Genomic DNA, 65,726 nt, shown 5'->3' on the forward strand with positions numbered 1-65,726 from the left:
AAGAATTGGTGAAGCTGAATAAAGAACATCCATGGTTTCTTATACTTGCACTCTTAAGTGTGAAATTCTTCCAAATAAGACTTTTTTTTTTAAATCGTGATTCAGCATACACAGAAATGAGGAGACGTTTGCAAGCAGAAGTTATAATAACACCACACATTCTGAAGAGCTACCGTGTAAAGATGCCTGAAACCCTGAGTTTGGCTAATCCTACTTTGGTAGGCACTATTGCTGTAACATCACTACATACACCAGTGCTTAGATAAAGCAGGAGTGTGTACACCACATTGACTCAATTTTAGGATCAATTGGTATAAGAAACATAACATCATGTTTTCCTGGGGGGTTTCAGTGGATGGAAGACGAGAACCGAGTGCTGGGAAGAGAGAAGGGCGTGGCTATGAGGGTAGTCTTCCTTAAACAACAATGCCACAGCCCTGCATCACAACCCAGAGCCCTACCTGCGAACACCCAGTTGAGCTCGTGTCATCTAATCCTTCTCTTTTTATCAGGAGAGACAACAGTCACCAAAAGTCACAGTGTGTGGATAACAAACAGTGTCAGTATGTGCAAATGAAGACCACACCATTCTTAACAAAAGAAACTAGGGCCCACGCAGTCCTCCTTCTGTACAATTCAGGATAATATATAATTTTTTAGCTGCTTACAAATAACATGTTATGCTTCAAATATTACATAAGGTTGATAATACATTTCTGGCAGAAATAAATATATTGCACTTAAACAGAACTTCATTAGATGTTGCTTCATAGTATTAGGCTTATAATTTTTTCCCCATAAAACATTTCCCATACCCTTCCCCCACCCAACACACTGCATTACAGTGACTTTTCCACGCAATTCATTAAGCAAATGAAGACACAGCAAACAAGAGGACCATGACAGAGTCTACTTAACAGGTGTTGCAGAATTCCATAATTGAACAAATAGCCTTTTAAGATTTCTAATTTTTTAAAAAAGCAACTAAATATGATATTTGTGCGAGAAGTAAAGTAAAATACAACAACTTGTATCTTTTGTCCAAATACACACACATACACACACACACACACACACACACACACACACACACACTTTCCTTACAGGACACTTTCTTTAAAAGAGCAAGAAATCATATGAGAGGAAGAGAAAGGCAGATAAAGAAAGCTAGAAAATACTTATGGATAATTAGCTCATCAAATACTTATAAATGAGCTTTTCTATATCTAAGCTTGCAAAGGAAAGATAAGGGTTTTGGTATCTTATAACTGGTATAGAATAGTAAGCCTTGACAAAAGGGTTTTTCCACTTCCTTAAAGTTTTAAAAGTTTGTAACCATCCCTTTGCTTATTTACAGCAATGGCTTTCATTCTAACACAATATAAAAATGTATATAAAACCCATTTTTCCCTCAGTAACTCTCTAGAGGAGCAGGCTAAATGTTTTGTCTTTTGTCTCCTGCTACATCAGCGTGAGTATTGCTTTGTTTGTAAGAATTATCAATCTCTTGTCCAATTAACAATGGAAGTAGTTTTTCTTACTTTGCATAATGTTGAATAAAAACATGTGTGTTTTAATGCAGTATGTTAGCCGGCTCATTAGTGACTAAGCCACCACTGAGCTTACCTGCCTTTCTAACAGACTGGGAAGAACCCCTGACCTCCACCCCATACATTTGATTTCTAAGTCATTTTTTCAATATAATCAGGCTTTAGCTTGGAAAGTTCACCTGAAATAGAGAGGAAATGGGCACAGGCAGTGTTAGATTAGGTTTCACTACTGAGAAGATCCCTTGAATTTGTAAAGGATTCTTTTTCTTTTTATTGCCTTATTTGTGGAGGGCACAGCTGTATCTGGAGAAGCTAAAGGGCAGACATTTGGTCAGTGCTTGGGGAGGTAAGATCTTAGAGTGCCCCAGAAGTCAGTACAGCTCTTACGCATGGTTTCTGCTTGATGATGAATCCCTATGGGGAGGCTTCTCTGTATCCACTGACTATGGATGCTGATAGTGCTTGCCAGATAAGCTGGCAATGCCAACAGTGGAGCTGACAACGCCAGCAGTGGAGCAGAAAGCCTCCGAGACAGACAATGTTACCTAGCAACTGTTGCTATGTCAGATACAACTGGATGTGTTTCTACATGAACTGTAGTGATGGGAAGAGGGTGGGATAAGTCACTGAATAAGGAATGGGCACCTACAATTGTTGAGGTGCATCTTAAAACCCAAGTATAAGTCAGAACCAGACACTGAGTTATGAGCAAATCCATTAGAGCTCAGTACAGCAAGCCTGGCCAGGCCTCTTCAGCAGCATTGTGTTTGGCCATACTTCTTTATAATGTAATAATCCATAAAGAGGAAGCCCTGAATTTATTCCAAATGTATTTTAAGTCTTGGTTATTATTATTCAATTCATTAATATCTAATACTTGCCGTCAATTTTGGTGGCACAGACATTGGAATTTTAAATTGTGAACTCCCTAAGGATTACTGTATTTTTCCCAGTGTATAAGACGACCTCCAACTTTAACTTTAACTTTTCCAGTTGAAATACAGAGTTCACAGCCCAAGTCTGCTGCACAGGGTGTGCGCTGGAAGAGGCGTAGACTTATACAGTGAATATATTCCAAACGCATTTCCCTTGGGAGGGTTCTGTCTCATACATGTAGTACCAACAGGAGAAACACCTAGTTAAGAAGTTTAGGGGGAACTTTTCCAAGAACCCACTTTTCTGTCCATCATGTATTTTCCCTCAGTACCATTCTCATATTCCCTAACTACAAGCAAAATTATAAGGTCAGGAAATACTGGCAAAAGATCATATTTAACAGCAATTTTTTTTAAAAGCACAAGCCTGCTGTGAGGCATACAGATTGGGAAAACTACAAAAGCAGTGTTAAAACAATGCTTTCATTCTCATGGAAAAGAAAAAGTAGGCACAGGCTGTCTTTAGAATTTTTGCACAAAGCCAGCGGGGGGCTGAGAGGAGAGGTGAGGATCGCCCTGTAAAATGGCGCCTTTGTTTTTTCCTGCTTTAAGCAGCAGCATGCTGTCCCACCATGCTTTTGCAAGAAGTCAAGTATGAATTATCAATCCCTGCCCTAGCTCTATTGGCATAGATTAAACATCACGCTCACAACAGGTGTTTTTAAAAGAAGTGCATGTCTGTATTTTGTCTGGAAGCCAAATCCCTGTGGATGCTACTACAAGGCACACAAGAAGCTAGATTCGCCTTCGGTGTGTGACATGGGAGCTTAAAATGGTGCTGCTAACAGTTTGCGTTTCTTTGTAAGTAAACCACGGACTTTGGTAAAGAATACCAAGTGCAAAGTTGAAGGCCAGCATGCCACACTCAGGCTGTGTGTGTGGTGCCTTGTTGCACAGGTTGGACTTGGCCCGCGAAGTCATTCCACATGGAAAAGCCTAACAGTAAAACATACAAAAAGAATGGCAGAATGATGTGGTAAACACATTGCATTTATGCCTAAACGCTCTTCTCCTGTTAGGGGTGATATTTCCCATCTCTTTGGGTATATTCAATACTTTTTAAGTAAGTCCAGAGTAGAATAAAAACTAAATATAAAATTGAAACTATGCATAAAGTTCAGAGGAGCTATGTGAAGCCAACCGGTCACATCCTGTAAGTGGAACACACTGTCTTCAAAGTGGAAAGTCTAATGACCTTAATAATTACGGAAATGTACTATTACAAAATACCAGATTTGTTACCCTGACTGTAAAGGCTAAGATACACAGTGCTCAAAAAATAACATATTGGTTATATAGCGGTTAAACGTAATCTCTAGTTTACACATAGAGGGAAAGCTTTAGAAGGCAGCGAGAACTAGATGACGCCCTCGTTTGCTGATAAGAGCTGTTGGTGTTTCTACTAGGGAGTCACTGGATCAGCATGCAGTTTCATATTAGGGACCAGGGAAAATGAAAAGAAGTCCATGAGTGTAGCACAGTTGGATAGGAGAAACCAGATACAGGGCACATTCAGGCCCATAAGCATCCACGAGAGCATGGTGAGCTATGAAGAGCTGTCATTGGCATTTCCCTAGCAATGATGGCAGCCTCAATAAAGCTAATTTATACGTTTTTTTAAAATCAGAATTTGCCCCTGTGTGGGTGTGTTTTATTATGCAAAGACCCCCCCCCATGTTAGAGTGAAAATGAAGGGGACTTTGGCCCCCATGGCAGAGAAACTCCCCTCAGAATAGAGCCACCAGATTTTTATTGTGTAAAAAGAGAGCCTTAGCCATCCATGCACGGGCTCTGCATGGGTCCCCAGTGGCTATGCCAGCAGCCTGTTGAGAATGCAGCTTTCTGCTTTAAAATAGCATATAGATGCTTTTCACTACATAACTGCAGAATTGTTGCAAGAAAATGAATTATTAGAAAAAAGGAGAAAAAATAACTGAAGACAGAGTTCATGGCATCATGGCCTGTGGATGTGGCAGGAATCTGATAAAGGCATTGCCACATAGTCATTCACAACACAGGATGTATTAGCACCGACTCCGCCCCTTCCACAGCAAACTGCCAAAGAGGAAACTAAACATGCTTAGGGCTACAGCACTACAAACATTTCACTATTGACTCTCATTTTCTACTGGGAGAAATGGACTTGAGTTAGTCACGTCAATACGCTCTATAGTATTGCCTTCTGGATGATGTTTGAACCTGTTGAAAGCAGAAAGAAACTTATACACATGGATTTTTATACAGTACTGCATCAACAGAACTTCTAACCACTCAGAATAGTGCACCTTGAGATTCCTTTGCCTTAATTACTAAGCTTTCTGCATAAACTGATAGCCTGTTAGTTGTAGGAGTGGGCTGGCTAACCTTCACACTGATTCTCTTCTGGATCCAACTACAGATGAACCCTGGCCCGCGGTGCACTCCCTCACAAATAGGTTTCTCTGAGTCCAGCTCTCCTCTCTAATGAGTCCTGTGTTTTGTGGAGAAGCCCTTGCTCCAATACCCCACATCCCACCCACCCAACCCTCTCCTAGATTTTCACATCCATTCACGCATCCTGGATCTAGCTTCCCCCACTCTCAGGAGAATCATACAAATGGTGTCATCACAGCGGAGGAGTGGCGTAGTCCTTGGATGGCAGCATAGGGCCCCTGCTGGAAGTAGTGATGGTATCTAGGCATGTGGAAGGAAGGGAACGTGGGGCCACTTCCCTGCATGGAGCTGGCAATCGCAGACGGGGTCAGAGGCATTCCCAGGCGGCTGTATGGTGGCAGAGACCCCTGTATAGGGTGAGGGATGGGTGTCGCTATGGATGCTGTGCTGGTGCCAAGAGCAGTCAGGGGTTGTGGATGTTGAAATCCAGGAAAACTGGAAGATGATGATACCCAGGAACTGAGAGACAAGTTGTCAGATGTTGTAAATGCTGAGCCTGAAAGAAAAACACTTATTAGATCCAAGTTGCTACTTCAATACACTGATATAGAACTAAAGATCGCTTTATTTTCTGTTGCTATTGCTGTTTTTGTTGTTTTGAGGCAGGGTCTTATTATGTAGCCCTGGCTGTCCTGGAACTCACTCTGTAGACCAGGCTGGCCTCAGACACCCAGAGATCTTGCCCTGCCTTTGCCTCCCAAGTGCTGGTATTAAAGGCACATGTCACCACACCCAGCTTAAGCTAAGTTTTGTTTTGCTTTGTTTAATTGCTAATGCCCCCTAACCAAGAGTAGTTGAACAACACAAACTGAACTTGGTTCTTAAGAAGGGGTTGGAGAGTTGACTCATCAGTTGAGAACACTGGCTCCTCTTCCAGGGGACGCAGGTTCAATCCCAGCACCCACATGGCAGCTCACACCATCTTTAACTCCCATCTCACTCAGACCTGATGCCCTCTTCTGACCTCTGCAGGCACCAGACATGCACATGTACGGTACATATACATATATGCAGGCGAGACACTCATATACATAAGAAATAAATATAAAAATAAAAGAGAACGCAAAGTTCAATGGTTAAAACAGTGAGGGTGAATCTGCCAAGAGTTTAGAGAAGGGCAATGTGATGAACACACTGTAAGAATTAATAAAACTATTAATCTTTTTAAATGCTAGGTTGGCAATTCAAAAGGACACACCAACAGGAGATTCACTAGTGGGTACATCCAACTTTCCCTGTGAGAAGGCTTCATTTACACCCTACATGAAAGGGAAATGTGATAAACAGAAAAATACTCAACTGATTGCGTGACCTGCATATTCCAGAGCAGCGCAACAGCCACACTTTGCCTAGGCATATGACCTCACTCCCTTAAAGATCTCCAGACATCTGCAGCACCTCTCTAAAGGAACCTAGATATGTCTCAGTAAGGCCACCATGAGAACCAGACAGACAGTCTTCATCGGCATCCGGAAAGGTGAACAAGAGGGAATGCTAAATGCCCCACCTGAGTGATGCTCATGGCTTTCTTTCGCTGAGTGATAAGAAATGCCCCGCGTTTTCACTAACTGTGTTGTTTGGTATTTTAGGCACAAATAAAAAATGATAGAGATCCTCTCTCCGTGTGAACATCTTAGGCCCCAAAGAGGGCCTCCTCCGGCCTCTCTCCCGGCTTCCCCTTCTCTCTGCTTCTCGTGTGTCTTCTCTCTGAGCTTTCTCCTCAGGGAAACCTTGCTCTACCTTTCTGTGTTTCGTGTGTATGTGCACTCACATGCATAGCGTGTACTGGGTAACATCAGATACCACCACCCCTCCTTTTGAGATCTAGTCTCTCACTATTCTGGAGCTCATACAGTAGGACAGGCTAGCGAGCCAGTGCGCCCAGGGATTTGCCTGTCTTTGCTTCCGGAGACATAGGGAATTAGACGGAATGAAGCCACCTCTCCAGCCCTGATTCAAAGGCTGTCCATTCTGTTACTAGCAAAACACACCTCAGGCAAAGCAGCCACTCAAGCAAAATAGTGAGGGTCAGCATTGTAGACCGCCTCTTCTGAACAAGCTAGAAGGCACTGCTTGGCATGTGTTCCCAGAGGACCAGATGCCCCACCAACAGCCCGCCTGCATTCCCTACCAAGGGCTCTGGTCTCCAGCCCTTCCACATGTTGCACGGTCTCACCTCGGTTTGGAGTTGTCTGACTCTCCTCCCCCAGCACATCCTCCTCTCCGTAGGTGCGGATGGGCGACCGGGCGTAGGAGTGCTTCTGGATCAGGCTCTCCACACTCTCCCTGTGGAGCACAGGGACAGATCGACAGGTGCACTTCAGAGAGGGCCTAAACGGTAATTCACTGGTCTAGTTTTTCAGCCAAAATGAAAAAAAAAACATTCAAAACGTCTATGTTCATCTACCTGTATAGAGATTTCTAGGACATGAGTTCTGATGCCTAAATGCAAATAAGTACAACTAAACAGAAAAAAGAAGGACACAGCAACGAAATATGGTCATAGGAGTATGGGATTTAATTAAGCAAAAATTAATGAATGAATTTACTATAGGGTGCCAATGGATTTTCTTATTAACTTTAGCTGATGATGATACAAACCAGACATGAACTGATTCAAATGTACCAGGTCCGGGTATGATAACATATTGGGAACAGTTCATAGACTGACTCGGTGTTCACTAATAAGGCACATCTGCAGAACACGTGGCAATATGAACAGTTTGGACAATAGATGCAGTAAATCTTCTTTGTGCTAAAACTGAAAATTACAGAAAAGCTGTGAAGGGAACTTGTGCAGCCATTAAGAACTCAAGGCCTTCTTGAAATACTAACGCATTATCTTTATTTATGGTCTTCCAAGAATGTACAGGCCACACAGAGAAACCTTGTCTCGAAAAACTAAAAATAAATAAATAGATAAATAAATAAATAAATAAATAAAATAAAATAAAAAGGGAGTTTTAAAAGTATTGTTTTTTTTCTCCTGTTGCTGTGATAAAAATACACTTGCCAAAAAATCTTATCAGGGAAAGAGTTTATTTTAGCTCATAGTTCAAGAGTACAGTCCACCATGGCAGGGAAGGAAAGACTGGTTGAGCCTGGGAAATGCATGCAGGCTGCTCATTAGGCATAAGGGAATAACACAGGTTAATGAGGGGATGGTTTTTCCTTCCTGGTCAGTTTGACTGGAGGGTTGTCAATTTTATTCATCTCTGCAGTAGTGTGTCACTGTTTTTCTCCCTTTGTTTTCCACTCTGTTTTTTTCCCCTGCTACTTTGAATCTGATTTGTTCTTCTTTTCCTCATTTCTTCAAGACTGAAGATGGAGGTCATTGGTCTTAGACATTTCTTTAATTCTAAGGGAAGGCTGTTTTAACAGCATCCCACATGGTCTCCATTTCCTTCGGTCCAAAGTACTTTCCAGACCTCTTGATAGTGCCCTTATATCTGCTATATAGTTTGCAATCGTTAGGGATTTTCAAGACATCGTCATGCTATTTATTTCTCATACACTTCCTTTGTGGTCAGGCATCATTTTCCTAAGACTCACATGTTTTTTTTAACTTTATTGAGCCTCATTTCATAGAACAGATCCCGGTCTTCACCTTAGGTCTTCTGTCACCTACGGGGAAGGCTAGTCCAATACTGTTGAAGGCGGCACTCTATAAGTATAACTGGGTTGGGCTGCTTAACAGACCTGTCCCAATATCTAACTTGTTTCTCATTTTTGCTCACTTACTCTGTCAACTATTGAGAGGGGACATTGAAATTTCCAGTCCTGGTTATTTGTCTGTTTCCCTTTTAGTCCTGCCAGACCTGGAGTTCTGATTTTAGATGGATAAACAGGTACTAGAGAGCACCCTAAAAGTGACTTTTTAATCTCATCAAGCCTACTTTGATTTAAATACAGATACTCTAGTTTTCTTCTTCTTTTCTTTTCTCTGTTTCTTTCTTTCTTTTTCTTTTTGAAACAAGATTTCATGTAGCACAGAATGTCCTAGAACTCACAAACCACCTTCCGCCACTTCCTATGTGCGTGGACTTGAGGCTTGTGCCATCATGCCCAGCCAGTTTCATCTTCTTTTAGTGTTACCCTTTTTTTTATTACCTTATTTCCTTCTTATCTCTTTACAATTTAATATATTCTTTATGGGCATCAATCCAAACCAAAAGCTGCTGCCTTTGGATGATGATGCTTAGCACATGCGCAAGTGATACTCCTGGCTGGCTGCTTCTTTTGTCTGACGCTTTGTTTTGTTTGATTTGGTTTGATTTGGCTTGGCTTGGCTTGGTTCGGTTCGGTTTGGTTCAGTTCAGTTCCGTTCAGCTTGGTTTGCTTTGGTTTGGCTTGGCTTGGCTTGGTTTGGCTTGGCTTGGTTCAATTCGGTTCAGTTTGGTTCGGTTCCGTTCAGTTCCCGTTTGGTTTGGTTTCATTTTTGCCGGCTACTCTTCTGTTTCCCATTTGTCCTCAGCTGTTCTTTATCCTTTTCCTAGTTCCTCTAAGGTTACATCTTCATAGATCCTCTTTGTGTCCTTTTCTAGTTTCCTAGTTACAGCTTCCTTCTTGTTAGTTTAATGACCATTTCCACGTTTATAGTAATTATTTAATTTGTCACAATTTACCTTGAGATGATATTGTACCTTTCAAGGACAGCAGAAGAATCTTACCAACCCTTAGCACTTAAAACCTTGCAGGTATATATTTAATTTACCCCTTCTAGCTTTGTGCCCATCTTCTAAAACATTATATGCTTTATAAATTCCATTCTATGCTGCTATGGTTTTTAAAGATTTAAATTATATGTAAGCTTTTTACAGTGGTTTTTCTAAATATTTTTTTATTTCTTAAGTATTTATTTCTTTTTATTTTGTGTGCATTTGTGTTTTACCTGCATGTATGTCTTTCAAGAGTGCCAGATCTCCTGAAACTGAAGTTACATCTGTGAGCTGTCATGTAGGTGCTGAGATTTGAACCAATGTTCTTTAGAAGAGCAGCCAGCACTGTTAACTGTTGAGCCATCTCTCCAACCCCAATATGTAAACATTTCTCCCAGTCTTTATTTCCTCCTAGAGATCCAGAATGGGACCCAACACAATCCCTTAACCCAAAAGACTTCCTTTATCCATCTATAGCACAGCTTGACGATGATGAATTTGTCAGCTTTTGTGTGTCTGGAAAACTACTTTTATTTTTCTTTTGCTTTTAAGAAGTAATTTTGATGGCTGTTACAACTCCAGTTGACAGACTTTCCCCCATTTCTTCAAAGATAGCGTCTTACTCACAAGAAGTCTGTCATTGTCCTTAGTGTTGCTCCTCTGATGTAATGTCTTTAATCCCCTCAGTGCCTTCAATATTTCCTTTTGTCATTGAGTCTCATCCATCTGACTATGACGTAACTTTCAGTTTCTTCATGCTTCTTGAGCTCAGCCTTGTTGAATCTTTTGGAGAGTGTGTTTAATTGTTGTTAAATTTGTAATATTGTACTCCTTTTCCCATCCTCCTGTGACCTTCTAGGATCTCTGGTTACATACCTATGATGCCTCTTGAAGCCCTTTTTGGTTTCTCAGTTGTCTCTTTCCTCTCTTTCATGTTGGGTAGTTTCTGCTACTGTCTTCACTTTGAGAGATATTTTCCTCCACAGTACCTAATTTGCCTTAAACCCACCTAGTCTACATTTCACTTTGTCAACAGTGGAAGGGGGTGTCTTTTCTTCATCTTCCACATGTCTAACCTTCTGCATATATGAAATGTAATGTAGCACTATTTTCTGCTGATTTGCCCTCATGTTTGGGCATACTTTTTCATATATTTGCATGCCTGGTCCCTGTCCTTCTGTGCCAGCACCTAGACATCAGGCGTTGTGAGCAGCTCTTGTCAGGTACTGCATAGCCTCATGGTCCCGCACACATTCTGAAACTTTTCTGTGGGATTTGGTTACATTAGTTGGAAATAGTTTGTAGTTTTTCTTCCAAAATGTGTTAGGTACGACTATACCTAACCAAGGACTATTTTGTCCCGTCATCATAAAACAGATTTTTCTGAAACGTTGCCCAATGTCCTGTCGAACAGCACTCATGCCGGGTGAATCCTGCTGTCTCTATCCTGCTATCTCTGCTTTTGCCTTCAGGAAATTCCTTCATGTATCTGTGCTTAGCAACTTTTAGAAGACTCAAGAAAGATTCTTCATAATCTCTAGGTTTCTTTCCTTAAGCCATCACTTCTCCCTCTCTGTCTGCTGTCCTCTGAGTTCTTCTATCAAAGGACTCTTCAGCTCTGACACCTCAAGGAGTAAACCGGCTCCCCTCCCTCCCTCCCTCCCTCCCTCCCTCCCTCCCTCCCTCCCTCCCTCCCTCCACCTATCCCCAGGTCATTGTCTAAACCAGCATCTCAACCTGTGGGTTGTGACAGAGATTGAACAATCCTATCACAAAGCTCATCCAAGACTACTGGCAAACACAAATATTTACATTACAATTTATCACAGTAACAAATTACAAAATTACAGTTATGAAGTAACAGTGAAAATAAGGTTATGGTTGGGGGTCACCACAGCATAACGATCTGTACTAGGGGGTCGCAGCATTGAGGATGACTTAAGCACCCTTGAAGGCAATAAGCTTGTCTTTCTGTCCGTTTGCTTTATCCTCAAGGATTACACTGTCTTTTTTTGCCTCAGGCCGTGTCCTGTAAGAATATCTTCTGTGTTTTGCTTGTTCATGCCCTTGTTGCAACACATTTATCTGGCCCAGTGTTCCTCATGGGGCCTTTCTAAGAATCCCAAAGTCCCGCAGGGCTGCTAGATCAACACAATCACAGCTTCCCAGGAGTGGAGCACAGTTAGCAGCTGGCAGAGCCCATGGGAAGGCACCATTAGGAATGGAGGGGAGATATGCATTAGAAACTTTCCCCCAAGAATTCTGCTCTATGTCTTGAATTTTTAATGTATTACTTATTCAAAAATGTTGTGAAGTACAAAAATATCATGTGATTCTCACAGCTTCCCATCAGCAGAACAGAATTGACATTTAACACTAGCATTTTGGGGACTTGTTATAGTGAATTAATAAAAATAATAATCATCATATCATCATTTATGTCAGCATAAAAGACATAGGAGGCTGCACATTATATTAGAAATACCATGAGCTTTCATGCCATCCATTGACTAAATGAATAAAGCCGTGAGATGGTGGACTACCTAAAACATTTTCAGCCCTTGCTTTGTTACTTCCCTAACCTCTCCTTTTTGCATATTGAGGAACAAGACATTTGCTTCACAAGTTCACTCATATGCTCAAGTAAATATAAATATATACATATACATATATGTACCCATAAACATATATGTGCATATATGTGGAATTGTTATCATGAACAACATATTTTAGAAATTGCAGAGTTAGTAGTAAATAAAATATAAAAACCATCCGTCTCTTGAAAGATAAACAATAAAAAGAGGAAAAGGAGGGAGGGGAGGGAAAGAGAGGAGGGAGAGAAATGTGGTATATATTTATGATGGTATAATATGCAGTCATAAGGAAAAGTGACCACCTATGTTTTTCAGCAAAATGAATAGAACTGCAGGACATGTTGTTAAGTGCAATCTTGGCTATGGCAACATAAGTGCTATGGGCTCTTTCATGTGTGGCAGGAAAGAGAAGAAACGGGTCCAACAGAAGAGCGGTGAGGATTAGAGGCTGGGAAGTGAGAGCACAGGATGGCAAATAACAGGATGGCAAAGAAATGGATTTCATCTGTCTGTCTGTCTGTCTGTCTGTCTGTCTCTCTCTCTCTCTTTCTCTCTCTGTCTCTCTGTGTGTGTGTCATACATGTATTGAAATACAGCATTAAAGCTGGCTTAATATAGAGAACTAGTACGTGTTGATCAAAAAGAATAAACAGAAAGAAAGATTTTAAGCATTGCAGGCTACACTCAGGCACCATTGAAGTTAGCAGCCTTAACTATCAGTAGTGCTTCCTCAAGGAATAAATCCACTGTAATATCAGAAAGGGCTGCTTCTTAGGATAACAGCTCACTGAGAAGAAAAGTCAAGCTAGCTGAACAACCCATAATAAGACAGTAATCATATAATACACCAAAGTTGATGTCTTTTAAGTCATGGTGTTAATATTTAAAATAAAAATTTTAAAGTTTTGGTTCATTATTTGTATATAAGGAAAAGAATTTGTATAAATAGCATAGAAAAACAGCTTCTTCTGGAATACTCATAAGGAAATATAGCAGTACATTTCTAAAGTATATTCCTTTTACCACAACTTTTATGTAAGATGCTGTGTGTAAGCATTTAAATTCCAAAGAGGTGTGTAATGAGCATTTGCCTCTCCAAAGATGCCTTTATAGAGCATCATTTAAACATATTTCCCATTCAACAAAAGAAAACTCATTTTCCAAATGACACGATGAATCACTGCCTTGTGAAACATTTTGCTTTTCTATAAAAAGAACATTATATTCATTTTGTCCTTGCTAGGCCACTGCTATCATTTACTTATGCTATTCCCTGGGAGGAGAAGGGAAACGGATTTTATCGAAGTGATTTACTTGTGTCAGGCCTGGAAGTGAACTGAAAGCAATAGCAGTTCGTATATAAAGGATGGCCTAATTGCATTACTGCCTTTTAGGTGATTGAACACAGTGGTGCATATCAGAGCCATCTCCTCAGAAATGCTACAAAGAGTAGACAGCCCATGCTGTTTACTTTATAGCAACATCCTGTTTGCTACAGCAAGAAGAGAGCAAAAGACTCTGTTTAGCCCGAGAAACTACCAGAAGGGTTTCTACGACACTGCCCCATGAAGAGTGAGGAACTCAGCTAGCGAGATGAATGCTTCACATATCGTCCACTGTTTTGTAATGCTCGGTTCTGACGCATCACAGTGTGAGATACTGTAGTTTCCATTAGACTTGCCTTGGATTTACCTGAGTACCACTGTGGACAGTTAGTGTTTCCAGCACCCAATGCTAAGCTTCTCTAAGTGAAAGGATTGCGTCATTGTTTTAGGTGGCCTTCAGTGGATTTCTTAGGACTGCTCTGTAACTGTCAATTCTGATAACGAGACACAGTGGTCAAACGATGGCAATGGTGGGGTGGGCAATGATTCGGGTCTCCCTGTTTATAGTCTTTGTAAGTACTCAAGTCATTCCAAAGACTTCTTCAGAGTTTCAGCAAGCAAAACCAGCACTCGGCTGGAGGTGAAAATGGTATCTTACTTCATCCTTGGTACTAAAATGTCTATTTCTCGATGCTCAAAACCCAGAACCTTTTCCCATCCCCTCCCATTTTCTTGCTTTGCTGCCTTTGCAAACACACTCTTTGTCTTCGCCTGCCAGGTTAAAGGCAAGCACGCGTGCAGGACCCTCTCCTCAGTCAGCTAACTGGAATACAACAGAGAGCATGAAACCTCCTTCTGGAAGCTTCAATGTCAAATGCCTCCAAGTCACCCAAACACCTTCTCAAAGTACAGCAGACTGTCCAGCTCTGCCCAAGGACTTCAGATTCAGCGGTGTGGGGTGTAAGCATGTGGTATATGTCCATGTGGCACAGATGTCAATGGCTGGAACCTCAGGGGGAAACACTGCCCTGTGAATGCACAGGGACATGTTTGCCCCAGTGCTTAACCTAAGGCCCAGCCTGGCAGCTTGGCCCTATAGGCGTGACACATCATTTCCCTATTCCAGGTCTCCATCTTAATGCCTCTGAAATGAGGGCTTTATTCTTGAAGTTATGATTAGAATTAATATGCATGCAAATTAATACACATCTCCCATGGTATCCGACACAAGGTTACTCAGTAAACTTTTATAGATTTAAAAAACCAAGTTCAATTTCAAGACTGTGTTCTAAAAGCTAAATGTAAGCAAACTTATTTCAGATAAAATTGACATTTCTAGTCCCTACAGCTTTCCACGCCTCGGTGGAACTTATTTTCCTATAGTTTATAAGTCAGAAAGAAAATTAGGTAAAAAGTAAATGTTACTTCAATTTAATTCCAACTTTCTCATTTAAATATAGACCTGCCTCCCCTCAGAAAGAATTGTGTCCTGAGAGAAAATGTCAAATGCATTAAAATCAATCTAACTTATAGGAAACAAAATATTTAAAATTTTCTTGTTCGTTAATTTGTACTTTATTTCACTATCTCATGTATCATTAAATCTTTACAAATAATTTCTTGTCATAATAGTTTACTAAAGAGTTATGCAGATATGTTATAAATTATAATATGCCAATATCTATAGTTTTGATAAAATATTTGATAAATGAAAACTTTGGGATAATACAATTTGAGACATATTATAAACCATTAATTTTAATTTGAGAACTGAAATATATTATATAATCCATTCTGGAAAAGCAATAACTCTAAATTCATCTTTTTAAAAAGCTTTTAGACTTGATTTTTTATTTATTTGACTAAATCCTATTGGGTTTTATTTTCCCTGGTACTATATATTTCCAGCTCTGTATTGTCATTACCACTTAAAGGAGTAAAGGAACTACGGAAGAACACATGAGCTCTGCTGCTTCCTCAGATCCCTGCCTATGACAAAGAAGAACTCTTAAGCAAAGGTCAAAGACCTAAGCCTATAAATAAATCCCGGTAAACCATGTGGCATATTTCACTGCAGACATTGCAAGCATCTCACCATATGTTTTTGCAAAATAGACTTGCAAATACAACAGAAATACAAACAAAAGACTGAGGCAATTAGCAAACTAAGTTACAAGCTACAAAATGTTATTTGCCAAGCTAAGTTTGCTTTTGCTTTCTCCCCTCCATGACAGGTTCCCTCCTTTTGAAAATGACATAAACAGTATTCCCTTTTGCTCCAATGCATTCCATTGGCTTTTGTTCAAGAGCTAGGGAAGATAAGAAGAGTAGTTCTGTTGGCTTCACGGCTGACTAACGTTAGGTTGAATTAGTCATCCTACAGCACACATTGGCCTGTTCAGGAGCCCTGAGTGGTACAGCTGTCTGAGCTAGGTAGTACTGGAGAGATAGCGTAGACTAAGAACTGAGGAGAGGAGAGAGTGAGCGGGAAGGGTGTGGGGGGCAAGGGTGGGAGGGATGCTGGGGGGGCTGTCAGGACAGGAGGAGGCTGCAATCAGGATGTAAAACGGATAAATAAATTTCTAAAAAGAACACAAGCACAGCAGAGGCGGGTGAAGGCATTAACCGTGCACAGCTCTCTGGCAGAAAGTCTCAGCTATGGGGAAAATGACTCTATGTCTAAAATAACACAGTAGAAGGGGATTTTTTTTTAAGGAACTGCCTCTAGTGTGGGGCAGCCAGAGAGACTCCTGAGTGTAGGTAGCATCTACTCTGTTCTCTCACTGAGCTCCCTAGAAATGGGTCACTTGCCAGAGAAGTGAATTAGCCTCATGGAGAGAAATCTTTGGACTCCCTGACTGCTTCCTCACTGCTACACACCCCCCCCCACCCCCCAGCCCCCCAGCCCTCCCGAGCCCCGCCCCCCCCCCCCCCCCCCCCCGCTTGCTCCCTCTCCGCCCTCTCCGACCAGCGCTCCCCCCTCCCCGCCCCAGCCTCTAAACTTCTAAGCCTCACTTTCAACAACGCAAAGAAGTGAACTGGGAAACCGGTACATGATACATGATGTGTAGGGAGTCGTGTGCGGTCTTCAAAGGACAACTCCTCCTAAGGAAGTTTGGTATATGAAAGAGTGAGCAAGAGAGGTTGTAGGACTGACGCCACCCTCTTCCCCTTACTGTGTCACCTGCTGGTAAGAGTCAACAGGTGCAGAGAGTCCCTGTCGGAAAATTCTGCCCACGGATCAGAGAAAAGGAGCAAAGGAAAAAAAAGGATCTTCTCATTGTTTTTAACACCTGCTTTTGTGCTTTCTCTCATACCAGCCCTTTAACGGTCCTTCAAGTCGCCAGTCCTCTAAAAAGCAGAGAAATTACCCATGTCTTCCTCCGTGTTTCTCTGCTATAACAGAACTTGAGACTGGGTTCTCCATTTAAAAATTAAAAAAAAAAAGATGTTCCTCTGCTTCTCGGTTTTAGAAGTTAAGCACCCAAGATTCATGCTCACTTTTCTAGGGCCAAATTGGATCCATCTGGCAAGAGCTTCATCTTGTTTCTTTTCTTTTCTTTTCTTTTCATTCTTTTCTTTTTAAGATTTATTTATTTCTCCTGTATACAATATTCTGTCTGCATGTATGTCTGCACTCCAGAAGAGGGCACCTGATCTCATGGTAAATGGATGTGAGCCATCAGGACCTCTGGAAGAGCAACCAATGCTCTTAACCTCATACTGTTTCTTAACATGGCAGGTGACATCAAGTGACAGTATCATATGTTAGTGGCAGGAGTACAACCAGAAGAAAGAGAGACCACAAAGTGGTAAAGAAAGCAAGAGAATATGCCAGGAAAGATGGGTTTTGGTGTAACCACTCACTCTTGAGGTAGGTAATCTAATTTTTCCAAAACAAAAATGTAATCCATGGTGGGGAAGGGGACAGTAATTCCTCTTGATGACCTACTCTGTGCAACTCTGTGACCCCTCAAAGATACCACCTCCAACACAGCCACCCTGTAGAGTCACACAGCAAACCATATATAACCATAGCAAAGCTATCGTGCAGTTACTCATAATGACTGAGGCACAAAATTAGAAAAGAGGCAAAAACAACACAGATGATCAAGAAGTCTTGCAGGTGCACATCTCTACATTGTCACTTTCTCATCCCACCCTCGCCGTCTCGATCTCACCCTGGCCATCTTCATCCCACTTTTGTCATTTTTCTGGCCAGAGCTACAAGTGCTAAAATGACCCTAATAGCATCCTCACTGCCAATGTGAAAACAGAAAAGAGATGCTGGCAGAGATCTGGTGCCATCACCACCTGGACTTCAGAATAAAGCAAGACTTCTATCATTTAACCCGGATGACAGGAAATCCAAGCCTGGAATGACGGCGCATGTCTGTATTGCCAGCATTCAGAATACTGGGGCAGGAGGCTGGGGTTCAAGGCTACTGTAATGAGATCCTGTCACAAAAAAAAGAGAAGAGGAAAAGAGAAAAGAAAAAAGAGAAGAAAGAAACACAAAGCTACCTGAAGGAGAAGCAGTTTTTTCCTGGGCAGTCACATTGCTGTCAGCATTCCACAGCCCCTAAAAGCCACGCCAAACAGCTAATTTTTTTTCTGTGTGGCTCATGGTCTCCATTATACGTACTTAACTCTGTGGCTGTAGCATAGAAGCAGCCACATTCAATGAATGCACTAAGAACATGACTGTGTTCCAACAAAAATTACTACATATCGCTGGGCTTGTGTCCAAGCTTCACATTTGAAAGTTTTATTCAACGTGCAGGAGGTTTTTGTTTTTTTTTTTTTAAATCATTGTCTGAGGTTCTCCGTACGGCTTCTAAAGCAACATGGTAAATATAAGCTTATGTATTTAATTTCCTGCCCCCACTTACATGTCAAGAGGAACCCGGGAAGTGACAGAGAGATCTGGCTACAAACTTGTCTATTTCAGTCACAAATAGAAAAGGAATGGGGGAGGTAGCCACCCATGTGCCGTTCACCAGTGTATAGAGGGGAAAGCCACATCCAAACAACAAACCAGAAACGTGTGGTCCAGCTCAGTTAAGCCCCAGGCCCAAGCTTGGATTGATTAGTTGTTGGGGAGCAGGTTCCACATTCCTGAAGTCTAAAGGAAGAGAGGCCAGCAAGGAACCCTCAGGTCACAGTGTCCCGGGCACCATGACGGGTACCACCCATGACCCAGGTCATGAATATCTCCAGGTGAGGGTGCATGCTCGCTTAGCTAGGAGTAGTTGGGAGACTGTCCCACATGAGCTCGGCTGCCCCGCAGGCAGAGGAGCTGCAGGAATGCAAAAGCCACTCACTCCCTTCCACCTGTCCCTTCCACTAAGTCACTACTGCACGCAGAATTAACATTTTGACAATGGATTCATCGTGCTTCTTCATTCTCAGCTTGAAGAGCTGACCAGCCACTGTATGTTTTTACCCAGAATCCATATGGATTTGTAATGTTAAGCAAGCAATTTAAAGGGGACATTACAAAACGCTCAACACTCAAAACAGGAAAAGTTACTAATAAAACATAAAAAGATTACTTTTTTTTTTCAAAACAGGTTTGCAGCAAACTATATGAAGACATGGCTTAAGACCTCTCTAGCTTGTATCTTTGAATTTTAACAGTTAAGAAAAAAGAGAAAAAAAAAAAGAAACAGTTCACTAATTGCTTTTCAATATAAGGCATTCATAGCAGGGTAACCAAGAGGTGGTAGCCTTAAAATTTTTTTTAAATATAATAGTTTTCTAAAAAAAAAAAAATTAGATGAATAAAGCAGGGGCTAGGATCCAAAAATAAAAAACGGGAACATCTTGAACGCATTAAATATTTGGAAATAATAAAATAGCAATCATCACATTTTGTAGAAACTCAGTAGAAACTGTCCACAGAACATGAAACGCTCCAGAAAGCAGAATCAACAAATTAGAAGACTCCTTTGAGAGTCAGAATAAAGAGTTGAAAAGGGAGAGGAATAGGGACAAGACATGTGGAAGGTGCTCGTGAGTGGCAGATGTATTGGACGGTCTGCCAAAGCCATCGACGGAGAAGGACAAAAAAAAAAAAAAAAAACCAGCAGGAGGAAGGAAAAACAAGAAAGCAAGGATACACTTTTTTCCTAAGCTTAATTAAAACTTATCAACATGAAAACATTAATCATACTTAAATGCTGACAATATACAGATAATTTGAAAGTTTAGCCCCAGCTAATCCTGCTATTAGAAGTTTAATAAATCATAAAGATCCTAATCTCATAAACGGGTCGTCCATTGAGGAGTTTCTACCTGAAAGGGTTCCTATGGCAAGGCCTCACTAAAGGAAGCAGGTCACCGGGGGAGTTCTCTTAAAGAGTACGCCTTGCCCTCCTCCTTCCCGGGGACCATGAGGCAGGAAAGCAGCCTCCTCCTGCCTCACAGCCAGCCCCACGGCAGCGATAACATTCTGTTTACCTCAGACCCAAAGTGACATAGTCTGCCACGGTGTGAAATACCTGAAACTGTAAGCTAAAACTAATTCCCGGTCCACGTAAGTGCTCATGAGGTCTTTGTCACAGAAACATAGGACACAATGCACGAAGAAGATGACACACGAGGCCTTCCAGAACCGATTGCTATGTTTGCCAGCAGCACAACCGGGAATCACAAGAATCCGGTAGCTGGGAAGAGTATGAAAGAAATGAGTAACAGAAAATTTAAGACTAAAAAGATTGTGGTTAATGTAGATAAAGGCAGGAAAAGAAGGCAAAGGGATGAAAATGTGGACTAGCAATATTTAAGTAAAAATTACTGGTTGATGAAGGTTAGTTAGTACAAGGAAGCCTCTATGTTTCCCATTTTCTAGGATAAGGAAGTATATGGCTTCGTTCTCATTCGAAATAGAGAAATATCAGTTTCACAATCATTTTATTCTAGAATTTACAGGTGATGATCTTGAGTTTAAAGGTGATAGTTGTTGAAAAGTCGTGACCATTAGAGAAGGGAGTTTGTGGAAAGAAGGCTGTACACCATGTTGTAGACAAGAGAAGTCGCAGCTTTGCCTTTCGTGAGGGCCTCTTATTTTGTATAGCGCAACTTGATCCATTCTGAGCCCAAGTGCTAAGGCTGCTGCCCTGCACCACCATTGCCACCATTGGTCTAGCACATGCATGTGGCATAAACTGAATAAATAGCTGCAGAAGCCATAAATTACCACTTACGGTTTTACTGTATTAACTCGGGGGCATGCAGCATACCAGACCCCATCAAAGCAACCAAGTCGTGAGATTCCCATGCCCATGAGACTAATGAGTGATGCCCCTCATCTGAAACATATTTAACATGGGGCATATGACATGGCAAGGCAACACCAGTCAGGCACCAGATCACCTAGTATATGTATCGTGAGACGTCCGGACACAAGCTTCTACGTGCAGGGCTGGAAAGATGGCTCAGCAGTTGAGACCATGTACTACTCTTGTGTAGAGCCCAGTTTCTGTTCCCACGGCTGCATCAGGAAGCTCACAATCACCTTAGCTCCAGTTTCAGGCACTCTGGTACCCTCTTCTGGCTTTGCAGGCACCTGCATGAATATGTACACACACACACACACACACACACACACACACACACACACACACACACACACGTATGTCTTCAAAAACACCTCTGGATGTCTCCTCAGGTGTCAGTTCAGTGGTATGCACCTGACTGATGCTTTCCACCAGAAACTGCCTGTAATCTAAACCTGTGCCTGAGAGATGTACATAGCAGCTCTCATGGAACAGCAACTCAGTAGGCAACACCTCAATTTGCTTCTCCCCTCCTGACAGCTCCTCACCTGACATCTTCTCACCTGACAGCCCCTCACCTGAGAGTCCCTCACCTAACATCTTCTCAAGTGACAGCCCCTCACCTAAACAGACAGCTCCTCACCCAATAGCCTCTTACCTGACATCCCTTCGCTTGACAACCCTTCACCTGACACCCCTCACCTGACAGCCCTTCACATGGCAGCTTCTTACATGGAAGCTCCTCATCTGACATCTCCTCACCTAACACCTTACAACTCCTTAACTGACAGCCCCTCCCCTGAAAGCCCCTCATCAGACATCTCACTTGGTAGGCCCTCACCTGACATCTTCTCATCTGACAGGCCCACATCTGACATCTCATCACCTGGCTGCCTCTTACCTGGCAGGCCCTCACCTGACAGCCCCTCACCTGACAGCCCCTCATCTGATAGCTCCTCACCTGACAGCCCCTCACCTGATAGCTCCTCACCTGACAGCCCCTCACCTGACAGCCCCTCACCTGATAGCTCCTCACCTGACAGTTCCTCACCTGATAGCTCCTCACCTGACAGTTCCTCACCTGGAAGCCCCTCACCTGACATCTTCTCATCTGACAGTTCCTCACCTGACAGTCCTTCACTTGGCAGCTCTTTGCATGGCAGCTCCTTGTCTGACAGCCTCTCACCTGACAGCCCCTTACCTGGCAGCCCCTCACCTGGCAGCCCCTCACCTGACAGCCCCTCACCTGGCAGCCCCTCACCTGGCAGCCCCTCACCTAGCAGCCCCTCACCTGGCAGCCCCTTGCCTGACAGCTTTGCCCCTGAATAGCCTGTGGCTGGGTTGAAGAACTCTTATATGACCACCTTCCATGACTCTTAGAACTCTTTCAACTCTGCCTTCACTTTCATCAAGGTTCTGTTGAGTCCTGCGTCCGTCCATCTTAACCCTTCCTTGTCCACTCTCTCACTCGTGTATCAGTGTGCGAAGTGTAATGTGTGACTTCAGTGTTAGTGATAGCATCTGTTCTGCTCTCTCTTTCCCACTTGCTCTAGACACTCTGGTCTTTTTGTCTTTCTTCCAGCATGCCTAGTCTAAGTGGGGACACTTAGGCCTCCATCCTTCCCTTCTACCACCATTCCTGTAGAAGTACCTAGAACAATGCTGTCAGGTGAGAGTATGTCAGGTACACTGTACAATACTGTACAGCAGTGCTAGTACACTGATAGAGCACTAGGAGCGAAGCAAACGGCTGTCCAACACAGGACACAATCTTGGCAGCGGCTCTCCCAGGATGCAGCCTCAGCTCACAGAAGCACGGTACCAATTAGCTCTCAACAGACTTACACAGGCTTAGGCTTTGTATTAGCAGAAGCAAAGACGCTTACACATTTCTCAGTTATACTGAATGACACTTTTAAAGACAAGCCATCAACAATACAACTTACGAGCAATAATACTTGAGTGTTAATAATACCAGACACTAAGTTCTGAAGGCATTAGGCACACAATACAAGGCTTCCAGCACTCAGACATGAGGACAGTAAGTGCAATGCTGGTAAAAGGGAAGGATAGAGCCCTAAGTGCCCCCACTCAGCCTAGGCATGCTGGAAGAAAGACAAGGAGACCCGAGTGTCTACAGCAAATGATCAAGAGAGAGAACAGATGCGCTGGAGGACCAGGTAGAATTCACTGGCATTGGGTGAGTAAGTTGAGAACCGTGTGCACCATGAGGCAACCCAGCTTCCTGTCACTGATAGAGTCATTCTGATTGCTCTACTGAAAATAGACAGAAGGACAGAAATGCTGGAGAGAAACACATCAAGTTCAAGATAACATCGTAATATAGGAGAAACAGGCTCCGGGCTCCATCGGTGTGATGGTCAGCAACATGGCAAGTGGTTGGAGTGCTATGGGCTTATTTTGAATGATTAGCTAATAAGAATCATCAACTGTATGAAGACAGAAAAAAAAAGGGGGGGGAGTCAAGAGTGACCTCCCAGTTGTTTGGCCAGAACTTGGAAAAGACTGAATCAGGAGTAATGGAGGAAGAGCAGTGTGGAGGGGGGCAGCACACTCGGTTTGGGCTTTGTAAAATTTGGGGTGCTTTTAGGAGGAAGAGCGAAGGTAAAAGCAATAGCCAGTACAATGTTTGAATCTGGAGGGGACCAAACAAGGCTTGTAGAGTTGGCCTTAAATTGGGATAGACCTGCCAGGAAGTATGTGCAGTCTCAGGAAGAAAGTTGAAATTTCTAAGGTCTGTCTCAGTTCACCATTACGGGGAAGAAAGTGAGGCAGAAACAACAGTGAAAGCAAGCCCACACAAAGGTTTAATTGGAAACAAAAAGAGTGAGAAGATGTGGAGGCAAGGACAGACATGGACAGGTGAGCCAATTTGCTTATGCGCCAAGCAGGCTGAGGACTTGGAGCATGCCTGAGAGTTGACGGGTCACAGGCAACCAGGCAAAGGTGGACTGTGGGCCAAGAGGAGTGACCGTCTACAAGGCAGGGCAGAAGAAGGAGAAGGAAGGAATTGAAGAAGATATAGACAATTGCATGAAGCCATAGAATGGAACAAAACACCAGGCAATGGACGTAGGAGATGTTTATTTTTGTTTTAAAGAAAGGAATGTCAGGATGGATGTATTATGAGGAAAGGCAGGAGAATATATTGCTAGGGTAACTTTTTCTAAAAATCAAAGGGCAATCAAAACAAAAGTTTTTTTTTTAATGTGCATTCATGGTGAGGTGAAGCCAAAGTCAAGGCAGATGCCCTTAAATAAGACAAAGTCCATCTACAGTTAGCTACAGCTTCCGGAGACAAAGTCCATCTACAGTTAGCTATAACTTCCGGAACAAAGAATTTGACAAGGAAGTGGTCCTCTCAAAACATATTGCACTGTGTGCCTGTACCAGCCTAATCAACTCTTCAGGTAGAATAGTTACCTCTTTTCTTTTCTTTTTTCTTTCTTTCTTTTTTTTCCAAGACAAGCTTGTTTTCTCTGTGTAGCCTTAGCTGTTCTAGACTCATTTAGTTTAGACCAGGCTGGCCTTGATCTCAGAGATCCGCTGCCTCTGCCTCCCTGAGTGCTGGGATTACAGGTGTGCGCCACCTCACCCAGCTTTATTTCTTTTCTATTTAAACTAAATCCAAAAGTGAAAAGAAAGGACTATTGCATTCCATCGAGCAAGCTGAATCTGATAATGATGATGAAGGAAATCGAAGAGGACTGAAGAAAGAAAAACAAAATCCTACCGGTTATGAATAGACACAAAAAGTCTTAAATAAAATATAAACAACTAAAGTCTAACAATGTATTTCCAAAGCAACATAAAATCCAAATAGAATTATTCCAGAAAGAAGATGACAGTTCAAAGAGACAATATGAGTATAAAAAAAACATATTATTATGTAAAAGTACAAATATAATTTTAAATCAACTCAGCAGATGTTAAAAGATAGTTGAATATAAACTCTGTATTGGCATAGCAGGTATTTCCTGAACAGGCTTAGGTGCTCATTGGGTCTGTTTAATAAAGAGCACCTGTCTGAACCACAGCCAGCATAATCTACACACAGTAGGACACAGAGCACTACAAGGTAAGGATGGAAGAAGAGAAAATAATTCCAGAGATTTTACTTTCCAACAATATACTTTAGTCATAAAGGAAGATTGTATTTAAAGTATAACTATCAAAGATAAACATTGTTATCTTTTACACAGTACACAGGAACCTAATTGGAAATTTGACAAATATTAATGCTTTTAACCAACCTTTGTGTTTCCTACAGTGGCAGAATGCCAAAGAGGCAGGGACCTTGACTTTTTTTTTTTAATAAACAAAACTAGTGAGATTCCCAATTTAAAATTCTACTTACCACAGCATACTGCATTTCATAAAAACTCTTTATTATAGTAACTTCTAGTAAAATGGATTACTAACCACATATGTAATTCTTTAATAGTCTACTGGATGCATGAGTAGAGAAAATACCTTTTACTTAACCCAATAGTCCAAATATTTTAATACCTAATGATTATTTTAAACTATTAATAAGATTTTTTTCACTTTATTTCCTTTTGTCTCTAAATTCAGGATTGGAATGGCCTCTCCTTGCACTGTCACTGGCCACCTTGAGGCAGCAGATTTGCACTGGATGCTACAGCTTCATAGAACCAGGTATGGAGCTAAGAAGAGCAATGTAGGATTTAAAAACCTGAAAGTGCCGGGGGAAAAAATGGCTTTCATTGCAAGAGAACATTCTGGTAAAAAGGCAAACCCTGAAAGGGACTTCTTACACTATAAACACATCAATTTCCTCCTGAAAACTTGTGTATAAATCTACAGAAAGAGAGTCAAAAACTCCCTGTGACATTTTGGGGGAAGACTTCTGAAGTTCATGTGGATGTGTGTGGATCAAAGCATAAAGAATTTTTAAACACAGCAGTAAAATGGAGATTTGGCATCTCAGACATGCTAGTATTTACATATATTGTCAACTTATGGAAAGTAGAGAAGCAGCAGCTTGAGGACCGGAAGGCCTAGAGGAGACAACCAGGGAGACTCATGATCAAGTAGGCATTTAATGTATAGGCAATATAGGGCATAGAAATATATAGAGTGATATGTTTGTTCTATATTTTCTCAAAAACAAATCCTTTAACGAGGCAAAAATGTACATTGTGAACTAGAAGGAAATGAGATGACTCGTGTTAACTGTCAACTTGAGGAATCGAGAGTCACCTTGCAGAAGTGATCTGGACATGCATGTGGGAACCAGTTGGTTGTATTCATTGAGGCAAAAAGATCCACATCCTGTGGGTGGCACCAGACCCTGGCTGGGGCCTTGGACAGAGAAAGAAACTGAGTAGAAAAAGCAAGCATCCATCCCTCTCTGCTTTCTGGTACTGCGTGTGACGTGACCAGCTGCCTCAGGCTCCTGCTGCTGTGTTTGATCTTCCTACTGTAAGAGACTGTACCTCAAATGGTGAGCTAAAATAAATCCTTCCACCATCAAAGGCTTTTCCAGGGTATCCATGATACATAAATGATTTTCATAAGAAGAGACAGATAATGCAAAAAGTAAGCTCAGGAATATAAATAGGCCAATTCCTAAAAGAAACTTTGTATTTATCCTGTCATGTTAGCAAAAATGAAATGATGGCCACTATGTTTAATAGGGTACAAGTAGGTGGGCAGCCTATCTTTCTATCTTCCATTTTTTAATGCCCAGATAATCTTTCTTGAAAAACTTGGCTGTGTGTAAAACACATTTCAGAGTTTGTATCTGTCTAGTTACAAGAGACACTTAACTAGGCAGATTCACACAGACAGATGGAGGTTACTAAGGGCTGGGGCTGGGAGGAGAAAGAAACAGGGCGGAATTGAGGATATCATCTATTTGTGATAATGAGAACATTCTGGAAAAGGATAAAGGTAATAGTCACATGACATTATTAATCTACTTAATGTCACAGAATAGCTTGCTTAAATGAATAAAATGGTATTTTCAGTTATGTATACTTGACCACTGTTTTCTAAATCATATGATTATAAAGTTTATTAAATCATTTCTTCTTATTAAACACTTAAGTTCTTTCCTAAAAGTCTTGACATTAAATATAGCACTATATCAGAAAACTAAGTAAAAGTACCTGTTTTCACCCAGCATTTTTTGTCTATGGTTATTTATCCTATGATCATAATCCAAAATACATGTAAAGAAATAAACTGTTCATAATGGAAAAAATAAAGAGCCTAGATAACTAAAACTGTGGTATGAAATGAAAAAATAGGACAATTATTACAAGTTATAAGGTAAACCTATATATAGGGAAAAGGGTTAAAAACAATGTTCCGTGACTGATGCCCGCATAGGAAAGTACCCAGGAGAGTGCATGGGCACTGAAATCTGCAGGTCCTTTTGTGCTTTCCTTCCTGGTCAACATTTTTGTGGGGATTTTTTTTTATATACAGTTGAGCAGAAACTTTTTTGTTGGGGGTTGGAAGAAATAACAAAAGCACCTAATTTTGAAGAAAACATCCCAGTTATCTTTCCTTCCTCAGAAGCAGCCCTGAGTTTTTGTGTTTATATGAAGCCACCCTAAAAGGGTGGAGGGCTGGAAAACACCAACTGGCAAGAGGCTGTCCTAGGCTACTTACTACTACATGGAACCTGCAGCAATTCTTTCCCTGGTCTAAAGGGCTAGAAATTCGTTTCTATTAAGTCATCGCTTAGGGCTCTCTAGTGTGCGTCTTAGCTGGCCGCCAGCCGTGCACTTGATAAGGACATGAGTTTCCTTTTACAAATCAGGAGAGCTCTGACCCTGCACAGCAAGGCTGAGCAGAGAGAACAGCTAGGACACATCCAGATAAGTGGAACCTGCTCACCCTACATCCAGAACAACCATGATGCTTCCCAAAGCACCGAGCGCTGACAACTATGAAAAGGCCACGATGAGGTCTAAGGACACAGGGCCCATCTTGCAGACATTTTGGATTGGTTGTCCCACACTGTAAGTTATAAATCTACAACAGGAAATTTAAAATCATTAAGGTCACATATTTATGACATCATACTCAGTTAGGTTAGTATCTGTCATCGTGTCATAAAAAAAATGTGTTTTCCTCTCAGATCTCTTCTGAAGAAAAGCGACCCGGATTCTTAAAGATAGGGCTGTTTTCAATCAGTTACAAGGAACAATTCAATTACCACGTGCCTTAGTGCGGTAACTGACTCCAGACTAATTTGATTTCTTTAGGTCTCTAAAGATCAATTGATCTGATTTGTCCCCATCCCCAAAGGCTCTTTAGGGAAAATTCAGACTTAAATCCCTGGAAATGAAATCCAAAACCTTGGCCGCTTTCACACCACTTAGGTCAGCTTGCAAACTTTCAGCGGCACAGCACGTCAGAGCGCGCTCTCTTGGCCTCAGGATCATCGTAAGCCACTTAGCTTCCCATACAAGTGACTGCGTCCACATCTGAACGTTTACCCAGTAAGTGGAAAATGTGGCCACACGCGTTATCAAATCTGCTGCTCTAAAGGGCAGCCAAGCTGGGCACTCCTATCTCATGAGCGTGCGCACAACTACGGGGTTATTTTTACTCTAAGATCAGTTCACAGAGACCATTCCAAGGTACGCAGATAGGGTATAAAGGCTTAGCTGCAAGGCTCACCTAAGGCGAGAGACTCAGAAACACCTTTTCACTTTAGAGTTACGGTGTACTTTTATGAACGTCACCGGCCACAATTTTCCAACAAACCTGCTCTCTGAAATACTGGCAATAGATGTTCATCCACCGTCCTAAGGCTCTTCCCTGATTTCACCACCTTCTACCACTTGTGAGACTTTCCAAGTTACTATTTTTATTTATTTATTTATTTATTTATTTTTACTTCCCAATCTCTGGATCCCTACACATCCTCTCCATCCATCCATCCCCTTCAATTATACCACCATTCCACGCTCTGGCACTTAGTCAGGGTTGAGAACAATCAGACAGAAGTTGCTAAATCATAGTAAACCTTTTGTTTGAGTTGCCAAGACTGGATGGACAGAAGTGCCAAGGTTGGATGTGCCCATGTGGCAGGCAATGAAAAGAATGTCGGAAATGTGAGGCAGCTGACTGGAGAGTCACACAAAGATATGATGGTACAATAAGTAAGGCGGCTGTCAGCGATGGGGCGGCGTTCCACCCGTCAGCAAACATGTCAGACCTAGTCTGAAGATGAAGGCTAGAAATCTACTGTGAGAGTATATAAAGGGTATAAATAAGCAATTGGGTCAAAACCTCCTTGAAAAGCACATGGCACCATTCATATCGAGACAATAGCTATGGATCTTGACCGTTCAATGCTCCCAGATGATAATGAGTAACTGTCAGGGCATACGTTTAACAATAAATAATGACTGTTTCTTCTTACAGGTCCTCAGACTTAATACTTTCCCTATTGATGACAGCAGCCTACTTTACAGATAAACCTGTGTGGCCCTAAATTATATTGCATCTCCTTGTTTCAAAAGCTCCAAATCATCCCTGTAATTTTTTTGTGTTCTGTTTTTTGTTTGTTTGGTTGGTTTTTGGTTTTTGGTTTTGCAAGACAGCGTTTCTCTATATAACATTAGCTTTCCTGGAACTCACTCTGTTGACCAGGCTGGCCTCTAACTCAGCGATCAGCTTGCCTCTGCCTCCCCAAGTGCTGGGATCACAGGCACGCATCACCTTGCTCAGTCCCTGTATTCTTTACATTATCAAATACATCCACTTCTGAAGGCAAATGGCTATAAAATGTCTACTTCCCTGCAGAGTGCCACTCAGTAAGACACACAAATCAACTATAACTAGGACCCGGTGTCTGATTACAGTAAAACCCAATGTCTTACAATGGAATACATGTCCATATCAAATAAATCTCTTTTCCTGGGAAGCCAAGCATTTGAGAGATCCATAAGCATCCATTCTCAAGACTTGAGAGCTGTAGAATGTAGTTTGTGGTAGGAAGGGAAAGTGCAAAGATGGTGGAGACCATACACTGTACGTCCGTGTGTCATTGGCATTAAAAGGCACATGTTCTTACAACACACTATCTTATCTGGACAAAAAAACAAACAAACAAACAAACAGAAATTTCTCATTACCTCTCAATGTCAGTGAGCCTGGAGGAGTCCCGGAATCCTTTGGCAAATGGATTACTGTCTATTTTCAGCTTGGTTATCTGGAAAGGAAAGAATGGGGTACAAAACAATCTCATTTCCAAGGTCAAGGGAACAAAAATAGTTTATTTCTCAAAGACCCCAATGAGACAGTAGTATCTATAGGCATCACAAGAAGCAATCTGAGGGAGAGACAAGTTGACAGGAATACTGGGTCATGGCTGACATAGTGACGGTTTGGTGGCCTTTCAGGCAAGGGTGGACAAGAAACCTGATTGTGAAATTATTTTAAAGGCCAGGGAGAGCCAGGCGTGGTGGCGCACACCTGTAATCCCAGCACTTAGGATGCAGAAGCAGATGGATCTCTGTGAGTTCAAGGCCAGCCTGGTCTACAAAGTGAATGCAGGACAGCCAAGGCTACACAGAGAAACCCCTGTCTCTAAAAAACAAAAAACAAAAATGCTAGGGAGAAGCTAGAACTCAACCGGGAGCTAGATGTGAGAACTCTGTAGACTATGTGTGCTGTCAGGAGTGAAGGATGAAAGCAAAGATGCTGTCTCATTCTGACTGTAAAGCATCTCATAGTTAACTTTCAAACAATTGACTATATGCTATAATAGACAAGAAGATTAAATGGCCATTAAGAGCCCATGACCAATACTGTGCTAATATTGATGTCATTTACATAAATACAGGATATGAAGCCTTCAGAATATAAATTTACTACCACTATCCTTTCCGTTTCACTAAATTAGAATCAAATCCGTTATTTTGTCAGCCTTCTGTTCAGGATTAAACGTATATAACTGTGTTTTTGTAGAATCAATGGCCAATCTCCAATATTAAGCATCTGCATATGGGAAAACCCACTAGACCCTGTGCACCACCTCCGAGGAAAACTACATCAGGCTGCAAGGCAAAAACCAAAGGAAGCACGGACGAGAGGAGACTCAGAGGGAGTACAAAATCCCTCTGAGCACTAAAGGAAACCTCACGGTAAGCAGGCCTGTGCTCTTGTCCAACAAATAATCACAGTGAGGCACAAAGAGCACAAGGACCCAAGGGCCGGGAAGCCTTTCAGGACCATCTCATCTTGTAACATCAAAGTTGGGGTACAAGTTCATCTTTGGAGGGAGACACAGACAAAACATGCTGAGCAAGGGAAAAGGAGAGTTATGGTGTGTGGGATACCCTCCCTTTTCACACTAGGGAGAAATCAATTAAAACAATGTTTGAAATAGTACTTTAAAAAAAAAATCAGGCTGTATCCAAAGTTTATCCTCAGCCACTTTCTCTTTTCACCATAAGGAAAGACACCATGTTCTTTTAAAAAGGTTTTCAATGTGAACTACACTTACAATGATGCCCAGAAGCCTTTGCCGCCACCCTGCCCACTTTAAAAGCCCCCATCACACGGATGAACTACACAGGCACTCTTCTCTCTTTCCGCCACTGACAGACCACAGAAGGAGCCTGGGAGCATCGTCAGCCTCGAAGGGCACCTGAAACTGGCTCAGAACATCCGCTGGGGAGCGGATAAAGCACAGTAAACGTTCTTTTCAGCAAAATTGTGAATATTGGGAAACAGGGAAGGACATCTGCTAGACAAACAAGACCTGCTCACTATGAAAAGTAACAGCTAACATACACACCAAGTCTGGAATGGCCTCCACAGTGTTCACAGGCCACTAAAATGGTCTCTACATGTGCACATTCAAAGCTCCAGGAGAAGCTCTTCTTGTGCATGGCTGCCCCTCCTGAAGGCCTGTCTGTTTAGCCGATTGTTCAGACTTGAACTTGTATCTCAATGTCAACTTTCAAGAAGGAAGAATAATACAGTTTATTCTATATAAATTGTAGAAATCTTTTAGAGCTCAGCCAACCAGTATGCTCTATGAATCTAAGGCCTGGGGCATGGAGAGATGGCTCAGTAGTTAAGAGCACTGTCTGCTCTTTCAAAGGACCCAGGTTCAATTCCCTACAACCACATGGAAGCTCACAAGTGTCTGTAATTCCAGTTCCAAGGGATCTGACACCCCCCCCCATACCAATGAAATTAAATTAAGTATTTTTTTAAAAAGATTCTAAGTCCCAGAAAGATTTCCAAGACTTCAAGGGGGGAAAGATGCACTTCTTTATATTCAGCAACTATAATTTAAATATAATGCTGAAGTGCTTGCAGCTCCTGAAATGTCTGGGCCATTGTTAGCCAGCATCTATGTAATGGGGATTTGTCGCTTTGGTGCTAGGTAACCCCAGCTGAAGGACACCTGCTCTCTGCCTTGACAGAGCCCGAGACTCTACAGAGACACGCTGTGAAGGGACCTGGACAGTGGCATGCATGCATGCAAGGTAGCAACCCTAAAGGCAAATCAACCCCAAATGAAAAATTTTAACTGTGGGACCAAACCACAAAGCCAAATCTTGCTCTAAGTAGCTCGTTTTAAAGTTGAAAGGGGATTGGGTTTGCCAGTAGTTAAAACTGTCTGGAGAAAATGGCAGATGATGTGTCCAACAGAGACGCTAACACCAAAGCTTCTTGAGGCCTTTTGTCTTCAACATGAGCCATACCAGTTTTTATTTGGTGATATATAAGCTATGCAGCAGGAAGAAGTGTTTATATTATGATGGTGCTTTGTCCTGGGAAGGAGTTTGAAAATTTGTACGTGGTTTTCATATTTCCAAAGCTTAAAGCTCAGTGCCTTTGAATGAGGTAAGTGTGGCTGAAGTCTTCCAGTAGAGAAGTAGAGAAATGTATGTCACCTAACCTGCCCCTGATCTAACATTACTACCATAACTGTGTGCCTAGAAATGAATTAGATGCAGCGTGAGTTTCATGTTTCTTTATTTCTTTGAATTATCTTTCATTTTTAAAATTACCTACCACTAATATTTTTAAACTTTATTTTTTATAACCTTCAATGTAATGTCAATGGTAGCCTTTTTTGTCTCCATATCTTGCTATAATATAATTTCAAGCTTGAAAAACAACAACAACAACAACAAAAACAAACCCACCCTGCAACTGGTGTATCTAGCTACTAATAAAGTATAAGGATGGTTTAATTCAGAGCATTAATTAGAAAAAGAATGCCAGACAGTTACCTAGTATTTTCTTTATGGATGAGTTTGACTAAATGGGGGGTGGGGTGGGGAGGATAACTGGTTTTGAGCATTAGAAGAGAAAGAAAGCCAAAGCCGAGTGAGTCCATGCTTGTAACTGTATGACTTCCAGTGAATACGGCAGCCCAAAGACTGTACCTGCACTCATGCATCCACCTTATGCAGCTTAGCTCAACTCCAGACCCAGCAGACAACCACGGCAGAAATTTCAGACAAGTCTGTTGATCCTTATGTTGAGAACACACCTCCAACTTGTGAGTTGATGATTTTACAGACTAGCTTAAACTGTGTGTTGCTTAAAAGCATTCTATTTTGTTTTCTTATTTCAAGATAAAACACACACACATACACATACACATACATACATACATACATACATACATACATACATATGTGTTTGTGTTGGTTTTTTCAGACAGGGTCTCTCTGCATACTCCTGAGTGTTTTAGAACTCACTGGCTTGCCTCAAACTCACAGACATCAGCCTGTCAATGCCTCCTGAGTGCGGGAGCTAAAAGTAACAGCCACCCCTAGATGTACAATACTTTTAAATAATTAGATTTTCACATTCCAAGTAACAACAAGTCATAAAATGTCAGATACTTGGTTTTTAAAGTAAAAACAAGGAAACTTGCTTCTGAGGGCTTAGTGGTACATTATTTTGCAAAGAGTGGATGTAAAAATGGGGGAAAGGGAAGATACAGGGGATGGGATAACAATTTAAATGTAATATGAATAAATTAATAAAAGAGAGAGAGAGAGAACAGGTGAAAGGGCATTGCTAAGAGCACGTCTGTTCCATCCAACTCTGACACAGGAAGTCCACAGCCTGTGATGCTGCTGGCCTGTGCTATCCTTGTCAAAGGCGGCACTGAAGGGAGAATTAAAAGAGTAAGCCACCAAACATCATCTGTTCCAAAGCCAGAGCTTTCATATCACTCGAAAACATTTTCTAAGATATATTTTTAATTTTATGTGTATGTGTATGTCTGTGAGTTGATGTTCACCACATGTGTGTGGACACCTGTAGAGTCCAGAAGAGGGTATCCAAACCACTGGAATTGGAGTTGGAGGTGGTTAAAACTTCCCAGCTGGGAATGCTGGGAAGTAAGGCCCAGTCCTCTGCAAGGGCAGTAAATGCTCCTCAGCAACAAGCCATCTCTCCGCTCTGCCCCCAGATCAGTTTTTAAAAGCAGCAATATTCTTCACTTGGTGAAGAGAAAGTACTGGCAAGTAAGAATAGCACTGTATGCCTAGGGAACCCTGCAGTTTGTATGTTCCCGCACATGCAAAGACGTGTTTTTACTATAATTGCAAAGATACAGAGCATAATGCATGTGGCTAACCAGAAAATTCATTTGTTTCCATTGCTGTTATCTGTAAGTAAATGCGTGCACACTAAGGGGGCAGATTTTTTTTATACCACCAGCTGTGCCAGAGACCGGTGATTTTACAGTGGCTGTTATTCGCTGTCACAACACTGGACTCTGAATCCATCTGGGTTCCCAGCCATAAGGTGAAATTGGCCCTTGGAGACCATTTCTCCAATTATCAGGAAAAGATCTGACCAAAGGCATTTAGAAATGAAACCTGACCTACACTTCAACTCCACAGCAATGATCTGCTGGCTCAAAAGCAGCGCATGACCTTTAAATCTTAAATTATAAAATAGTTTGTTGAAAGTGTAATGTATTTAGCGTGTATCTAATAATGTAAAGAAATGCAATCATCCATCCCTTGCAAAAAGCTGAAGAAGAAATGCGTTAAAAAGGTCCCATTTTCATTAATTCTAAATAAAAACTACCAGTCTCTATAATTAAGGTTACACACACACACACACACACACACACACACACACACACACACACACACTCCACATTCTTTGGGGGAACTTTGATTTGAATTTAGCAGACATAAAAATAACAGTCACGTGAAAAGTTTAAGACAGAAAAATGAGTGCAAATGAGTTCCTCATGCAAGGAAAACTCGAGGGTGAGGAGTAATCAGAGTTAGAAGCTGCGTTAGTTAGCAGTTTAACCTATTTTAACATAGTCATATTGTCAGTTTCATTTCAAACTATTGACCTTAGAAGTTATTACTTCATTGGCCTTGCAGCACCACCAAAAGGAGGACTTAAGACCCAGAAGGGATCTTGAACCAGTCTTGGCAGGTCTGACACTCGTCACATATGTAGCACTAAGTGAGTGTCGGCACCATTCTAAACCTCAGTTTCAATATTTACAAAATGACACTGTCAGGATGTCCTGTGGGGATTAACGTCAGAATTAGATAGCATTACTGAGAGAAATGTGAGAGGATTTTTTTTCTAAATTAAAATAACTAGCCTAGACCATTAATTTTAATTGGAGCTTATTAATTGGGTGTGGGGGGGGCGCAAGATTGCAATGGATGCTATTGGTTAATACTAAAATTCAAATGGAATGAGTGCTGCACGATATTAAGGAATGTTTCTAATGATCTTCCGGGCCATGATAAGGGCAATATGGTCACAAAAATAATATCCTCGCTGTGGGAACATACTTGCTGGAGAGTAGAAGCGCCTAGCATCTTAATTTGGATGGAGGAACAGGGAGAGAGAGAGGAGTGGAACTTGGTAAAAGTTAATTGTGAAATCTGAGTGGTAGGGACACTAGGTTCACTTGACCATTTGTTGGCAAGACTTTGTTTTGTACGCTGAAGTTTTTCTGATCGTTTAGTGAAGGAAATAATTCAATGAGATGATGACATGACCGCCCATGGTGTCTACTGGCTGAGGTGCGCCTTGCTGACACTCAGGCCTCCAGCTGAGGATGGGAGCTCTCTCGTGTTACACTCACCAATATGCTGTGTGAACACAGCCACATACAGCAGATAGCCAGTGTGGAAAATAATGCCTTGACCCCCTCTAGGAAGTATGCCAAAGGGTCCATCAGAGAAAGAGGCTGAGAAGAAAAGAGGTCTGCCCCCTGAGAAGGGATTTTTAGCTCAGAGGTCACAAACTCTAAGAGCCTTGTTTCAAATCCGTGATGGGCACAGGACGCCACCTTTTAGCTCATGACTCAACTCTGGAGCTGTATACTGCATAATAAAAACACTGTTTCCCTGACTGAATTATATTCCTGCAAAGATTAAGGAAGGAAACCTCTTTTAAGTGGAAGCTTGTGCAAAGCAAGCACGCAAACTCTCGGCTTCCTTATACAATCTGTGCATTACGGCAGAAGGCCTGCTGGTATTTATTTAGCATTGCTCTTTTGCATATTATCAAAGGTGGTAGGAGTTGAAACTTCCTTCCATATTTGCTCTAACTTATTACACTTCAGTTTTTAAAAACAAACAAACTTACTGGGTGTGGTGGTGCATGCCTGTAATCCCAGCACTTGGGGAGGCAAAGACAGGCAGATCTCTGTGAGTTCGAGGCCAACCTGGTCTACAAAAATGAGTCCAGGACAGGCAAGGCTACACAGAGAAACCCTGTCTCAAAAAAACAAAGACAAAGAAACTAGCAATTTGCTTTTTCTAGCTTTGGCCCCTTTTAACAGGAATTCCAAAAACAGCATTCAAAGTTTCCGTATGACAAGTTGTTATTTCATCTCAAAGCATTAGCAAGGTTTCTGAAAGTGGTACACCTGGCACTGTGTCATCAAATTACACACTCATTTGGTGTAGGAGCTGAATGTTGCAGGACTCATCCCTGGATGTCTCACAGCTCTTCTCTGCATCTGGGAGGCCCACTTCCCGTGGGCATTCAAATACAAGTGAGACTGTGGAGTGAGATCCAGATCTTCAGGGTCTCCAGGGTGTTGCAGACTTTGATCTACTCACAAAGTTTTACTTAGATGTTCTCTGAAAGTCTCCGTCTTTCCATTATCATTTTGGAGATCGAAAGATGTAACACTTTGTTTATACAATTAGGTGGTTTACATAACAACTATGCATTGCTTCATCTTAGCCAACATGCCAGGGAATTTTTAATTTTATTTGTCTGTATGTGTGTGTGTGTGTGTGTGTGTGTGTGTGTGTGTGTGTGTGAGTGTGTGTGAGTGTGTGTGTGTATGTGTGAGTGAGTGTGAGTGTGTGTGAGTGTGTGTGTGAGTGAGTGTGTGTGAGTGTGTGTGTGAGAGTGTGTGTGTGTGAGTGTGTGTGTGTGTGTGTGTGTGTGTGTGTGTGTGTGTGTGTGTGTGAGATCTGACTCAGGTCATCAGGTCACACATGCCTGTACAGGCTGAGCCATCTCCACGGCCCAGTCACTGCATTTAAAAACCCAAGTGTGGATAAGCGCTCTTGGCCTTCCTGAACAGCCTAATCTCATGTCTGTATACATTATCACATTTGATCAAGGCAATCTCTGAAAATGGTCTGGTGGGTTCTTAGCCCCAGCTCACAAGTAAGGGAAATGGCAGTAATAACTGTGAAATAAACCTCAAAGCCATATAGAAGCTACAAGCACATGAGCCTTTTCCATCCACTCTAGCCATTCTTAACTATGTCTTCTGTCACACTTTCTCCTTTGCACATGGCTACCTGGGCTTTCCTCTTTTTCCTCCTGCCTGCAGGTGACGCTGATTGCTACCCATTCAGAACCCACAACACACCAACTGCATGACCAGAGGAAGATAAGCACCCTAGCTCCCTACAGCCAATCAAACAAAAGCAAGATGGGGAGCTCTGAACAGCCTAATTGTTGATTAAACTAAAGGTGTGAACATCTTCTACTAAGCACACTCAAACAAATTCTACATCCTGGGTTGTTGTTGTTGTTGTTGTTGTTGTTGTTGTTGTTGTTGTTGACTGCAGAAAAATCACTTAATCTTTTTTCCCCTCAGCTTCCTCACCATTCTTCACCAATGTTGCTACGAACCTATTGAACGTCTGCTGACCAAGAAAGAATAAAATGTTCTGGCAAGCATCTAACAGAACTTGGCCTTAGTGGAACAATAGTTGTCAATGGATACGTATTTACTAAGACCATATCTTATGCAAGAAAATAATGCTCAAGTTGGAAACACAGTGTATGGTGAGAGTCGTAGAAAGTATAACCTGATGTTGTAGCTGTATATTTTGAAATAAATATAAGACTTATTATTTAAAGAGACAATCACACCATTTCCTTATCCTTCAGAGAAGCTAAGCTAGTCTCAGGAAGTGTGGCGAATGTTAGTAATTTGAAAGGCTTTCTTTGGGGTTTGTGTTTATAAAAAAAAAAAAATTGAACATGTTTCAGCAAGAGGAAGAAAGGTAGCAGGGAGTTTCCTACCAAACTGTGGTGGATTCTGGTCAGCATCTGACACCAACCAGCCTGCACTGTAGACAGAGGTCCTAGAAAATAAGCTGGTGTGATACATGACCACTCCATGTGCTCTTTGAGGCCGTGATGCTCACGTTCAATAGTTCTCTCTAAGGCAACTTCCCTTCTGAGTACTGTGGAAATGCCTGTGTGGGAACTGACTGCAAACTCACCAGCTGGTTCTGGTAGGCTGTGACTGCTGTGAAAACTGTCTCTGGAAAGATGAACGTTCTGAATTCTTCCGACTTGAGATTGAGCAGGGAGGCCGTATGGTCTTTCTTCTTTATGATGTGCACCCGCGGCTGGTACTTATGCATTGAATTCAAAATTATCTACAGTGAAGAGACGGGAAGTCCTGAGTTTTGCATCCTTAATCCCTCTATCTAATCTACAACTTCAAGTTGAAGTCTATGATTAGAACCAACCTTTCCCCTTCTTCTGTCAAGTCATTTTCATACAATAATAGAGCCATCCCAGTGAATCACATTTTACCAAAGCAACCACAAATCACAAGAGCCATCTTCTCAAATGATGGAGGCAGGAAAGAAGCCATTTGGATGGCATGCTCTATGTGTTAGCTCAATTTAGTGTGTGTGTGTGTGTGTGTGTGTGTGTGTGTGTGTGTGTGTGTGTGTCTGTGTCTGTGTGTCTGTGTGTGTGTGCGCGCGCATGCGCACTGAACCATCTTCTCAGACCAAGTTTTATTAATTTTTCAAAATCGTGGCTTGGGCTAGTGAGATGCCTCAGTGGGTAAAAGTGCTTGCCTCTAAGTCTGATGAATTGGGTTTGATTCCTGGGAGCTATATGATGGAAGGAGAGAACAGGCTTCTATAACTTTTCCTCTCAGCTCCACACATGCTCTGTGGCATGAATGTACACACACACACACACACACACACACACACACACACACAGGGGGGAATAAAAATTAATAAAAGGAGGCTCAGTGCTTAAGAAAACTTGGTGCTCTTGCAGTAGACGCAAGTTCTATTTCCAAGACCCACACGGTGGCTCATAGCATCCACAGCTCCAGTTCCAGAGGACCTGATGCCATCCTTCATTTCTGACTTCTGCGTGGCCATCAGGCATACACATGGTACATATACATGCAAATCACTCAAGCACATAAAATAAATGAATTCAAAATAACAAGTCTTTAAAACTTTGTTTTTGGTCTAGTCAGACAATAAAATGCATATTTAAGTTTACTAAATAAAAATATTTTCTAGGAGCAAGAGGAAAGTGAAAAATAACTTAGAAATATCATTTTTAAATATATTCTAAATTCTAAAATTCAAACAGACCTGGGTTAAAATCCCAAATCTTTTACTTCATAGCTTTCTTATCTTAGCCAAGTGAATGACTCTCTCCAACTTAGGCAATCTCAAATGCAAAATTAGTGCTAATTTCACAGGGCCATGGTGAGAACAGAAGATGTAACCTTTGTTGTTTGTGTGTGCACACACTTGTACAGATAACCACGGAGGCCACAAGAGGGCACTGTACTACTTGAAACAAGAGTTACAGACATTTGAAAGCTGCCTGATTCAAAATGTGGGACTTAATCTCAGCTCTTCATGGCTACCACAAGTGCTCCTGAGCTGCTGATCCACCAGGACAGCCCCTAAAGACGTCAGCTCTTGTAAAGCACACAGGAAGGAAGGCATACCCAAAAATATAAACTGTGCTATGACAATTTCTTTAACTACTAACTTCAGCTTTGAATTTTAATCATTGTCATAGCTATCTTCCATCTGTAGCCACCAAAAGTTGCAAGTGTTTAGCAAAGATAAACATATCTTAGTTTAAAGGGCAGCTAAGAAGTAGCATTTTCATTTATCCTTTAATTAAAATATAAATGTTTGCCGCTGTACCAAGCAAGCCACAAAACTCCTTTTTATTCTTGTTTGCCCACTTATTTCCTTGTTTCCAGGCGGGGTTTCATTTTGTGCCCCAGGTGGTGGTAAAATCTTGGGAATTCTCCTGCAATTCTCCATCTCTTGAGTGCTAGGCTTCCAGGCATGAGGTATGACACTTGGCTGAACATAGCTAATTTATGGTATAAAATGCTTCTCACCTGTCTCCACTGACACACAGATAGCCACTTAAATGTACAGAGGTGGTCTGCCAGTTTGGAACTGGGGACTCAGCTGTATCCTGTCCTCAAACACCTTGCAATTCCCCAGCCTCAGGACACACCCTGTAAGCCTTGCATGGGCCACTAGGTGATGCTGGCTCTGTTGACATTGCAGTCGAAGGGCCCCTTGCTTTCTTGGCTAACATGGATGGACATGGTGCAGGAGAGAGTTTCTGCAGAAGGTATTTACACACTGTGCACTAGACCCTGAGGGTAATTGATTCACTGTGGATGTCTGCGTCTTTGGGTGATGCCTCTATAAAGTTAAACTACCTTAAATTAGGCCAGGTATGGTGGCACACGCCTTTAATCCCAGTACTCAGGAGGCTGAGGCAGAGGTAGGCAGATCTCTGTGAGTTTAAGTTCAAGGCCACTCTGGTTTACATGGTGAGTTCTAGCCCAGCCAGGACTACATAGAGAAACCCTGTCTCAAAAAATTAAATTTAAAAAACAACCTTAAATCAAAACTATTCTGCCTACACTGAACATGTATACTTTTTTCTTTGCCTTTATTCCCTGAATGATTCGGACTAATAATTATTCATGTAACATTTGCACTGCATTAGGCATTACCAGTAGCCTGCATACTACTCACACTATAAAGAAAGTTATATGTCAATAATATCTCATTTTATAGAGGTGACTTGAGCCATGGCTTCTCTGTTCTCAAGACACCTTGGAACAAATATCCATAGCAACTGGGGAACAACTGACACCACAGTCAGTGTCTTTCTCTTGATCTTTCTAACTTGTCAACTGACTTTGAGTCAACCACTGGAATTGAATTTTGAACCAGCCACTCTTTTGGGTCTCAGACCAGGATAGGAGCAGCTAAGCAAAAATGAGATCTTTAAATAAACTGAAATAAGCTTTGAAAAAGAACATCGTTTCTCTGTATAACGTACTTCCAGCGAGGAGTCCGAGACAATGAGACTTGATAATAGATCTGGAGCCAACACCAAGTAACAAAAGCAAGTATTTGTCTCCTAGTATAAATGTTTATCAGCATTCCTTATATGTTCAACTAAAAAGATAAGAAAAACTTTCAAATCGCATCCCCACTCACCCACAGGAACTGCATACCAAATGAAAAACAAAACAAACAAACAAACATACTTCCACCCTTAAATAGCACGCATCCCACTCCTAACACTCCCAGAGAGTTTCCTGGTAAGGGGTTGAACAGCCTCAGATTCCAAGGACTGCTGAATCTGCACACACACACACACACACACACACACACACACACACACACAGACACACACATACACACACACACACACAGACACACACATACACACACATACACACACACATACACACACACATACACACACACACATACACACACACACACACACATACACACACACACAGACAGATACACATACACACAGAGAGACAGACACACACACACACACACCGCCATTCTCTTGGAGCTAAGAACAACCAGCAGAAATGCAAACTGTTTTTTTCTGAGGAAATACCTTCCCGGGAATAGTGGATGTTCCTGTCCAAGACTAAAAAGTGAGAGAAGTGTGAGACCCTCATCAAATTGATTCAAGAAGCTGGCTAAATAACAGAGTAATTAAAACTCTCTTCAAATGACACTAATTCTGGTGACAAGGGTAATAGTAAAGCATGCAAATTTCAAAGCTAAGGTAAATATAGGCAGCCGCTGACAACTGAACAATTTGACAAGGTCTAATCCACACGAAAAGCTCCTGAAGTCCAGCTACTCCTGAAGCTGATGCTAAAATAAAACATTTAAATTCTGGCTAAATAATTTACCATTGGTGTCTGAAGTCTTTCTGCACAGTCCCAGATGATTCTTAAACTTTCACATGTAGAAAATGCAAGATGAATAAAAAGAATTATACTTTCTCTCAGTTGGAACCTAAAATATTTTAATATGAATCGCATTAAGACTGATGACTGGCCTACAGGGAATATCTCAGATAGTTCATAAATTGTAACCTGACAAAAATATCCACTGAGTGGGAGATATCTTCTATTTTTTAAAAGTAAATTATGCTGATGTTGAAAAAGGTCTATTATCTTTCCAACAGGTGAAACAACAGAAGCTCATTAACCCACTCCCGGTGTCTCTCTCTCTCCAATGCTACCCACAGTCACAAGTAACCTGGTCACCCTGAAGTGGTTGTGGAAACCAAGAAAGGTCTCCTGAAGGCGTGAGGAGAGGCACACAAATCCCAGCCCTTTGTTTAGTCCCAGGTTCAATTCAACTGTAACCGTCTTCGGTACTTTCATTTATTGCCGAATTAAAGCCATTGCCCTGGATATTTCACAGGCCCAATAAAAACCAAGCCTTAATGTCACAAGAACCTTACCTAGTAAGAAAATAAGAAAGAGGGCTTATAATAGTTATCCCGGGATTTCTAAGCCCGGGAAAGAGACCATGTCCTGTCTGACAATGAAGACAAAAACACAGAAATGATCTTTTCAAAGGAAGCATGCCTTGAGTTTCCTCACATAAAACCTAAAAGAGAGTTTGAACATGCATTTCTGTTTAAGAGCATTGAGTCATAGCTGCTTGGGAAATGGCTCAGTGTGTAAAAATGCATGTCCTGAAAGTGAAAGGCCCTCAGTTCAAAACCCCAGCCCCCATGTAATAGGTTGGCTACACAGACCAGCAGCCCCAGCACTAGGGAACAGAAGATCCAAGGACTTCACTTGCCAGCTAGCCTGACTGTGACAGCAGGCTTTAGCTGGGTGAGAGATCCTCTCTTAACACAATAAGGTGAAGAGAGGAGAAGAAAGACACTGACATGCACAGCATGAACACACACACACCTACATACATATGTGAACATGCCCACACAAACACACACATGCACAAATACACACGTAAGCACATTCGATCATATCAAAGACAACACTTTAACGAGAACCATAAGCAAATGACAAGGGCTCTTTTCGTTAGTGGTTGTGTGCTCTGTCGAGTATTGATAGAAGCTCAGAGCTGTTTTTTCTCTTTTTCCTCAAACCCATATTACAATGAACTCTTTACTGACACAAAATGAAGTGTGCTTTTGTTTGGTTTGCTTGGCTTTTTGAAACAGGGACTTGGTTGGGAGGCATTGTTTGGACCAGTTTAGCCTCTTACTACCTCTGTCTCCACTGTAGGGGTTAAAGATAAGTGCTATGTCTTCTGCTTTGTTTATAATTGCAACTATTGTCTATCTTAACAATTACACAGCCCTCCCAAAATGGGACATAACTGCTGCTGGTGGTACAGCCAGTTCTAAAACTTAGAGTCCTGGGAGGGAGGAGCAGTGACAGAGCCAGCCCTGAGACACAGAGACTCTCTGGGTTCCTTTTAGAAAGAAAAGAGAGTTACTTTATCTTACAGTCTGGTGTATTTGGTGCAGAGCAAGGTCACTGGGGATGCCAGGCCTCTTCTGGAGCTTTAGAGGTCATAAGGGCTCTGAGCTTCTTCCCAAACATACTTCCGCTAAAAGAAACTGAAGGCATTTTCCTTCTGGCTTTCAAATAGATATAGCCCCACTATCTGAATGTCTGCTGAGGGGTGGATTAACTGAGTCCCAGGTTGCCCTAGACATTAGGTTTGTCCGTCACCGATGAAGGCGGTACAGGCTTTCAATAGCAACTGGCAAGGATGGCTTTGCAAGCTTACTTGGAAATAAGGCCCTTGCACTCTGCTGCACCTCACAGGATGCGCTTTGCCGGACACACTTAGGACTTCCGACGGGAAGTCTTAGTCCCACTCTCTTTATGTGGTATTATCAATGTACTAACAGAAGTGAAAAGCTTAAGCCCAAAACAGGCTTGCTGGCTGCCCTAAATGTACACTTCCATCATTTTGTCGGAAAACACAGAAAAGTGTTTGTGAAAGTGTTGGCCCAGAAGATCCCTGACCCCTGGCACGAAAATGCCCGTGAATGGCTTTAACAAAGGCAATCGAGGTTCTCATAGAATGACTCAGGCACCGCACCGGAGAGCAGGAAGTTCGAAAGCTGGGAGAGAGGGAAAGCCAGAGGAGAGAGGACCTTCCTTATCACGTGTCCTGTGCATCTAGGGAACCTAAGGAGCAGAGGCTCCTTACTCACGTGGCCATGTTGATCCAGTTCATTGTTGGTAAGTTTCACCTTTTCAAAAGACACCATCTGTTTGAGGAGCTGCTCGCCAGTGAAGGGGGAGTCTGGATGTACGTAGAGCCTAGGAAGATATTGGGGAGCCTTACTTGGGCATGCCTTAACAATCTGTCTTGAGCTACACATATTGGCGCACAAATCTGTCATGTCGGCCCTCAGAGGGCTGAGGCAGAGACCAGCCTGGGCTACATATTGGGATCCTGGACCAAAACGCATAAAAAATTCAGTGTTTATGCTAGATGTTTTGGTTCTAAAGGGACACATAAACAGCATATAGGAGAGATATTTTATTCATCCCATGTACCTTGAGTTTATTAAAATAGCAATGCTGAGTTAACTCCAAAGCAACTAACATACCTCTTCATGTCCCAGATATCTTAGGAGTAATGAATACATTTTCTATTATCAGCTAAGCAAGCCATTTTTTCAAAGATGAGTTGTTTCTCTCTTTTTTTCTCTCTCTCTCATTCTACCGATCTACATTTATCAAATATGTGATCTTATCATTAGAGGTTTTTTTTTTCAAACTGTCCCAGTAATGTCTAAGTTTCCAATATAGGCATTATTGTAAAATAATGTAATGAAACAATTTAGATGAATAAATAATTTTAGGTAATCAACTCATTTAAATTTAAAAGTGACTCAGTTTAATTTACAAATACAAAGGCAGCCTAATTTTCAATACAGGATACAGAAAATGTTCACTAGTCCATAGATCTGAGAGCCCGTCATCCTGCCAACTTTAAAAACTACCACACAGAGCTGTTGCCATCTATATACGTGCCTGCTAAAGGAGACTTACAAGAAGCTAAAAGAACCTCCGGTTATTAAATCAATTCATTTATAGGTAGCTTAAGCAAAAAAAGCTGTGATAAGGAAAATCTATTGTTTATTGATTGGTTGCTATGTGGAAGAAATGCAGACCTTAAGTGGTTGCAAAGACCAGCCATTCCTTCACTCTGCACTTACCCCCCAGTACTGCACTTTGCAAATCCTGATCCTGCTGGCTTCCTCACAAAGCCTTTCAAAATCCAGAGTGAGAGACAGACTAAATGAGAAGGAAGACACACACTCCTTGTTTTCATAAGACAAATTGCAGCCTTTCCTTTTCTGTTTCATTTTTGTTTTTATTTCTGCACTGGGAACTGCCCTGAGGGCTTGGTGCATGCTAAGCTCATGTTGTATCAAGGAAGTGTGTCACCAGCTCTGACAAACTCCTTTACTGATATTTATATATGGTTTAATATATATGGAAAGTCACATTCCTGGTAATGTTTGGGTAAAACTGAAACATCTGCATCATGGTCCATTATACAAAAAGACTATGAGTCTGTATCCACGCTGAAATGCAATGAAAGACATCAGGAGTGAAGCACAGAGGAGAGGCTGGCAGTACAGATTCCTACCCAGGGGAGCTTGTTTCTTTACTTGTTTTCAGGAGGATGCTCATAATTGCCTTATAAATGAGAGAGGACATCCTTTGATAGCTGAAATACAGTAGCATTTCAAGTATTATCTCCCCAAGGCTATAATTTTATAAATACAGTTATTTTATTGATCAATATTGCAATGTCCTCTCCTAAAATCCCAGTTCACTAGAATATCTAGAAATTGACAACCTGTTCTTTCTTTATCATTTTCACTATATGCAGTCACATTAGCATAGATACTAACTTACTTGAATACAAATTACTGTAGTGGTATCAAATGGAAAGTTACTTTTGCTTGTGAATAATGTTGTGCCAATTACAACTACCAAATACTATTATCAAGGACTGTGTTTCCTGATCAGACATCACTAACTTCAGTCTGAGAACTAAGAGGCTTCTTAGAGTTAGAAGTTTCCTAGAGACTTCCTTCCTAGCATCCACTCAAGCATCCTGATTTCCCGGCGTTCCCTCTTCCACGGAAGTGGAAAAACCCAACAAGCTATTTTATATAATACTAATAGCACCCAGGAATCTCCATGAGTTATCTGAAGTATTTCCATTTCGTGTTTTAAATCTTACATTAATATAAATAAGCTGAACCAGGATATATAAAACAGCATACAGGAAATTCTTCCTCCCTCATAACCCTCGTCCCGACCTAAGATTCCAGCAATAGCTTAGGCATGCCTCAGTTAAGATAGCACATGGTAGGCACTTTTCTTTCTCTAACCAGAACAGATTAGAAACATAATCAAGCGTGTCATATTTTTGAAGTCCCGCTGGCCTGCAGCATTTGTCCACACCTTCAGCAGAGGAAGGAAAATGAGGGATAAATAAAAGTGAAAGACTAGAGAAAAAGAAGGATAAAGAAAGCAAAAACAACTCTGTGCTTAGAAAGATGGTTAGGAATTTGATTAGATTCATGTCTCCCTCAGCCCCCTTGAAATCAGTGTTAAAGAAAAACTGGAAACTGAGCACTCCTAAGCCATTACAATCGATACAGTCTGGATCCAGAAGCAGAAGGGCAGTTTGAGCTACATAGTAAGACCCAGTCTCTAAAAATAAAACTTTTTAACTGAATTAGCCCTTCCAAAGTAAATAATAGAAAATACCAAATCTATTAATCTTAATATGTATTATAAGTTATTACTTTTTCCACTTAGAATGACAAATTGCCATTTACAAGTATTTCTTAATCTCAGTTGTTTAATACGCTGACTTGGAAGGCTTGGAAGGTAACCATCCCATTCTCTTTTAAGAAGAGAAAGGCGAAGACTGTTATCATCTCCTTGCTGGTGTGCTTTAGCATGCTGCTGAAGTTGGTGCTCCTTTAGCACTGTGTCCACGTTCCCGCTGAGTCAGCCCTGTGAGTGGCTGCAGACTACATGCTTATAAAGAGCCATCAGACTCTTTGCAACACCTTCATGGATCTTAGATTTGTACCTTCAAATAAATGGTTGGCTGTGATCTAACATTCAGTTAGTTACCAAGAAGTAGCCATGAGCTGTGTCATTTCTTAGTCAAAACAATGGAATCAGCACATGCTACTTGTTTCATGTTAAGAGCTACAGAGGGGACCCTGTAACTTAGGCTATTACTCTATTTCTCCTGGATGCTTGTTTGAATAAAATGCTCAAAAGAAAAACTTATAGGGGCTTTTATGGACAGGGCAGTCCCAGAAAAAAACATTATTAGCAAAAGTAACCAAGCAAACAAGTTGGATTGTCTCCAGGGTTAGCTATGTTTAATGTAAAAGAATATTAACTTACTGAATTACATTTATCCACCAAAGTTGTAAAGGGGGGGGAGGAGAAATTGCTGTCCTTACATAAAATCTGTGAGTCTTCTCTGAGACAAAAACTATCAATTTTACCCAAATGATGCATATTATGTGCAGATACAACCACACTGTTAACAAATGGCCTAAAATGTCCTTAAATATATTTAAGCACATGGAGCCCATCAAAAATATCACACCAATATTACACAAATGTGGCTCAAAAAGGCCACATTTCTGACAAATACTCAAACTGAAATGTCACAAACATCTGGGATTACTTATGAGAGATAAAACTAAAGGTAGCATTGCCTGTATGCGCAGACTTCGCTTTTCTTGACGACTGTGCAATGTTTTTAAAAAACTCAATCCTGCCATCCTGCCGTGTGTCCGGACTTGGAAATCTCTCATGCCAGAGCCCAGTGCTTAAAAACAACTCGCTTACAATTCACATAAATCAGAAAGATTGGTAACAGTCACAAACCTGGCTGGCAGGGGAGGATCAGCCTTGCCGGCCACCAGCCAGGAAGAGCGGTGGTAGGCATAGCGATACCTCTTGTTATCCACTGGGACGATGTCCATCAGGACGATGTACTTGGCCTCGGGATCCACTCCAGAAAATGACACGCGGATGGTCGGGAACATCCTCCTGACAAAGTGAGAGAACCTGGAGTCACTCTTTGTAAAGAGCGGCTGAATCAGGGAGAAAATAAGGTTGCAACCGCCCGCTAAGCAGTTCCCAATTTCTCCTTTGGTTCTTGTTTGTTTGTTTGTTTGTTTGTTTGTTTATGAGCCCCCCAAGACCTTCCTACAGAGACACGACTTTCCCAGCAGGGGTGTGGGGTGCGGGGATTGAATTTCATTTACAGGGCACTTACTGGTAGATAAAAATTTTGGCTTGTTTTCTCCCAAATAACCAGTTACTTAACACACCAAAAATCCCGGGCATTCCTTGGGGGACGGGGCGGGGCGGGGATCGTGCTTCTGAGACCCGGGCGGGAATAGCCCAGGGTCTAGAGCTACTTGCTAGGCAGCCTTTCCCGGAACAGCCTGGCTCCCCCGTCCAGGGCCACCGCCCTCACTTCCTTCCTAGTTCCATCCTTCATTTTATGCACAGGTTTTCCGCTGACTTTTTATTGGAAGCGGGAGGCTTCTGCAAACTAGTTGTAACTGGGACCCTTCTCCCTCCGGCCTCCTGTCTGTAGTCCCCATCCGAACGCCTTCCACCCTAACTTTGCTCGGAGCTCAATATGCCTGCCTGAGTGGGAGCAAAGATCAGGCTGCGGGACAAAGTCCCCATCTCCAAGAGCTGGGCAGCGGTGTCTCGCAGCCAGACCCTGTTCCACTTCCAATTCCGCGGCCTTTTCTAAGCGAGCTGGTGCGGCAGCTCCCACTCCCGACACCGGAGAGCTGAGCGTGTACCCTTCACTCAATCCCCCCGCGCCGGCTCATGCCAGCTACCTTCCCGACTTGGTAATGATCATCTCCGTGCCGAGTTCATGGAATTTGTCCCAGAGCTCCTTCGTTTCCAAGCTGCAGGCGATTTTAGCCATCTCCTCGCTGGGGATGATGGGAGTCGTGGGTATCAGTGGCTCTGTGCACAGAGAGGATGAGGAAGGGCTGCTGCCCCCGCCGCCGCCGCCAAACTCCGTGTGAGCATCTAGGCTAGTCAGCTCACCCAGTGGCTGGGCACAGGACGACTTCTCCACAAATTGTTCTGGAGGCAATGAGAAAGAAGATTGACTGCTGACACTAGGTAACAAGGAACACCATAGGAAAGAGCTAGCTGGCCAGAGTACCCAAAGCAGGCACTTGGATTTGCTATTGCTAAACTCTGAAACTCCAGCAGAAAAGCAGGATCCGTCGATGTGCAAAATATAACCTGGGACATTTCCCGGGGCTGGACACTAACCAAATGAAACAACCAGAACCTGTTCCCGATGTGGCTAAAGCTCTCTTAGGAATAAAATATGAGAAGTAAGGGAAAGGGACCGCTGTGATCGTAAAGGGTAAAATGTAACTATGACCACAATCATCTCAAATTTCAGACTTTGCAGCTGCAGAGGATGGCACTAGAAAGAGACCGGCACACAGCACAAATTAATGGAGAGATCATGTATACAACTATTTCCCCCAAATAGCCCAGAAAGTGAGGAAAACAACTTCAACCCCAGGCTAGCAGGAAAGCAAAGAGAGAGAAGAATGTTTTGCCACCTACCTGTGAGTTGGAATATCACTGCCTATGAACCAAACACCCCCCTTGCCCAACTGATAAGAGCCTGAACCTCCACAGTAGCTTTGGTGCAACACAGAAGAGGGTTTTGTTTGTTTGTTTGTTTGATTGGTTGGTTGGTTGGTTTGGTTAGCTTTTTTCCCTTCCAATTAATTTCCATCTCTTAAAAAAGAAACTCCTTGCATCCAGTGTGAAACTAACCTGCCAACCAAACAGTGTGTTCTCACTGCTCTGTAGGAAAGCCAACCAATTCCAACTTGTGCATGCACACATGCATATGTGGTGTGTGCTTGAGTTTATGATGTCGTTTAGTATCTTATTTCTCATGTTTCTTAATGTGAGGCTAACAGAAAATAGAGTTTTGCCAAATCAACTGTCATGCAGGTTGTTTCAAAATAAAAGGAGCCCAGACAGTAACAATATCTTATTTTCCTGAAACACTTTTGGAAGCACATTCACACCACATCTTAATAGGGATTGAAAAGCTATGTGATCAGGCAAGTTCCAAAGGCCACCTGGCCAGAGCACCACAGAAGGGGAAAAGGACTACGGTGACAAAACAGAACTGCTCAAGAGGTTATTTAAAGTAGAATTAATATACTTGAATGGTGGAGCATAAAGAACGCTGGAAACTTACCGCTTGCAGTTTCTTTTCTCTCTCTCTCTCTCTCTCTCTCTCTCTCTCTCTCTCTCTCTCTCTCTCTTTCTCTCTCTCTCTCTCTCTCTCTATGCCCCAATGTCTCTGAATAGAGCCTTTGGGTATTTCTGTTCATTTAGACGCTAAGTAATTGTGCTCTATTGGGCAGGTGAGTGCAAGGGATAAGAAGGCAATGGAGAAGAGCTGTTGTCAAAACAGGTGAGTAAGCTCCTTTCCCATACTGGAAGGGATAACTGGTGTGTGTGTGTGTGTGTGTGTGAGAGAGAGAGAGAGAGAGAGAGAGAGAGAGAGAGAGAGAGAGAGAGAGAGAGAGAGTAGGGTTCAGAGCTGGGATTGGCGTAGCATTTAGAATTTGTAATTTTGATTGAAGAAGGTTTTCTTTTCTTCTTCTTTTTCTTTTTTTGCTTTGTTTTTCTTTTTTCTTTTCTTTCTTTTTTCTTTCTTTTTCTTTTTTCTTTTTTCTTTTTTTTTGCTTTGTTTTTAGAAAATTAGAGACAGAACTGCTGAAGATATGATAATAGTGGAGTGCTCACATGCCTGTCAGGAACTCTGCCCTGAGATCATCTTTTCCTACTGGGAACCAAAATGGGATGGAAACAAGAATTTCCTGAAGTAAGAAGGATAGCCTAGGAAGCCTCAGCAGTGGACTTTGAAGTTAGCAGCCAGTGTTATCTCTAAACCGTGGGGGTTGGCTGGCTAGCTCACACTGCTTTCCGAGCTGGATGAGACCTGGGAAGTCAGCTCAGAGCTCAGTGCTGCGTTTGACACTGGTTTCTGGGGTCTTTCTTCATTTCCTTCTTGGTTCCAAGTGGTTTTGGACCTTAGTTCTCTTCCATCTCTGTTTAAGCTCCATAAAATCCCCTTAACGTTTCTTTACTGTCACTTTGGATGTGGTGTTGAGTTGGGAAAGGATAGAGAAATGAAAGAATAATTAGTGAATTTTTTTTTAAGTTGCCGTAACTTAGCTATTCTATTTCTGGTTTTAAGAATAGTTGGTGGTTAGGGTCTGCGATTCTCAGGCCCAAGGAGAGAATGACAACTCTTTCTCCTTGGGCTGTAAAGGGGTTTTCAGAACCCCTGTTTTGGGCCTTGCTTTCATAAAACGAAGAGAACCTCATCACTCCTCTCTCTTTAGTCTGTGCCTAGTATCTTCTGTAAAGAAAACAGTTATTAAACAAAAGCAGTGTAACTAAACGTCATGGAATTGGGGGAACTTTTGTCAATCGGGACTGAATGTGGCAAGTACACAGTGGAGGTTACTGATAAGCCTCGCGCTTCTTTGCATGCAAGATCCTTATTTTTACCGTCCTTTATAGACATATTAAGGCTGTTTGTTGTGGTAGGAAATTTAAACTGGTTTCTTGTGAAGTCGCTCAGAGTCTTTGATTCCAAGTGCGTGCTCGGGTGTTATACGCACCGTGGATCCTGCGTCTTAAACAAACCTTATTTGTTTTCACTCGAACAAATTTGTACAGCATGCGTACTAGCTACTTGAAGTCGGGATTCCAGGAAACCGGGAAAAGCGACTACAAACACAATCCGGATTCCCTCGAGCTTTGGTTGCCAGTGAAACCCCTAAAGAAAACTTGGGCGGAGAAGAAAATCTTCCTCCTAGAACAGATTTCTGACCGAAAGTCTGAGACTTAGTAGCGATCCGACAGGGAGAAAAGGCCACCCTTGCTTCCCAAGGAGCAAACCGCCCGGAGTCAGAACACATAAAGAAACACTGCCTCTACGGACAGCCTCGCACCCCGACTTACCCAGGGGTTTGATTGTGTTCTCTGCTGCCTCCTTCTCCTTGGGGCCGCCGCTGGACATTAACGCAGCAATGGAGAAGGCATTGGCTCGAGAGGACAGCTGGGGCTTGGGCGACACGGTGAACTCCATGGTCCCCAGCGTTGGGTCCGGGTCACGGACCGGGCCTGCCAAACTGCTGTCCAGCTTCCCCCAAGGGAGACAAAGACCGAAAAGGCAGCCCAAAAAAAGCAGTAGTCGGAACGGTACTGGGGACTCTCGACGAGTCCAGTCCCCGTCCCCAGGGCTCTACGATGGCTTCTCCAGTCCGCTAGAGCAGAGGGGAGCCTCAGAGACTTCGAACCAGCAAGAAAGCAGGGTGGGGACCATGCGCGAACTCAAAACTCTGTGCAAGCCAGGAGCACACCACACATCAACTGCGCAAAAACGCGGAATCCCCAGCACCTACGCCGAGTTCCCCCTCCCTCCCTTGCTGGGGATCGCGGAGGGGCCAAGGTGCCCGGGAGGTGACGGCCAGCGGTGAGACTCTCTAGGGCGCGGGAACTAAGGAGACGAAACGCTGCAGTGCAGAATGCTGCAAGGCGCGATCAACACTGCGCCTGGGCGCCTGCTGCCCCGCGCCTTAATTTGCTGGAGGTAGCTGTCCCTGCGGACAGCAACCAGTCAGCATAGTCTCACGTCACGGCTTCCTGGCTGTGCGGCGTGGGGCGGAGCCTAGCGGCGCCGGGAATGGACCGCCTGGAGTGCGGCGACCCCCCCCCTCGCCCCCCCCCGCCCCCCGCCTCTGCGCTCCTGGTGTAGTGTCCCAAACAAGGCACAGTGAACAGTGCTGCCAACGGGGTGACGCAGCTACCTTTACCACCACTGCCTGGCGTCTCAGATCCCGCGGGAGGATGGCACGCTCTGTCTAAAGTGGTACTTTCACTGCCTCTTAGAACCAGGACGGAACGCCAGCAGAGGAAGCCCTACTGAGTTCTGCTATTTCCACTCTTTCCTACTGGCGCTCAAAGGTCCCCAAAGAGCTAAAAAAAAAAAGGGGGGGGGCAAGTAGAGCAAGTCCCTCATCACTGAGCAGCATTAACGTGGTAACTAGGTACAGTCCCCAATGCTGGATCCCCTACTTCACGCTCCCCAAGTTATATCAACTTTCACAGAGAGCTGGAGAGGTACAACCCTGGGAAAGAAATGCTGAGCTGCAGGGAGCCTACAGAAAGGATGCTTTTTTGGCGAACTAGGTCTTCTGCTGCGCACTGGTTGCTTCTAGTCTGGGTTTTCTATTCTGGAGAGGGACTCTGAAAAATAGGGCAGTGCCCCAAGCAAACGTCAGGGTCTGTACTGGGAGCCCTGAGGGGACCACGAAACGACGCACAGTGGGAGAGTGTGACCTTCCTAGCGTGCTGGTTTTCCTGGTCACGGAATCACCCGTCTGCCCAGCAGCCCAGGCTAGAGCCAGGACTTCTCACGGCCTTGGAAGGAGTTCTGTTGGCCTTGTTCAGTCTAAATAACTCAAATTCTCCAAATTCGCAGGGTAATCCGCTTCACTCGTAGCCCTGTAAACTATAGAGGACACACACACAATCTCAGGCTATACTTGTAAATATTTGCTCTGCTTTTCAGCCAGTTGGTCTGGCGATTAAGAACCTCTTGGTAGGTCTTAAGAAGGGAAAAAAGGAAAAAAAACAAAAAACAAAAAACAAACAAAATCTCCTGTATCCCGTTGCATCCTCTTCGCAGCTCCCCAGCTCCAGAAACAAAGCCGTGGGATAAATCGGAAGCCAAAATAACCATCAACAGCATCCTTGAATGCTGGCATCTAAGGAAATTCTAATGTAGGCTGACCTGGCCATCCTGTCAGTGTTTTCTCATTTCAACGTCTTTGCCCAAATGCAAAGTGTCAATGTTGGGGAAATTTCGAAATTAGGAAAACAGCAGACGGTTCATACTAGAAGGTGTTTGTCTACTCCTTGTCTGGGCCATCTCTTATTTTTAAAAGATCGAAGGCGACAAGTTGGCAGAGCACCCATCTCCTCTCTCCAGGCCTCCCTTCAGTTAGAGAGAACCAGAAGAGAGTACCAGGTGCATAGGAGCTGGGATTACAGGCTGTTGTGAGTTCTCTATGTACTATGTATGTGCTGGGTAGTGAACGCTTTTAGTTGCTGCCCCTCCCCCATCTCTCACCTTAGATACTGTATCCTAACCAAGGTAACATTTTTTGTAAGGTTCACATTGGTTTACTTCTTGTCTCAATTTTTAGAGTTTGTCAAGAAATGTAGTTTTCTCTCAAGAGGTGGGTTTTTTTTGGGGGGGGGGTTGTGGGGCAGGGAGAGAAGAGGTTAATATAGACTGATTGCTTCAACTAATGTTGCAGATTTTGTTTGCTGGATCCAGTTTTCAATACTTCACTGTGGCATTACACCTCAATTGATAAAACTTGTTGTTGCATCTTATATAAGGGGAGGCACTGTCTTAATTACCTTAGCAGCTTAGATTTTCGTTGGAATGGTACCCAGAGAGATACAGTTTCAGAGAAACTGATGGAGCATGTGAAAGTTGAACTGTGGGACTCAAGTTTTCACAATCTTACAAATGCCACCTTAGCCCAGTTTTGGGTTTTTTGTTTTGTTTGTTTTGGTTTGGCTTTTTTTTTTTTTTTTTTGGCAGAAAATCACTCAAAAGCAGATGAGGCTGAGCGAGTGGGAGGAGAGAGTGAACCAGAGCCATTGAAATGAACACTTAAACAAATTCAGGGGCCAGGGGTGAGTCACTTGGGTGTCCCTAAGCTATGCATCTTGTTGGTGTTGAAACCATCAGCACAGGGAAACATTGCTGCAGTGGCATTATGCTGGTAAACTGCTCTCCTCTCAGATAGATTCACTGCCTCTAGGAATCAATGTCTGTTTATAAGACAGGGAGCCACTGTTGGCAGAGAGGTACTGCCACCAGGTATTCAAACCTCCTACCTTGGGAAGCTGAGAGTAGCTAACCCCGAATTCCCTTCAAAGCCCTTCTAGAAGTGAGAGTTAACGCGTAAAATCACCTAAGGAGCTAGAACAAAGCAATCACATTAACACTTCCTTGGACCCTGCCCAGGCTGATGACAGGCTGTGCGTTCAGGCTGCTTTCAGACTCCGGAAAAGGCATCGTGTCTTGCCTTTTCGCACGTTCTGGCACTGTGGTTTTGTGCTTCCCAAACTTCTTGAAGCTTCCGTTTCGTCATCTACTTTAAAATACTTTACCGCCCTGTGGTAGATAGCTTTGTGAATTAAAACAAAAAAAAAGTGCAGTCTGTGTGAGGCACCCAACAACAAGTAACAACGATTACTCCATATAAGCAAAACCACGCAAGCAATTAAGTATTTGATTTTGAGCAGGATACTCTTGATTGCAGAGACACCAGATAGTTCTGAAAAAATACGCAGAAGATTGGGACCCCGTGGAGAAGTTTGCATTGCCATAGACAGTTAAATTTCAGAGCTAGCAGAGACACCTAAGCTTTTGGTATTGTCTAGAAGGACTGGGCAGTGTCCCCTAATATGAGATATGCATGTTAGAAAATTCTCTTTTGTAGCCCCCCAGAACTCGGGAGCTTAGACGACTCCCTAAAACCATCCAGGTTTCTGACCCGCTTTCTGCCAATGTTCCTGACTTAACGAATACTCTTCTGAAAGCTTTGCCGGGAGCTACAAGGACAGATCCCGCGTGGGTCTAGCTGACTGTCCGCAGGAGCCCAGGGCGAGAACTTCGCCTGGGCGCTGGGCCAGGTACCAAGCAGAGGGCGCCATCATTCAGCTGGGGTTGGGAGGCAGAAGTCAAGGGCAATAGGGACATCAGCTTCTCAGTAAATAGGAAACTACTTTCGAAATGGCCCAAAGTCCTGTCCTGATTCTCCTTCCAGTTCTTGCGGGTAGACACTCTGAAAGAGACAGCAAAGGGCCACCGTGCCTTTAGATCAGTACATTTGGTTTACTGAGGAGGAAAGCCGCCCTAAACAGTGAGGGGGTGGGGCAGTCACAGCCTTAAAAGGCCTTTGAGCAGAGGTCTCCTTACGAGCTTTGCGCTTCCCGGTGCTGCGTAGGGAGCGCTCCGTGCTCCATGCTCCATGCTCCATGCTCCACGCAAAGACAGATGGTGGGGAGAGGTCCCAGCCTGTCCTCCCATGGGTCTGGGTTGGTGCCGAAGCACACCATGGCAGCGTTGGGCATTCTCAAAGTCAATAGTTCGTAAGAAACAAGAGCATGTTTGCCAGCAAACGCCCCGGGACGTGTCCCTGAAACATCCTGCCGGCAAGGCTCCTTGGTTCCACTACAGGGCTGGGGACTGCGCCTGCTGGTTCCCCTTTCTGAAGGCAAAGCAGAGCTGGCTTCTAAGTGTCGGTATCCTGTGCAGGGAGCTGAGTGAAATGTGCGCAATTAACCTTGGATCTCATTCCTGCCCAGCCTAGGCTGGGAAGAGAGGGACATAGCCTAGACTTTAGACAGCTGTCGTCCATCTAGAAGGTCCGCATGATCAGAAGATAATCATGGCTGCAGAGCCCAGCGGCCCGTTTCTTTTCTCAGCTGCTGGCTAAGGAGACTCAGCTTCCAAGGTCAGGGACGTCTTCTTAGCCTCAGCAGCAAATGCTTTGCTTGCTGGGATGTATGATTGGCTCCATTCAGGGCGCCTTCGGATCTGTGGCCTCTCAGACTCCCGTTCATGCCACCCTTGCATATTCGCTTCTTATTCTCTCTTTCCTATGAAAGTGCATCACCTCAGGCCCCACACCACTGACTAATGCTATTTAAAAATCAAGGATTAAAATATTTCGATTTTTTAAAAAATCACATTTGGATATTTGCTGGATTGCTGACATTGGCGCACTTGGAGGGTCTCACCTGGTCCCAGGCTTGTCGGGAAGGTTAAGCATTTGATCAAAATGATGTTGATAATAAGCAAGTAGAACCAGGAAACCAGGAATGAACGCAGAAGGGAAGCTTTGGAAGAGTCGTGTGCTGACAACTACAGTGTGCACTCTTATAGCTGCCCCCTCAGCAACAGGCACAAACTGTGTCTGCCTAGGCTTTTGGTGAGGCTCCAGTTGGGCAAATTCTCTCACGTTGTCGATGGGGGGGGGGATGCACGTAGGGCCTTCAAAGATGGCTCTCTAGAGAATCGATGAAGGGGCCTTCCAGTGCTGCAATTTCCCAGGCGTTTAAAACTAAACAAATTCAAAGAGATCACAGGAGAGCAGCCACAGCTACCTCACCGCACCATTTCCCTGTTAAGGTGGGCAATCTCAGCCTTTGAATGGTTCCTTTTGCTGTCACAACTGTGCACTGCCCCTTCTGGTGACTGCAGGAGCAGCTCCTAAGTTTTCCACTTTGCACTCCGCAGAAACCTGGATCAGCTGTTTAGCTACAACAGACCCACATCTTTATCAGGAAGCAGCCTCTAAGATTCCTTCCATAAACCTTATCAAGACACCTGAGAAACCACTGTTTGAAGCTCCCCCTTCTCCCGCCAGCTGTTGACAAAACTCACCCATTAAGGGTTTGGGTTCCAATTCCCAAATGTCAACAAAGCCTGAAGCAAGCAAGAGGTAGCAAACACCTATGCATCTAATAAACAACAAATGAAGAGTATTTGTTCATTCACTGATATCACCTAGTGCTCAGTTTGGTCTGGTTACTGTGCCAAACTCAGTGATCAGAATCCTAAACGTCTGGCTTTGGTGTAACTAGATATGGGATGCAAATAAGCACACACAGATATAGAAGTTGTAGGAAAGATTTAGCAGGGCACTGGTAGTCCCACCTCCAAGGAGGCAGAGGTCGACTGATCTCTGTGATTTCCAGCCCAACTTGGTCTACAGAACCAGTGCCAGACAACCAGGACTACAAGGAGAAGTAACCCTGCCTCAAAAACAAAACAAAACAAAGAAGGAAGGAAGAAAGGAGTTGTAGGAAAGGATTGAGAAAATTAAGAGAGGACTTGGAGAATTCAGCCTATTGTTGACCATTCATTCACTGGGGCCAGACACTGACTTGTGTGGCAATTTGCATATGCTCGTTGTCCTTACATCAGAGACTTAATTTTTAAGCATCCCTATGGAAAAGAGGCATGGCATTTCCATATAGGTTTTGCTGAGAGAACTCTTGGGGTAAAGGGGTGTAACTGCCTCACATTGAACACCCAAGAGGACCAATAAACAGCTTTTGAGCCCTTGCAAGAGGAAGGGGCTGGATTCTGGCACTGGGTTTTGTTTCCACAGCTGTAAATATGGAAACTGATGAGGTCTGCACATCAGCGATTAAAAGAAGCCACATTTATTGGTGTAAGAGCAAGGGTCTTCCTACGTTTTGCTGCTGGTCAACATTCTTTCTTTATTTAGAAATTATGTAATTATATCTTGTTTAAAAGGTGAGTTTAAGAGTTCCAGCCATACCCTAAGAAGCTTGAGGACCAGCTCAGTCTCTGGCATCTGTGTGATAGGTCTCAAGAACTTGGAGGTGGAGAGAAACAGGTGAGAACCAAGTGGAGGAGGGCAGCTTCCTACAGAAGCCAAGGAAGAAGCTGTCACTGTGAACACCTTCCTAGAATAGTTGCAGACCCACAGTCTCCTTGCTGGATTGCCACCAGCAAAGTGTTACCTCACACTTTGAGGGTGGTTTGTACCATTCAGTTTCTCCGTGAATCTCGAAAAGCATCTATTTATTGCACCCTTAATATTGCCAAGCTTTGCAGTGGCTAAGTTAGTCACTTACCCAAGGCACTAGAGGAGTTCCAAGGTGTGGTAGCATGTCCCCTTGGTTTGTGTGACAACTCTGTAGGCTCCTCAAGGGTCACCTTCAATTTCGACCACTGGTTTCCCAAGATTCTGGGAGATTAAGTAGTCTCAGAGCCCAGAAGTGTGTGTGTGTGTGTGTGTGTGTGTGTGTGTGTGTGTGTGTGTGTGTGAAAACTTGAGTGAACTAGTGGACTACAGCTTTTGTAATTCTTTTCGGAGAGTTACTACCCGGGTAGTAGTAAATGGCCATTACCTAGTAAAGCTGGACACCCCTTCTTTGACTCCACGGAGTCTCCTTATGCCTCTAAATTTGAGAGGCACGCTGCCAAAATTAATTCACCTTCCTCTGTCTTAGTCTTGTGACCCTGGCCATTGTGTTGCTCTGGGCCTTATTTTCCCTTGTTTTGAAAGGGGAAGCAGCCCCGACCTTAAGGCAAAGCAGTGCAGGCTGAGTAGTCCATAGGCGGTTGCAGTGCTGGGCACCCGCAGAGCTGTGGCTGAGCTCACACACCTGCTGTTTTCTCTGCGGAGAATGGACACCTCTTGGCTCATCTCCATCCATCTCTAGCATCTGCTCAGGGTCCCAAACCCAGGCTGCAAAGAGGCCCGGTCCAGCCCACAGCCTAGGGGCTGATGGCGCGATGGCAGAGCTCAAAGCGGCCTGGCTCCCCAAGACCTGCCCCAGGCCAACGCTGCCAGAGTCCCTACAGCCTTCTTTGGGGACCTGCACGCGGGTCAACTCTGCCCCAAGGCCTCTCTTCCAAGACCAGAGGTCCGCGCCTGTGCCTAGAGCTGCAGCTGCGGTGGCCCTAGGGCTGGGAAGCAGACGCCGAGGCGGAGCCTCTGCCACCGCTGGTCCCTGTTCTGCCGGCGCGGGGACTGGGCGCTGGCGGCGGCGGGGCCTTTCTCTGGCTGCCCCGCCATTTAATCAGGGCTATTATCAGACTGGGCTTGCAGGATGGCGCCGGCCAGCTTTACCCCCATTAGTACAGGGCGAGGAGGGGGTAGGGGGTGGGCCCCTGCTGCAGCTGCAGTGCTACTGGGGTATTGTGAGAAAGGGCCACGGATGAGCTGCCTCTACCCAGCCTTATATCCGTCCCTGATTTATTGAGATTCGTTTTCCTAGCTCTTCGCTCTTCGTCTGACTTCCCAGTTCTACACCGCAAAGGTCACTCACAAACTATCCCGAACCTCAGTTTTCTCATCTGAAAAATGGGTCTCGAGGAATGTTCCGCCCCAGCTTGTAAAGATGAAGTAAGATGACAGACTTGAAGTGTTTAAGTCAACACGCGCTGTTGCTACTATTATATTAGAATTTGGCTCCTTTAAAAAAATTTTTTGAGGTGTTCCTGACCAGCCTGCTATTCAAGGCGACCCTTCTGCTTTAGCGTCCCAAACGCTGGACTAGTGGGGCAGAACCAGGTCTCTCTAGCCCTCCTTCTCATTTAAAAAGCAGGCCAGAGGTTGGGAGAAGTTGCTAGGCTGATCGCTTAGACTCCTGGTTTCCACCACTGACTGGGGTCAAGTTACTCTAGCCTTCCTGGGACCTGTCTGTCCTCTGATAGATCCATTGAATCTATCCGTTTTATCGTGGCTGTAAAGTGGACGGAAGTCTAGCACCCGCGTCCTATGATTAGACCGTGGGCACGTTTAAATAAGCCCAAACCATGGCAAGCTAAACAGCAAATATATTCAGGGCACTTGTTGATTGTTATGAGCAAAATGGCTTTGCAAGCCACAGGCTTCAGGCTTTAAAAAGACCTTCCTACACCTGCAGCAGCTAGTTTTCTCTTGGTCTCAAGGGGTAGGAGGGATTCCAGTACTGGCTTAGAGAGAGGTGCTATGAGTCACCCAACACTCTGATCTTTAGCTTCTTTACATTTCTTGCATGATATATATATATATATAACCAACAGCCCAGTGTAGAGATCAGTCGCCATTATTGTCAGACCATGTTGGGTGGGGGTGGGGGACACCTCAGCACTCACAGCAACAGCAAGTCTGGAATTATCAGCATTGTTTCTAATCAGTAAACTGTAATTAGCAAAGCAGGGCTAATTAGTAAAGTGACCTTCTAAGTAGTGAATGTTTGTGAATAGTTTTTAAGTGGGATGTGCTGGGCGCTCAGCCCAGTCCCACAGCCGGCATGGGATTCCTTCCTCCTGAGCTGAGAGCTTCAGTTTTAGCAGCTCTTCAGTCCTGTGTGTCCGGGCCCCACCCTCACACCCCCGCCCCACACCCCCCGCCAGTCCAGCCTAATTTCTAGCTATGGTTTTGAGTTGGCTGTTGCTTTGCCTTGTGAAACAGTCATTATATGGATTTCAAGTGCTTAAATGTACCAAAAAGCAAGCATCCTGCCCGTGCTCTCTAATTTGATTCCCTCCCACTTAACTGATGACAGAAGGAAGGCTCAGATATAAACCTTTCTATACTTCATGAGGCTACTAGGCTTGGCGCATTGGCTTGAACTGAGGTTGCCCTTGGCTCAAGCTCTCAGCTTCTAACGCTATTAACCCTGTTCTCCTGGACTTTAAAGAGAATTTGGAGTGCTGGAAATGAACAGAGATGGGAGGGAAACAATGGTGTGTGTGTGTGTGTGTGTGTGTGTGTGTGTGTGTGTGTTGGGGGGGGGTGTCCTGCTTCTTCTTCTAGAGTCTTCAGCTGCCGGCAGGGGTTGGTTCTGAAGGCTTTATTAGTGCTAGTGACCACCTCACCTCTACTACTAACCTATGAGGCACCTTCAACTCTAGTAATGTGATTGTATGTTTCTTGTATTGTTCACTTATTATGCCATCTAATTATCATTTGCTGGGATCTGATGTATGTTAAAGCCCATGTAGAGGGGTGTGTGTGTGTGTGTGTGTGTGTGTGTGTGTGTGTGTGTGTGTATACATGTGCACACACATGCACACATATATAATTTTACTTTGAAGTAAATTTTACTTTATAGTAACATAATCTACTTTACAAGGCTTTTTTAAAACAAATTATTCAGAAACATTTTAAGAGTTTGATAGAAATTTTTTAATTATTTATTTTAAGTGTTCTGAAAAAAGCCACATTTTTTTTTAAAAGACAGTAGCTTTTCTGTATGCATTCAAGGTCTTTAAAGATGTAAAATGTCCAGATCTTTTGTGTTCTTCTTGGATCCACCCAGAGCTGCTGGACTCCCGGGCCCCTATGCTACTGCTACTTCTGCCTTACTCTGAAAGGTCGGCTTTGAGAAATGGCATGCCTGTTGTTTGATTTGGAGGGAAGGGGTTGCTGAAGCAGCGTAGCTGCCTTTGTGAACCTTGAGCAAAAGAAAAGTTACCATAACCCTCTATACACACACATACACACACGCACACATATACACACACACACACACGTGCACACACATGCACAAACACACACACACACTTGCTAGTACCTGGAGGACTGTTAGAGGGGACTTGGTAAAGCTAGACCACTAAAGAGAAGAGATCAGGACAGTCCAGATGGTTGGAAACCCCACAAACTCTACCTTACCTCCCCTCCTACAGGTGGGGAATATCTTGACACATCTTCAGGTGCAGTGTGATCCAAGGATCAAAGGACATCCTCCCATTGGTGGTTTTTTGGTGTCAGTGCTATTTCCAGGCAAATTTTTCCTCTGGGGTTCCATGATGTCTTCAGTAGGTCTCAGAACCTCCTCTACCTCTTCCTCTTCTTTCTTTAAATATCCTCAGGACAAGACTTGTTTCTTCAGTAGACCTGCAGAAAGAGGAGTCCAGGTAATTTCTCCTTATGGCTCATTGACTGATTTGGGATCAAGTCAGAGCGCTTCCCCATCTCTGGAGGAAGGCTTCAGAACCCATGTGACTGAGACCAGCGTGGAGGCAAATTAAACAAGGAGAAATGAGATCTGTGTGAGTTCAAGGCCAGTCTTGTCTATAGAGTTCCGGGACAGCCAGGGCTGCATAGAGAGATCCTGTCTCAAAAGACAAAAGAAACAAACAAAAATTCCAGAATGCAAAAACCAGGTTGGCTGAGATGGCTAGATGGTAAACTGTTTGCTGAGCAAATATGAGGATGTCAGCTCAGATCCATAGCACTCAATGTAAAAGCCAAGCATGGCAGCTCACTTCTGTATCCCCAGTATTCAGAGCTCATTGGACAACTAGCTAACTTATCCCAAGAGCAAGCCCTGGATTCAGAGACAGACCCTATCTCAATTACCAAGATGGAGAGCAACAGAAAAACAAATCTATTGCTGACTTTGGCTGTGGTCTCCAGGAGTAGACAGGAAATCAAGCCCAGGCCTTCACAGCATTTATTTTTGGGGACCATTGATCTAGATGCTTTGACAGCGAATCAATAGCAAGCTCATTGAGACTTTTCTGTTGACCAGACAGTTGACTTTGTACTGATGGGGCTTTGGTGGTCATTTGTTCAACAAAAGATTAGTAGCATATTTGAGAACCATGAGTCATCTGGTCCTCCAACTGTCACAAGTCACTCAGCACATTTATAACCTGCCACATCTATTAATGTACAAAGGTTTAAAGAAAAGGGATAAGATTTTATATTCTACGTTTATCTCCAATTCTTTCTATAAAACTTCATTATTTCTTGCATTGATTCATTTCCGCCTTCCTGACACACACCTTGATGGCTATTGATCTCCATTCTCTGTGTTTTGGGTTTTTTTCCAACATCACTAAACTTTATAGGAATCAACTTTCCAAACACATGAAACTTTTCTATTACAGCCAAGGGGCGGGAGGATGGGGGGGGGGGATGAGGAGCCTTTGCTAGGCATGGAATTGGGACTTGCAGAAAGGGAGTTAATCCCAGTTTGGTTCACTTTCCAACCAGAAACAGACAACTTCAAAGCCAGGGAAAGTAGCAACCAACCAGCGGGGGGGGGGGGGTGGGGGGTGGGGGGGGGAGGAATAACTCTGTCCCACAGTGAATAGGACTGACCTGTGGCATGGGGGAGTTCTAGCTAAGTCCCTTATTTATCATGTTTAACACACATGAATGGAAAACCTCCTGGGCCTTATTCTTTTTCCTACATGCCAGAGACTGGAATCTGGCTCAGTAATCCAACATGTACTCTTGGTCACATGAGCCAGGACTACAGGTATTGCTCACTTCTTATCCTGAGAGGGATGGCCCCTGCTGGCCACAAACCACCCACTTACAGGCTACACAGAAGGAACTATTCATTTCTTATTCATTCAAGTTCAACTTGTTTTAGATTAGACACTGATGGCCACTGTACTTTTTACTGAAATTAGGAAATTTTTTCAGAGGAAGAGAAAATCAAGTTGTCGACATTAAAGAATGATCTTCTTGTTGTTGTTGTTGTTGTTGTTTTGAAAATGAACCAAGTTACAACGATATATACAGAAACATTCTACCAAACACACACACACACACACACACACACACACACACATACACACACACATGCATATATGTATATAAATATGTGTGTGTGTGTGTGTGTGTGTGTGTGTGTGTATATACACACACATATATATCTCCACACACAAAGAGAGGGAGAGAGACATATGCACACACAGCACACACACAGATACATGTGCACATACACATAGACACACACAGACACTTGCACACACACATGCATGCACACATGTGCAGAGAGGGAGAGAGACATGTGTATACATCCATAGCATACACACATGCACATACAGAGAAGGAGAGAGACATGTGCACACACATAGGCACAGAGAGAGAGAGAGAGAGAGATGTGCAAGCATGCACAGCTGGTGTACTGAGGTGTGTACTGTAAATACATAGAGCTTTCCTTTCTTGGCTTGACACTTACTGGGATGCAGAATGAGTATTCTCTTGTCTTAAAAGGATGTACAGTGAGAGAAACCTGAGAAAGAAGGCCCACTAGACCTCTTAGAATAAATCATGTGGCTGGCCTAAGAGGCCTGAGCTCTTAAAAGGGAGATCAGCCACTTTAGCTATCGCCTTGAATGGGGTCAATTGCCAGTTCTATTTTTTCATTACACCAGTGCAAAAAATCACCTTAGGTCCTCCACAGAGTGTTGTTCAAAAACAAAAGCCAGATGAATTTGGAATCTGTTTACATTTCAAAGATAACAAGGAAAGTGGCAAGGAAACTGTGGGACTAGGGATCAGAAACTTACTACTCAGCATGCCCCCAGGTCTGGTCCTTCCAGTCCTTAAGAGGAAAAAAAAACCTTTGTCCAGCTTCCTTGGGATTTATCAAGGTACAGTACTTTTGTGAGGCCCAAATGAAAGCATGGATACAAAGTTCCCCTTTAAAGATGAAAAATCCTCTCAAAAGGTATTTGGAGGATTTAAGAGTTTCAAATACTTTTCAAGAAACTTTAACAACATTGACATGAATATTTTAGCAATAAATCATTTTCCATTTTTTTCTTTTCCCTTCTAGACCCAGATTTCTTGACATAATTGGTGTGTGTGTGTGTGTGTGTGTGTGTGTGTGTGTGTGTGTGTGTGTGTGCTGTATT

General features: G+C 43.1%; 1 protein-coding gene across 1 annotated transcript; it reads right to left on the reverse strand.

Annotated features, from left to right (window-relative positions):
* Positions 1–635: 635 nt before the first annotated feature.
* TBX20 (T-box transcription factor 20) lies at positions 636–52,966 on the reverse strand. Its single transcript, XM_084781852.1, has 8 exons — positions 52,472–52,966; positions 49,282–49,537; positions 48,305–48,469; positions 44,569–44,677; positions 38,514–38,672; positions 29,919–29,995; positions 7,095–7,204; positions 636–5,414 (listed from the first exon to the last, which is right to left on the reverse strand). The coding sequence occupies exons 1-8, from the start codon at positions 52,596–52,598 to the stop codon at positions 5,074–5,076; spliced, it is 1,344 nt and encodes a 447-aa protein (XP_084637978.1). The 5' UTR covers positions 52,599–52,966; the 3' UTR covers positions 636–5,073.
* Between the last annotated feature and the right edge of the window lie 12,760 nt (positions 52,967–65,726).

This window comes from Acomys minous (genome assembly GCF_964271855.1).
Source record: "Acomys minous genome assembly, chromosome: 5".
NCBI classification, from domain to species: Eukaryota; Metazoa; Chordata; class Mammalia; order Rodentia; family Muridae; genus Acomys; species Acomys minous.

Coding starts and splice junctions, on each gene's coding strand:
- TBX20 (XM_084781852.1), bottom strand. CDS start 52,598: ATGGAGTTCACCGTGTCGCCCAAGCCCCAGCTGTCCTCTCGAGCCAAT. Junction 38,673..44,568: donor AACTGGATCAACATGGCCAC/GTGAGTAAGGAG, acceptor TCTTCACTGTAG/ATAATTTTGAATTCAATGCA. Junction 29,996..38,513: donor CAGCCTACCAGAACCAGCTG/GTGAGTTTGCAG, acceptor TTTCCTTTCCAG/ATAACCAAGCTGAAAATAGA.